The sequence below is a fragment of the Panthera tigris genome, chromosome D3 (genome assembly GCF_018350195.1).
Source record: "Panthera tigris isolate Pti1 chromosome D3, P.tigris_Pti1_mat1.1, whole genome shotgun sequence".
Lineage (NCBI taxonomy): Eukaryota > Metazoa > Chordata > Mammalia > Carnivora > Felidae > Panthera > Panthera tigris.
Window position 1 is genome coordinate 63559126 of NC_056671.1, and position 72089 is coordinate 63631214.

Consider the following 72089-nt stretch of genomic DNA (forward strand, 5'->3'; position numbering starts at 1 on the left):
CAACCACTCTGGAAAACAGTGTGGAAGTTCCTCAGAAAATTAAAAATAGACCTACCCTATGACCCAGCAATAGCACTGCTAGGAATTTACCCAAGGGATACAGGAGTACTGACGCCTAGGGGCACTTGTACCCCAATGTTTATAGCAGCACTCTCAACAATAGCCAAATTATGGAAAGAGCCTAAATGTCCATCAACTGATGAATGGATAAAGAAATTGTGGTTTATATACACAATGGAGTACTACATGGCAATGAGAAAGAACGAAATATGGCCCTTTGTAGCAACGTGGATGGAACTGGAGAGTGTTATGCTAAGTGAAATAAGCCATACAGAGAAAGACAGATACCATATGTTTTCACTCTTATGTGGATCCTGAGAAACTTAACAGAAACCCATGGGGGAGGGGAAGAAAAAAAAAAAAAAGAGGTTAGAGTGGGAGAGAGCCAAAGCATAAGAGACTGTTAAAAACTGAGAACAAACTGAGGGTTGATGGGGGGTGGGAGGGAGGGGAGGGTGGGTGATGGGTATTGAGGAGGGCACCTTTTGGGATGAGAACTGGGTGTTGTATGGAAACCAATTTGACAATAAATTTCATATCTTGAAAAAAAAAAGAAATCTTGCCATTAGCAATGATATGGATGGAGCTAGAGAGTATAATTGTGAATGAAATAGTCAGAGAAAGACAAATATCTATGATTTAACTCATATGGAATTTAAGAAATAAAAGAAAAGAGCAAAGGGAAGAGAGAGAAAGAGAAACCAAGAAAACTGATTGTTAACCATAGAGAACAAACTGATGGTTACCAGAGGGGAGGTGGGGGGGGGGGATGTGTTAAATATGTGATGGGGATTAAGAAGTGCACTCTCATGATGAGTACTGAGTGATGTATGGAATTGTTGAATCATTATATCATATATCTGGAACTAATATAACACTGTATGTTAACTAACTAGAATTAAAATTAAAACTTAAAAAAAAAAGAGTGGCCAACAATATTCCAAAGATATTCAGTCTGTCCTTATTGACCCTTCTCTCCATAATTATAGATTAATTATTATTGTGTCAGATTGCATTCTTCCATTTCCTATGTTTGTCCACATCTTCTCTCTCCTTTAAGAGTCAGTTAAAGTTTCATTTATACTACAAAGTTTCTGACTTTCCAGTTACTCAAGGATTCATTCTAATTTAAATTCTTATAACACTATCTCTACTGAAATCCTTTAAGTCAGCTTGACATATTATTGGCTATATACCAACAATTCCCATAAAGATACATCAAAGGTCTCCACCAATGCTCACTCCAAATAATCCACAAGGTTCCCATTTGTTCATGATCTTCTTTGCATCAATTTTTTCATGCCTCCTGACCTCATTTTATTTTTACATTCCAGGCTTGTTTTTAAGTTGTAATCTTTGAAATGACATCTCTAACCCTTGGATCTTGGTCCTCTAATAAGAATTTGACCTGTAGCCATGTTATTTTATTTTTTATTATTTTTAATGTTTATTTATTTTGAGAAAGAGAGAGTATGTGTGTGTAAAAGGCAGGAGAGGGGCAGAGAGAGAGGGAGGCAGGGGAGCCAAAGCCAACGCTGTGCTTACAGCAGGAGCCATGAGATCATAACCTGAACCAAAGTTAGACAGTTAACGGACTGAGTCACCCAGGCACCCCAAACTGGAGCCATTTTAGAAGCTTGTCCTGTTTCAGTTTACCTTGAAGCTATTTCTTGTTAGCTCCTTACAACACATCTATCCTCGTTCTTCCAGTCTATTCTTAAGTGAGACTTCTCTTAGCCTTCCAATAACAATAAAAATTGGGATACTTTATGTTTTTTGGGAAGTCTGGGATCAGCAAGATTATACTAAAATTTTCAACTGAAATACTGGAGATTTAACAAATATTTTATTACTTAATAATTAATGTTATTTTTTAAAATATAAAAATAAACACTGGTACAATTGACAAAGATTAATGTCTAATAAATCATTGGACTTATTTATAGCTACCATAAAATAGCTATAACACAGAACAGACAGCAAGGGCAAAATTGAAATGACTATAAGCGATATAAAAAAAGACAAAATAATTAAAATGTAATTATCTAAGTAAGCAAAAAGATTTACAAACTCCAAGATAAATGGTTTCATAATATGTTTAAAAAATAAAGTTTAACAATATACTGCTTACAGTGAAAGTACCAAACAATGACTACAAAATTAAAATAATAGAATGTATCATGATTTATTAAAAATATGGAGATGAAAAATTAAAGTTAAAAAGTCAAGAAAACATATCAAAAGGAAGAAAATATGCAATTTATATAGGTAAAAGAATATACTGACAATAAAAGTTTTTAAGGCTTATGCTCCAAATAACTTATCATTAAATACATAATGCAAAACTATGGTAAGTGGTGAAGAAAAATAAACTGAAACATTACTTTTTAATAGACATAATCATTTCTTTCAGCCACTTACAGATCACCATAATTACAGGTTTAGACCACTTATCTAGGGTGGGGCAGTTTTACTGACAGTGTCTTTGTAAACCAGAAACAATTAATTTTTAAAGCATACAAATTCTTGGAAAGCAGGGAAATTTTCTCAAATATGTAATGCAGTGTTACTAAGAATTTATCAAAAAGTGAGACGATATTAAAATCTATATAATATTTTATTAAAAGATATTGACTTAAACATCAACACAAAATAATTTTTGAAGATGCTATATTAGAACATCATTTAAAGAAGTAAATAATTATATGTGTATAAACATTCATTCCACTATTCCCTCATTAGCACATATACATCACAAAGAAATTATCACTCAGGACCATGAGGTGATATGTATATTATTATACACAATAAAATGGTCCTTGGTAGCAATGAGTTAAAGGCAACATGTGAATGTCCAGCACAATGTAGATGAATACATAATTTGTGTTGAAAGCAAATTATGTGATATTATCCTGGAGTTAAAAACAACAAACTATACTAACTACATATATACATATATACATATACACACACACATACACACATATACAAACTATACATATATATACATATATATCTTGTAAAATATTGAATAAACAAGTTACATAAAAATATCGTTGATGCAAAATAAACACATACACACAAAAAATATCACTACACATTTAAAAAAAAAAATACACAGATTTTATTCAGGTTCTAGTGGATTCATTTGTGGCAGACCTGCCAAGAATAATTAGAAAATCCACGTAAAATCTGTTTTAAAAATTTGTTTTAAAGCATTTACGAGTTGATGAAACAACTAAGGCTTCAAGGGCCAAGATATAAGTGAAACAGCAGAGAGATGAGCTGATATTCTGCAAGTCACTTTTCCTCTCAGGAAAATTGGCTGATTCTTAAAAATCGGTAAGAAGCTGAGCTACAAAACAGAAAAACAAACAGATTTTTTGGCAATCTCACGGGACTGGAGAGGCAATAATTGGAGTTAGGGAAATCCTAGACAGTGAGGAAAGAAGTGGCTGGGATCCTGGAAAGGAAGGAGGTACAGAGATAGCTCCTGCACTGAGTGATTTTACACCCAAGACACATGCTCAGTTCTTCAACTTTGCAGGCAAGTCTTAGAAGCTAAACAAAAAGGCACTGAAAAACAAAATTATGGTTTCAGTTGACTCATGCAGCTGAGGAAACAAAAATTATGCCTTACTATTCATCAGTGTGAAAGATCCTTAGTTATCACTATAGGCTTCAGTTGGAAGCACTAAAGAACTACATCAAGAAGAGAGGATAAATCAGGGGAAGAATGAGCCCTACAGAATTAGGACCCAGGCTCCATTTAGCTTAATTCCTAAATGGATTAATGTGATGTATTTCCCCACAAAGGTAGCCAACCAAACCCAAGCTGAAGAAGATAATATCATCTAGAGCTACTACAACTTTTCATATACAATGCCCATCATTTAATAAAAAATATCAGGCCTAATGAGAAACTAAACCAAGGAGAAAATGCACAATTAAAAAAAGGTCCATACCTTTTGTAGCAACATGGATGGAACTGGAGAGTGTGATGCTAAGTGAAATAAGCCATACAGAGAAAGACAGATACCATATGGTTTCACTCTTATGTGGATCCTGAGAAACATAACAGAAACCCATGGGGGAGGGGAAGGAAAAAAAAAAAAAAAAAGAGGTTAGAGTGGGAGAGAGCCAAAGCATTAGAGACTGTTAAAAACTGAGAACAAACTGAGGGTTGATGGGGGGTGGGAGGGAGGGCAGGGTGGGAGGGAGGGCAGGGTGGGTGATGGGTATTGAGGAGGGCACCTTTTGGGATGAGCACTGGGTGTTGTATGGAAACCAATTTGACAGTAAATTTCATATATTAAAAAATAAAAAAAAATTAAAAAAAAAAAAAAAAAAAAAAGGTCCATAGATTAGTGATATAGTGGTAATTAATATTTTGATAAAAGAGATGATAAAATACTAGAGAACTAGAATTTATAAGATGCAGAATAACATTCTAGAATGGAAAAATATAGTTTTTGAAATTAAGAAATGGATAGATATAAATGAAGAGAAGATTAAATAAAGTATAGATAACTAATGAACCAGAAGAACAGTCTATAGGTAATATCCATACTAGGGAACAGAGCACTAAAGGTGTGGAAAATACAGAAAATGGCTTCAGAGATACATGGGACATGATAAAAGGTAATAACATGATTGTAATCTGGCAACTTAGGTAGAAGTAATGTTTGAAAATAAAATAATGGAATTTCTCAACCCAAAGAAAAATATCAATTCATATATTTAAAAAGCATTGAGAACTCCAAGCAATGGGAATATAAAGAAAACCACATAGTGCATCACAGTGAAATGACTAAAAACAAAAGACAAAGAGAAAATTTGAAAACAATCAGAAAATACAATATATTATCTTCAAAAAACAAGAAAACGACTCATCTGATATCCCATTAGAGATGACAGGTCTGAAGACAATAACTAAACTGATAAAAAGGAATAGTTGTCAATCTAGAATTTTATATCAGCAAAAGTCAAGGTGAATGAAAGAAATTTCTAGAAAAGTAGAAGCTGAGAGAATTAATTAACAGCAAATGCTAACTAAATGAGAGAAAATGATCACCAACCAAAACAAATGGCAATCAAAATAAAGAACATGGAAAAGGGTCAATATATGTCTAAGTATAAATGAATAATATTAACTGCTCAAAACAGTAAAAATGTACTGTGTTATCTAAAATATTGTATAACTGGATATAGGGCTAACATTAATTTAGAGGGTAAGAGAAAATAAGTTGAGTTCCAATGTTTTAAAACCTGAGAAATGGTAAAAGGAATAATTTGTTATCCAGGGAAACTCTGAACAAAGAGTAGAAAAAAAAATGTGTATCCAAGAAGTTAGCAAATATGAAAAAGCTAATAAAAGCTAAAAGATAAAAGAAAAAAGAGAAAGAAGAAACAGGTGGTCCAATAGAATACAAATGATAATTTGGAGGATAATAACCCAAAGATATCAGTAATTACATTAACTAAAACGAACTAAATACTGCTATTAAAAAGGGGTAAAAGATTGTCAGACTGGAGAAAAGATACAAACCCAATGCCCCAACTCTATGGCAGTTACAAGAGATGAAATTTTAAAAGACAGAAAACATCAAAGTATAGTAAATGCACCTCCTGTACACCACCAGAAGAGGGCTATAATATTTATTTTTCTGATATACATATATTAGATAAGTAGATTTTTAATTCAGACAAAAAGGCATCAGGAAAGACAATAAAGGGTATCATAAAATGATAAATTTGTAATTATATCAGGAAGACAAATTTCTAAATTTGTATGTGCTCATTAATATAGCTTTGAGTTATATAAAACCTAAATTGAAAGAGTTAGATGAGAAATAGAGAAATTCACATCATTGAAGGAACTTTTTCCCAGGCTTTCTCATATCTGATAGAAGTAGACACAGCTCAATAAAAAACCCACAAAATCTAAATGAATTAATAAGTCTGAGCTAATTATCAAATTTCATATGTAGTATTATTTCAAGTGAATATAAAATATTTAGTAAAACTGACTATAAGGTGCCCATAAACAAGTTTCAAAATACTTCAAAGGACAGAAATAATTCGGTTTGTTCCCTAACCATAGAGGCATTAAGCAAGAAAGTAGTGGAAAATACTTTCTGAAAAACTCTACTGTTAGAAAACTAAGCAAAACCTGCCTAAATAGCCAATGGGTCACAGAAGAAATCTCAACAGAAATTAGGAAAAAAGTGTAAACTGAATGAAAATGATAACACTATAAAACAGAGATAAAATCTATGAAATACAGCTTAAAATGTGCTTAGAGAATATAGGGACTTCTATGCACATATTTGAATAGAAAAGAATGGGGAAAAGTGATCTCACTATTTATTGCAGAATGTTAGAAAATAAAAAGGAAATTCAACCCAAAGAATGTGAAGAAAAAAAATGACAGAAAAATAAATTAATAAGATTAAAAAAAAAATCTGGAGTAAAAAAGAAAAGCCCAACAAATCTAAAATAATTTTTTGATAGGATTATGTTAATGATAATTTCTGACAACATTGACAAGAAAACAAAAGGGAGAGAAAAGTACAAATCACAAATGATACAAGAAAGTAAAAAAAGGCAAGCCACAGAGCAAGAGTTAGAGAATATATTTGCAATGCTTATTTCTGGCATAGGAATTGCATCCAAAAATATGTGAAGAAAAATAAATTTTTAAAGACACATTGCAATTTAAAATGGACAAAAGGATTGCAGAGACACATCACTGAGAAAGATATAATATCCCAGTGGCTAATGATCATATGAAAGGAGCTTAGCAGCAGCAGTCTTTACAAAATGCAAATTAAAACCACCCACAGGACAGTTCTACACAATCACTGAAAGGCTTAAAAGGGTCAATGAAGACAAAACCAAAATTTTTTTGACAATACCTAATGTTGATAAGAATGTGGGGCAACAGAAAGTCTTAAGCACTGCTTTTGGTCTTTATATTGGTACAAACATTTTGAAAAACTGTTTGACAGTATCTACTGAAGCAGAACATAGACCTAAGCTATGGCCCTGCAATTCCAACCATTGCTAACTTTTAAACTGAAATGACTACATCCAAGTACAAGAATGTTCCTAGCAGCATTATTCGCAGCAGACAAAAATTGAAACAACTAGATTCTATAAATAAATTTATATGCTAGAATACTATTCAGAAATGAAAAAGAACAAAATGTTGCTGTATATAACAAAGGTGAACCTCATAACTACAATGTTGAATGAGAGAAACCAGGTAAGAAAAATTAAACACAGGAAGATCCAACTTGTTTAAATTTCAAAAAAAACTCAAGAAAACCCAATCAATGTTAATAGAAGTCACATAGTAACTATCTCTGTAGGAGGTAAAAATTGAGATGAAGCACAGTACAGATTTCTGTGGTGTTAATAATATTCCCTGTCTTGGTCTGGACAGTAGTTACTAAGTATTTTGGATTTTCTTTTAATACATAGGTTGTTCAGTAATACTTTGTGTACTATGTTGTATGTCTCTGTGTGTGTGTATTTCTACGTTTCAGTTTGCTACATATTTTACAAGGGTAAATATATTTTCAAGGACAGGTACAAACACATTAGGGTAGATATTAAAGTAAATGCATGTAAGGGAGGAAAATATCACTGGTAATTGGATGTAAAGCAGAAAAATAAATTAGAGATGGACTCTGCATAATTTATTATGCAACTATGATCTTTCCCCCTCCCCAAACTGAGTATTCTGAACTTTAGTTTTCCCAGTACCTACTCAGTTTGAATCCTATTTCACAACGACCTCCACTTCCCCTATTGATTTACAGTAATATATCAGTTCTAAGCTGTTTCCTTACCCAGGTACAGATGTTATAAAAATAGATGGTATGAGGACTGAAAGTACTAGGAATCAGCTCTGCATATAAAGACTATGCAAAGAAAATGTATATTAAATGTGAACTTCTTGAACTTCTACATAAAATGAATATGCATTTTAAATGTTCTTCCCATGGTCTCAGCCTTACCAAAAGAAATGAAGAAGATTAAAGTCATACATTTCACCTGGCAATCCTAAAAACTCCACAACATGTGAGGAGTTGGATTATGTATATAATTCAGCAAGGGGGAAAGTTCAGGGTGCTGAAACCATCATCTAGCATCAGATTGGAGGGATAGGAATGGGATGGTTTAGAATTCCAAGACCTTATACTTCCTTCCAACTATTCAATGCTAAGAAACAATCCATTATCCCAGAGGAAAACAGCTCCAATCCTCACATAACTGAACCCATTCTGCACTGAGTATTGCTTGCAATGCCAGAAGTCCAGATACAGCAAAGCACATGTCCAGAATAAAAAATGAAGGTGAAATGTGGCTTTGACATCATCTTCCTTGCTTCATGCAAACTTTCTTTACCTTACAGAGTCACTCTTCACCAAGTTAGTATTCATCTGCTTATCGGTTTTTCCCTTTTTTCCTTCACAAACGCATGCCTTCTTTCAGGTGAAAAACTAATAACTATTGCTCACAGCATACTTTGAAATAAAGTCCTTTTGTGACTTCTCTTGAGAAGATATGTATTTTAAATACTTATATCTGTGAATATAACCAAATATGCTTCTGTACCCCAGGAAATTAATAAACGAGTGAAAAATAAACTGTCTTCCTACCCAAGCTCTAAAATCACATAATTCAATGTAATCATGTAAAATCAATGTGATTATGCTACTTTATCTCTCTTCACAGTATCTCTTCTTGGAAAGCAGAACACATATTTGAGCAATATCGGGAAAATTAAGATCAATTTTTAAAGATATTTACTTAAGTGGGAAGGAAGAAAAAAAGACAAGAAATTGAAAAGTTTAACTTAGAAAATCATTTGATACTCAACAATGTATCCATAATCTGGAGAAAGAAAAAGTCAATGATAGTTTGGTTAAGTCTTTAAAAAAAATTTTTTTTAACGTTTATTTATTTTTGAGACAGAGAGAGACAGAGCATGAACGGGGGAGGGGCAGAGAGAGAGGGAGACACAGAATTGGAAGCAGGCTCCAGGCTCTGAGCCATCAGCCCAGAGCCCGACGCGGGGCTGGAACTCACGGACCGTGAGATGGTGACCTGAGCTGAAGTCGGCCGCTTAACCGACTGAGCCACCCAGGCGCCCCTGGTTAAGTCTTTTAGGGCTCCTGGACTCGATTTCTTCATAGACAGGGTGGGGTCACACACACACACACACAAGACCAAGCAATTCTCAGATACCTTGATGGTATCCTCAACTCAATTCTGACACTACTCACCTGGAGATGATAACAGATTCCACAGATTAAAGGGCTTAGTCCTACAAGACTGTCCTCCACCCCCCACTCCAAATGCTGGTCACCACTGACACACTGGCTACACACCAAAGTTTCCTCATTAAAGGAATTTAATTTGCTAGAAAGGCTCACAGAACTCAGAGTAACACATTTACCAGCTAATTAAAAATATAATAAAGGATACAAATCAATAGGCAGATAAAGAGATATGTAGGGTGAGGTATAGGGAAAGGACAAGCAGCTTCCATGCTCTCTCAGAGCACTCCATTGTCCTGATCTCCACGTGTTTACCCGTTTACCCAGCCAGAAGCTTTCCATGCCCAGTTCTTTTGGGTTTTTATGGTGACTTCATTGCATAGTAATAATTGACTAAGCCATTGTCCAAGGGCTGATTCTTCCCTCCCCACAGTTTCAATCCTCTAATCACAAGATTGGTCTTCTTGGCAACCAGCTCCTGCCGGTTATATCACAAGTCAAATCATAACTATTAAAATGTTGTATTTTTAGAAGACTGACCACAGTGACACAGTTAGAAATAGCTAAAATTAATTTAGTCTAGTTTGTACATTTTCCTGTCCCCCTCCCATTCTTTTTTGTAACTGTTATATAATCTATTAATTAACTTTTGGCATCAAACGCATTTAGTCCATTTGAAGTGTAGTCGTGGCTCCCAGAATTGTTGATTTCTACTGAAGTTCTAGAAAATTATGAAGTGTCATCAAAACATCTAAGGTTAAACTTTATCAATGTCTAGAATGCAGCATGGGCCAAGAAACAGAGAAAGGAAGAAAAGGAAACACACACACACACGGACACAATACAAAGGAGACAACAAAGGGTTGGAAAATCGGAGAAATGATAGCAAGAGTACTGGAGAAGGAAATAAGTTAGGCAGAGAGATAAGTGAGGAACTAATGAAGAAAGAGAAGAGAAGGAGAAGGGAGGAAAAGAAAGAAGAATTTCCTTTTGAGTAGAGAATTTATATCTAATTTAGTAGTCTACCAGCAAATGGCTAGTTAGTAGCCACAGAAATATGCTTCTTTTTGACTCCTGCTATTATTATGCTCTGTTTCCTCTGTCTTCTCCTTTTGTCAGCTGTCTTTTTTCATCCTGGGCTTATTGTTAAATGTTTTATTTTTTTATTTAAAAATTTTTTTCTAATATTTTTATTTACTTTTGAGAGACAGAGAGACAGAGCGCAAGGTGGGAAGGGGCAGATAGAGAGGGAGACACAGAATCTGAAGCAGGCTCCAGGCTCTGAGCTGTCAGCACAGAGCCCAAGGCAGGGCTGGAACCCACAAACCGCGAGATCATGACCTGAGCTGAAGACGGACGCTGAACCAACTGAGCAACATAGGGGCCCCTTGTTAAACTTTTTATATTATCATACAGCAAAATTAACTTTTTTCTTTTTGTGTATGTTTCTATGAATTTTAACACACATGTAGATTATATAACCACTACCATAATTAAGATACAGTTCCATCACCCCAAAAAACTTCCTTGTTTTACACCTTTATTGTTATATCCCCCCCACAAAGTTGCCAAACCTTGGCAACCATTGATATGTTCTCCATCACCATAGTTTTATCTTTTTGAGAATTTCACATAAATGGATCAAATAATATGTATGATGGCCTTCTTTCACTCAGCATAGCATTTTATGAGAATCATCAAGCTTTTGCATGTATTAACAGTTTGATCTTTTTTATTGCAAAGTGGTATTAAATTTTGTGGATGAACCATAGTGTGTCAGTAACCCAATAAAGACATTTGGGTTGTTTACAGTTTTTGTCTATTATAAAGAAAACTGCCAGAAACAGTCATGCTCAGGATTTTGTGAAAATCTTTTTATTTCTTTAGGGCAAATACCCAGGAGTTGGATAGATGGGTCTTGTGGTAAGTTTGTTTCATTTTATAAGAAACAGCTAAACTCTTTTCCAAAGTTAAATGTTCATTTTTGCATTTCTATCAGTAATACATGTGTTCCGGTGTACATCCTCACCAACAGTTGGTATTATTAGCATTTTTCATTTTAGTCTTTCTATTAGGTGTGCAAGGCGTATAGAGATATTGCATTTTGGTTTCAATTTGCATTTCTCTAGTGGTTAATTATATTGAGCATCTTTTCATGTGTTTACATCATTTTTGATGGAGTGTCTGTTGTTAAAAGAGAAATTGAGGCACATTCAAATATTCAGGGCTTTCTTTGAACATACATCATTTAAAATTGGGCAGAAGCAAACAAAAAGTGGTTAAGAATGCCCTACCAACAGGAGCTAGGGGCAAATTTTGTATAGAGAAGAATTAGAAGCAAAGCGATTATTTAATTGGCTACAGTTTAAGTGATTGCTTAATGTGGGGAAGCTAAATTTGTTGTTTGTGATTGGATGTTCTTAAGTTTCATTTTCTTGGACTCTAGTGCATTGACTCTGGCTTAGGTTTCCATTTGCTACATAGGCTACAAAGACATGAGAGATTCCCCAGTCAACTGGCCTCCTTTGGTTAATTAATGTAACACTGTTCAAATATTTAATTATTTTTTTAAAAAATTTTAATGTTTATTTTTGAGAGAGAGAGAGAGAGAGAGAGAGAAAGCATAAGACACAGAGAGGCAGAGAGAGAGAGGGAGACATAGAATCTGAAGCAGTCTCCAAGTTCTGAGCTGTCAGTGCAGAACCTGATGCAGCGATCGAACCCACGAACTGTGAGATCATGACCTGAGCTGAATTCGGACACTTAACTAACTGAGCCACCCAGGCGCCCACTTAATTATTTCTTTAAAATTGGATTGTTAGTTTTGTTATTGCTGAGTTTTGAGATTTCTTTGTATATTTTGTTGGAATATATGTTATTTATAATATATAAAATATAAATAATTATAATATAATATCTATACTTATATATATATATTATAAGGGGAGTATATATATTACATAGGGGAATTATATATATATACATATATATACAATCTCTTATGTGATTTACATATATGTTCCATGAATCTGAAACTTGTCTATGCATTCTTTTTTTAATGTTTATTATTTATTTTGAGAGAGAGTGTGTGGGGGAGGGGCAGAGAGAGAGGGAGACAGAGAATCCCAAACAGGCTCCATGCTGTCAGCACAGAGCCTGACACGGGTCTTTATGACCTGAGCCAAAATCAAGAGTCCAATGCTTAACCAACTGAGACACCCAGGCCACCCCTACTTCTTTTTTTTTTTTTTAATGTTTATTTATGAGAGAGAAGAGACAGAGAGAGAGTTGGGGAAGGGCAGAGAGAGAGGGGGATAGAGGATCTGAAGTGGGCTCCTCACTGACAGCAGAGAGCCTGATGTGGGGTTTGAACTCATAAATTTGTGTGATGGTGACCTGAGCCACCCAGGTGCCCCTAAGAATTTTCTGACAGTGACTTTGGCAAAGCAAAGTTTTTTAATTTTGAAAAGTATAATTCTTTATCATTTTTTTCTTTAATGAATTATAGTATTGCTGTCATTTCTAAGAATTCTTGATCTAACCCTAGTCCGGAACATTTTTTTTTAGGTTTTTTTTTTCTTGAATATAGTTGAGACACAATGTTATGTTAGTTTCAGGTGTACCACATGTGATTAGACAAGTTTATAGATTATGCTCTGCTCACCACAAGGGTAGCATCTGTCATCATACAAGCTATTACACCACCATTGACTATATTACCTATGCAGTGCCTTTAATTCTTGTGACCTATTCTTTCCCTAACTGGAAGCCTGTATCTCCCACGCCCTTTCACATTTTGCACATTCCCCTACCTTAAGTTTTTTTTTTTTTCCCTTAATAGTTTCCTTTCATTTCCATTTATAATCTACTTGTAGTTAATGTTTTAATAAGGTATAAGGTTTAGGTTAAGCTCCACTTTTGTTTTCATATGGATTACCAACTGTTCTAATATTATTTGTTGAAAAGATTTTCCTTTCTTCCTTAAATTACTTTTGTGCATTTTTTTTGTCAAGATAACTGGCCACTTTTACATAGGTTTATCTTGAACTCTTCAGTATATTCCATTGATCTAGGTGTTTATCCATTTGCCAAAACCACACTGTCTTTATTACTGTAGCTTTATAGTAAGTTTTAAGTTTTGGTAGTGTGGTTCTTTCAACGTTATTCCTTTTTTCCAAATTGCTTTAGCTGTTCTAGTTCCTTTAACCTCTCATATACATTTTATTTATTTTGTAAGTTTATTTATTTTGAGAAGAGGGGGGCAGAGGGAGAGGGAGAGAGAGAATCCCAAGCAGGCTCCATGCTGTCGGTGCAAAGCCTGATGCAGGTCTCAAACTCACAAACCATGAGATCATGACCTGAGCAGAAATCAAGAGTCAGATGCTTAACCAACTGAGCCCCCCTCTCATATAAATTTTAGAACTGGCTTGTCTACATCTATAAAACTCCAGCTGGGATTTGGTTTGGTGTTGTATAAGCTTCATAGATAACTTTGAGAAGAACTAACATGATTACTATGTTGAGTCTTTCAAACCATGATCTTGGTAACTCTCTCCATTTATTTAAGTCATTTTGATTTATCAACATTCTCTAGTGTTCAGAATATAGCTCCTGTACATGTTTTGTTAGATTAATACCTAAGTATCTCATTTTTTAATTTATTTAAGTGATATTGTGTTTTCAAATCTTGTTTCCCAATTTTTTATCATTTGTACATAGAAACATACAATTACATTTTTTATATTGACCTTGTATCCTAGAACCTTATAAAACTCACTTACTCGCTCTTGGAGTCTTTTATTATTATTATTATTATTATTATTATTATTATTATTATTATTCCCTGGGATTTTCTGCATACAATTTTATGACATCTATATTATATTTGCAACCCATATATAAATCTAAAATTATTCCAATATAAAATGTTTAGTTTAAAAAAATTAATAGGAAGTACATACGCCAATGTCAAAGTTTCTGGGTTTTCTTGTAGTAAGGTAGGACTAAAGTCCATTTTAGAATACTAGCCCCAAATGTAAATTATTATCAGTCGTCTGGTTTAACCATGATTTAACACAGGTTTAGCAAAGGAAAAGTGTACAAATGACTGTATGATACATATATATAAAAGATCTGTATCAACAAATGTTTCCCTGAAATGTAAGGGTTTAAACAGGCTTATTACACACAGAAATTAGATTTTGGGACAGGACAGAAGTGCTTAAAATACTGGAAATGGCTTGGGAAGAGTTTGTGGTACAGCTTAAACACCAAATTAAGAGATTTGTGCTTTTTTGAGTTGTCCATTCAATAAACATTTATTGAGTATGTCTCTACCTATGGGCTACTATAAGGACTGAAGCTAAAAGGGTGAATTAAACTGTGTTTATACAGAAGAAATATATATTCCAGTGAGGAAGATAAAGTTATAAACATCATCAAAGAATCACAATAACATGCAATAAGTGTTATAAATGGAAATGCACATTTACCCATTCTAACCAAGTGATTATTTCAAAATATAAGCCACCCCTGGGTGGCTCAGTTGGTTAAGTGTCTGAGTCTTGATTTTGGCTCAGGTCATGATTTCATGGTTCTCGAGATTGAGTCCTGTATCCAGCTCTGCGCTGACAGTGTGGAGCCTGCTTGGGATTCTCTCTCTCCCTTTCTCTCTGCCCCTCCCCTGCTCATGATCTCTCTCTCTCTGTCTCTCAAAAATAAATAAGTAAACATTAAAAAAAGAAAATATTTTATGCTTTCAAGGGGTAAGGAGTGCCTATCTAAGGTAACTTTAAATGACTGTAACTCTTTCATAAGAGTAAATGAAGTTATTTAAATCTATTTCCCAAATCCAGTCATTCATGAATTATGCCTTTCCTGCCCAGAGATTATCAACCTATGCCAGCTAGTCTTAAGGTTATTATTAGCAGCACCAGGGGTGGTCTCAAGTTCACATTAAGTCATCACCAAAATTTCGTGCTGTTATGAATTTAGAATTCAAACTCATTTCTAGAATTGTACACCTTTGTTAGACTCATTTGATTCCCATTTATGGAGTTAACAAAGAGAATGAACATATATCTATTGAGCATATGTAGGGACCAAAAAATGTTTTAGGAACTGTGGGATAATAGATAGAAGCATAATGATGGTCCTTGCCTTTGAGGAACTGATATTCTATTAGATAAACAGATTTTATTACCACATTCTACCACAAGTGCTACCAAAAGGAATCCAGTTCTGTAAGCTTCTCCTTCTGGTTTTGTATTTTGATCATTTAATATTTACTATCGTTTTCAACTATTTCTAAAGTTTCCCTTTGCTGCTGTCCTTGAAAATGAATGACAGAGAGTTAAAAGGTATTGAGGGTAATTCTAACTGTGAAACCTGTTTTGCAGCAACATTCCTTCCTCTGCCAGGTAATGAGTAAGAGTGGTCCTTGGTGTAAAAATGAAGAGAGAAAAATTTGTGTTCAGCATTTTCCTATTCATTTTCTACATTTCCTCCTTTTTCTTCTTCACGTTCTAAGCATCTGAAAATCTCAGAAATTACCACGTGGCTACCCACACTGAGTAAAGAATTTACCTTAAACCCAAATTTGGCTTTTCCCCTTCACTTTTCTCGTCTTTTTTTAAAAACTTTTCTGGGCTTTTCCCCACCCTTGCTAGGACTTATCTGATTGATTAGATTCAATTCAGTATTGAGTCATAATGGCTTTCTGTAATTATTCCCCTTATGTTCTATTTATAATTTAGCAGCTACTGTACTTGAAAAACCATGAGACTTGTAACATGAGACTTGTAAGGAAAAGATGAAAAAAGTTTTGAATGCTGTGGTAGGGACACTATATACAAAATCATATTGGTGACTCTTTCCTATAAGGATTGTCCCTGTCTTGATAATTCTCTGCATCTCTCTTTCAGCTGACTTTTCTCTGTGATCAGAGGAGAGGATATATGTTTTCTCTCTGTCATGAGATTTTGAAGTCTTTGAGCAGCTTGAAAAAACTCAGATGAATCTTGAAAACAAGGGTTTATTCAAGAAGGCAGGGATGAAAGTAATTTTGCTTTGTTGCTTTTGCAATATCTTCAATAACTCCGGAGTCAAAACTAAAACCTGAGAACAGATAACTGATAATAAGTAATGTTTCCTTATCTGCCTGGGCAGCAGCTTACGTGTATAATGTGGTTCTTTGTATTTGTGTATGTACCACAAGCTGCATTTTCTCTTCCCAGGTCTCTGTAGATTTAGTTACAATCATCCAATCTTTGTGTCATTTTTATGGTCCCTTGTGATGTTGTGATGTTTGCTTTAGTCTACCTTGTGTCAGTATCTATTGAGGTTTCACTCTGAAGCACAGTATTAGAAAAATAAAAATATGTTCTCTTATTTTTCTACATCACCAAACTTGGTAAGGATGACACTTCCATGCCATACTTGACCTCTTCTATAACATGCACAATGTATTGTGTTTCTTGCCTATTCTTGGTATTTTATTTTTTTGTTTTATTAGGCAATGTGTATTTTTATAACTCATACAATACAGATCAATATGCTAAAAATTTTACACTGCCATCCTCTTGGCTTTTTCAAAATCCTGGGCAAGTAATCTAAAATGATCCTACATTCATGTTGAAACCTCATATGATTAGAGGTTAGAGTGGGAGAGAGCCAAAGCATTAGAGACTGTTAAAAACTGAGAACAAACTGAGGGTTGATGGGGGGTGGGAGGGAGGGCAGGGTGGGAGGGAGGGCAGGGTGGGTGATGGGTATTGAGGAGGGCACCTTTTGGGATGAGCACTGGGTGTTGTATGGAAACCAATTTGACAGTAAATTTCATATATTAAAAAATAAAAAAATAAAAAAAAATTAAAAAAAAATTAAAAAAAAAAAAAGAAACCTCATATGATTATTTGTGATGATTGCATCAACCCAAAATAACAACATCATTAATATCATTTCATGAACATTAGTGAAAATTTCCAAAAAACAAACCCAGCATTGTCATTATAACTGTTTGGTAGGAAAAGTTTGAAAAGGCTACAGAGGACAGTGGGCACAATGTTTACCTCTAAATGAATCAGAAGGGGTATAAAATGGTTACAGTGGGATACAACATGAGGTTTATATAATTCCATTCCTTGACAAACCTTATTATTGAATATATTTTAAAAAAAAATTTTTTTAACGTTTTATTTATTTTTGAGACAGGGAGAGACAGAGCATGAACAGGGGAGGGTCAGAGAGAGGGAGACACAGAATCTGAAACAGGCTCCAGGCTCTGAGCTGTCAGCACAGAGCCCAACGTGGGGCTCGAACTCACGGACCGAGAGATCATGACCTGAGCTGAAGTCGGACGCTTAACCGACTGAGCCACCCAGGCGCCCCTGAATATATTTAATATTTTTATTAGAGTATTAATAGATCTATTTTATAGATGAAGATATTAAGGCACAGCATAGACACTATAGAGGTTTCCTCTTTTGTAGCTTACCTACCTTTACAAATATACCGCTAAAAAATGCATTCCACAGATGTTGATGGAACTGATAAGTCCCTGAAGCCACACTGGAAAATAAAAAGATAAAAATGACTTTGTTTACACTGCATACATTTTTGTTAACTTTTGTTTTGTTTGTTTTGTTAACTTTTGTTAACTCAACTTTTGACCTTGTTGAGACAATGTGCTTTGTTGCTATACTGTCTCCTCTCCAACCTGCATAGGCACTCTGGTAGCCAACCAAAGTGATGAAGAAGAAAGGAGAATAAACCAATTATGACATTTAAAACTGACTGCAAAGTGTTTGGAACCCCTTGAAGACAAAACTTTATGAAAGTATCTGAGGTTCTAAGAAAGTATTGTCTGTTCTTTAGGTACCTCATACACTATAATTTCCCACAGTTTTCTAATCAGCTGAGTAACACTGGCACACAATATTTTTCAGAGCAATGAACAATTTAGCCATAAGAATATTGCTTCATTTATCTATTTTTATAAAGAACAGTGTCCTTTCACTTCTAATATATTTTTTTATTATTTATTGTCTCCTCCAGCAAGTTGAACACATGACTCATAATTGAGAGATGTGCATCATCTGATGGCTTTGATTATACATGTGCATCATCTGATGGCTTTGATTGAGGATGATGATGCAGAATGTGTAAAGTATCTGCATTAGTCAATAGAGCAGCAGAAGATATGACTGGAAATGAGTGAATCATCAAGTGCAACTTCTGGCTTCTATGAGCAACTTCAGTTCCCATTTGCATTAATGCAGCTTCCTCTCAAATAGCTGTGGATTTTAATAAGATAATAAAATCATGTAATTTTAGAGCTGAAAAGACTTCAGAGATCTTTATACTCTCTTATTTAAAATCTTGGTGGAGACACAATCACTCAGGGTCATAGAGTTTTGGTACAAGGTCATACACATGGTAGAATCCAGTTTGAACCACACTTTTTCTTTTTTTAATCAACCAATGCTATCTCTGTTCAAAATATCTCTGTTCATCTGTCTCTCTTATTGATAAACATTGAAGGAAGTTGAAATAATTTTAAGTTATGTTACTCTGTTTAAAGTTATAAGAAAATGCTGGGGAAAAACACAAATTATTTCTTCTCTTCATTTTTGAGATACTTGAATCTACTTTTGCTGGATATGTACTTCAGAAAATTAGATAAAGTCTATAATTAATGTTTAATATTACAAAAGGAAAAATAAAATTTATTTCCTACATGATGAAAGTCAACTGGAAGAATCCAAACCTCTGCAAGATGTCCCATTAAAAGCTGTACCCATTATCATCTAAAATTAAAATGCTCCTTCTTGTTACAAGGATTATTCTCATTGCTTCTCTGTGCACATTGATATTTATGGATCAATATGTAATTTAGTATCAGTATGTTTAATCATAATCATCCAGAGTGCTGTGTTTAGCTGAACCTATAAAATGTACTATAATGATTCTAAAATGTTTAATTTAAGAATCACTGCCTCTGTGCATATGAATCAGAGACCTGTGTTTAATTATTGATAGCAATTAGTACACAGAAGCAGACAAACACCATCTGGTGGTAGAAATGGTTCTATAGCTGTACCCCTTTCACTCTTGGTTTTAAAGTAATGCATCATTGATTGTGTTCCCTTACATGAGAAAATTGGTTTCCTTTCTATACCCCAATTATTGGAATTTCTATCCCTTTAGACCCCATGGTATCAATAACCATTTTTCTCTGACCTAAGATAAAATTATCAAAACTATGGGGGTGGCCAAGTGGGTTTGGTTGTTATAATCAGACTTCAGTGAAAAATTTCAGTAAGAATTCTTCATTCTGTATGCATCTCATGAATAATAATAAGAGTGATATTAAAGTGGGCGAAACTTAAGGTCAAACATTCAGAACAAAAGGCAATGCTCAACATAAAACCTTCGAAGATACTAAATTAACTAATTAGGTGTGTGTTTTACTCAGACAAGAATAGGTATACATGTATACACATATATGCGAGCCTGTGTATGTGGCTTGTATGGCTTATGTAGACAGACTTCTATCTAATGAAATTTAGAAAAGTGTCTGAAATAAGGGTAGAGGAAACTACCATGACTGTTCTTAAAGGGATCCACCATCGTCATCTTACCTTTGTACCTTTTGATCTTTCAGACCGACCGCTTAAATATCACAGGCGACTGTGCCACCAGGGCCCCAGAGCTGACTCCTCTTTCTTTCTGTCTCTTACTGTTTAACCCAAACTGTGTAGCCTGCAATGCACACTGGGCATAACTGAGCTATACATGTATGAAGATCTTAATCCTGTCAGCCCTCAGGACAGCAATGCTCAACATAAGGTAGCCCAATCTCCTGGGTAGCCCCTCCAGCATTAGATAGCCTCATCTAGGACTCCTCAGACCAGGGTTTAATGGTTCACTACAAGGTCTCCACTATAACAGGCATACTGAGTAAAATCAGACTTTCTATTCCACTTCCCTGAACAGAATGAAGCCAGGAGGAGGTGCCATCACACAAACACATATTCAGCAGCCAGGGACAAAGTGACAAAATATTTAATAGTCTTTCTTGGGATGGGGGGGGGGGGTTAAGGAACTGCTGGAAGAACTTGTGGGCCAGATGTAAAAAGCACTACACCCAGGTCAAAGTGCAACTAAGATGGAGGATGAAGACTTGGGAGGAGTCCCAGGCTGAGATCTTAAATGTTGGACTACACTTAATTTGGATCTCTCTGTCTTTACATACATTGGCTACTTCTAGCCATCAGAAGCTGGTAAGTCCTTAGGTGGAGGGTGGAGTCCAAGCTGGAGGATCAAATCAATAAGAGCAATTTGTCCATTCACAATGGGGCTCTGGTCTCAGGGAAGGAAGGGCTTGCAGGAGTTCCAAAAGCCCCACCCATTATTGAGGGATCAGTATAATACACTAGTCTGAAAGGAGGTCTGTTATAGCAGGAAGAATGCTTGAGAATTTCCAGAAAGTAAGAGGAAATCAAGGCACAATTAGGTTTCTGGCCTAGTCCAGCAGATTTAGACCACAAAGACATGGGGACCTATGGTAATGTCTCAGAGGCCACTTGTAAGAGAAGTAGTTAAGCAAGGAAAATCTGGGTCCCCCAACTCAAAATAGATCTAATTTATCTATTGTGCATAGTAGGTACCTTTCATCTACTTGGTATAGGATAGTAGACTTTCATGAAAGATTTCACTTGAAGAAAATGCTCAATCATTAAAAAAGCCTCTAAAAAAATACTTGACTGGCCCACAAAGGTGATGGGAATGCAGCATCTCAGAAGCCAGGCTGGATCCTGTTCAGGTGAGCAGCATGACTCACCTCCAAAGATGGATGGTGACACATAGGCTTCTGCTGCTCTTGTGACAGGTTGAGGAACTGAGGTAGCCTCTGCAGAGAAGACTGTGTAAGAAAGAGAAGAGCAAGGGGATGGGCAGGGGCTGCTGAGACAAACAGACACTCCTAGAGGCAGTGCAGAATAATGAGTGGGTTGGGTACATGGGATGCTGTCTACTGTGCTCTCAGGGACTAAGGCTGGAGAACAGACTGCTGTAAATGACCTCTGCCAGTTGCGGGGGATTTGATCAGACTCTGATTCTACAAGGAAAGGTACATGGGTTCTTCATCCGATCTACTGACTTAATTCAATTTCCATGAAGAGGTTAAAAGCATCACAGATCACTGTACTATTTCCTTTATACATCGTCCCTGAACTATAGATAATTGTAGCTGCAGCTGTTCATGAAATATTCATTTATTCAAACAAGGCTTAAGAAAAGTCAAGACCAATGACATATTTGCAATGGGGCAAATATGTTCAAAAGGTCATTCACATAGTATCCCCCAAAAAATATCCTGACAGAGGATATAAAGAGATAGTAATTTTTATTATAGAAAAATAACAAATTGAGCCAGATCCTTGCTGCTAGGAAGAAATTCTAATTATATTTTTCCAAAAAGATGCCAAAAAATGGATGCATTCTTACATTGTAAAAACAAGTCTTTTTTTTTTTTTTTTTTTTTTTGGTAACCTTTGCATTTCATGGCAGCAACCCCTCTACCAAAATAATTTGCACAGATTCCTACTGTAATAACCATGTAGGAGTAGGGATTTGGAGGATTTGTTTTAATGTCCAGGACATATCTTTTTGAGATTGCATCAAGTTTCTCATTCAATTCCTGGCCCTTTCTTCCCTGATTCGCGAAGGTCCCTTTGAAAATCTAATTGCTTCAGGAAGGGGAGTTCATAAGCAGGTTGATGGAAATAAAAGGGTGGCTTATCCAATTAGAAGTATGATAATTCAAATGAGCAATTAAAGTTAGAAATTATAGAGAGAATTCCATCTCAAGACTGTAATATAAAAACTTGTATGAGTTTCTAGACTGTTGGTCTGCCTTATGGATTGGGACTTGCCAGCACCACAAGCATACACAGCAGCCTCCTGCCTTTCCTGAATGGTACACTTTTGGGAGTACTGTAAGTGGATTTTGGTAAGTGATTTCACCAAGATGGCAACACAGGTTGTTCCTGACTTCACTCTCCCTCACAAGAAAAACAATTTACAACTATCCAATAATAAGACACTACTGAAAGAGTTCTAGAACACAAGGGTAAGGCTGAAACACCCCATTGCACAACACTGTCCCTTCTCCAGTTTGTACAGCACCACACAGAGAGGTTTTTCCTGAGCCTTCAGTTCTTCCAGTGGGAAAAGAGAATGCAAGAGGGTACAACCAGTTTTCTCCTGTATTGTGGGTTACAGCCATGGGCATACCCCATTCCCACTCTCAGAGCTTAAAGAGTTGCCTCCCTCCACTAGTAGATTAAGACAACAAGGCAATGTTATTTATGCCTGTTAGAATAGCTATCATCTAAAAGACAAGACTAACAAATGCTGACATATATGTAGAGAAAAGGGAGCCCTTATACATCGTTGGTAAGATTGTAAACTGGTACAGTCACTATGGAAAACAGTATGGAGGATCCTTAAAAAATTAAAAATAGAACTACCATATGGTCCAGCAATTCCCCTTCTGAGAATATATTCAAAGGAGTTAAAATCACTTACTTAAAAAGATATCTGCACCCCCATGTTCATAGAAACATTATTTATAATAGCCAAGGCAGGGAAAAAACCTGTGTCCATCTAAGGATGAATGGATAAAGAAGTCATGATATATACATCATACACACACACGTGCACAATACATACAATAACTATATTATATTATATTATATTATATTATATTGTAATATAGTATATTCACACACAATGTGATATTATTCAACCATTAAAAATGAGGAAATCCTACCATTTGTGACAACATGGATAAACTTTGAAGGGATTCTGCTAAGTGAAATAAGTCAGAGAATGATAATACCATATGATCTCGCTTATATGTAGAATCCAAAAACAAATACACAAGCAAAAATCTCAGAAAAAGAGAGCAGACTTGTGGTTACCAGATGTGGAGGTAGGAGAAGAGGTGATTGGAGGAAGATAGTCAAAGGTAGAAACTTCCAGTTAGAAGATAAATAAGTACTAAGGATGTGATATACAACATGATGACTACAGCTAGCACTGCTTTATAATATATAAGACAATTGTTAAAAGAGTAAATATCGGGGCACCTGGGTGGCTCAGTCAGTTAAGTGTCTGGCTTCAGCTCAGGTCATGATTCGGTGGTTCATGGGTTCGAGCCCTGTGTTGGTCTCTGTGCTGACAGCCCAGAGCCTGAGCCTGCTTCAGATTCTGTCTCCCTGTCTCTCTGCTCCTCCCCCACTCACACTCTGTTTCTCAAAAATGAATGTTAAAAATTTTTTTAATTAAAAAAAGAGTAAATCTTAAGAATTCTCATCACAAAGAGAAAATATTTTCTTCCTTTTCTTTTTATTGTATCTTTATGAGAAGATGGATGTCAGCTGAACCTATTTGTGGCAATCATTCGACAATATATGTAAATCAAACCATCATGTTCTATGCCTTGAACTTATACAGTTATATATGTCAACTATTTCTCAATAAAACTGGAAAGAAAAGGAATGATAATAAAAAAATGTCATTTCTGGTGAAGAATTTCAGAACCCCTACATTTGAAGGCTGAGGTCAAACTGAGTTCCTGAAAAAGGCCAACTAAATATTTGCAATTCCTGACCATTATTATTGACCTGCCAAAGGGTCACCAGAGGTATGTGATATGAATCAAAAGCAAACTATAGCCTGCACAAAATTAGATCTATGGTTTTCACTGAATGATAACAGCAAAATCCAGAGAAATTTCTGGTATATATTTTAAAAAAAAATCTTAGTAAAACAGTTTAAATGTAATGTTTTTACATTATAGTGGAAGGTAAAGAAATTTTACAAAACAAATAGGTCATAATGAAATCTCATTAAAAGTGTTAAGAGCATGGGATACTTGAGTAGCTCAGTCAGTTAAGCGTCTGACTTTGGCCTACGTCATGATCTCATAGCTTGTGGGTTCAAGTCCTGCATTGGGGGCTCTATGCTGACAGCCCAGAGCCTGGAGCCTGCTTCTGACTCCCTCTCTCTCGGCCCCTCCCCCACTCACACTCTGTCTCTGTTTCTCAAAAATGAATAAATGTTTAAAAAATTAGAAAAAAAAGTATTAAGAGCTTATAGAAAAATATACTATAGTTAGATAAATTATTAAAAATGTGGCCCCATAATGCATTAGAATTTGCACAACTATATCTCTTAAAATAATTGAATCTTAAGATTTGGAGATATTTTAAAGGTCTCTAGGCTAATGACTCAATGTTTAAATATCCACAATTCTTAGAGAGGGCCACTGGTTCCTGAACACACCCAGGGGATCATGAGATAAATAGCATCATAATTAAAATTTGGCCTCAGGAGCCATGTATATTCCACATATGCCACTTACCAATTATATAAATTTGGCAGCTAACTTGATGTCTGCAAGAATCTGTTTCTTTGTTTGTAAAATGGCCATAATAATGGTACAATTAATCCTCATTATTCAGATTCTATATATTGTAGATTTGCCTACTCACTAAAATCTATGGCAACCCCAAAGTCTATATTTATGATGCTTTCATGGTCATTCACAGACATGCACAGAGCAGTGAAAAATTTGAGTTGCCCAATGCTCATGTCCCCAGCTTATGTCAAACAAGGTGATACTCTTCCTCTTGTTTCAGTTCTCCTCTTATAAACAATTGTCCTTTTCATGATATATTTAGTGCCATGTTTTACACATTTCTATGATTCTTCTTAGCGATTTTGCTGCTTAAAATGGCTCCCAACCATAGTGCTGAAATGCAGTCTAGTGTCCCTAAATACAAGAAATATATGAGGAACCTTATGGAGAAAATGTGTTCTAAATAAGCTTCATTTAGGCATGAATTATAGTGCTCTTGACCTTGAGTTTAATGTTAATAAATAAACATCATACATTAAATCAGATGTCTTCAAACTGAAACATACATAAAATGTGGTTGTGTATTGATTGATTGATGAAAATATTGTAACCAGAGTCTCACAGGAATGTAACTTTGTATTTCCCATAAGAGCATTGGTTCAGTGTCCACTAATTCACAGCTCTTGGAAAGTTTATAGAACATAACTACCACAGGTAATTGGAATCTATTATACTTAGCTCACGTAGTAGAAATGCACTTTATTTTTAAATTATTCGTATATTTTTAAAGTTTATTGTTTTTTTTTTTGTTTTTTTTTTTGTTTTTTGTTTTTGTTTTTTTTTTTTTTTTTGGATAATACATTTTAGGGGCACCTGGGTGGCTCAGTTCGTTGAGCATGTGACTTTGGCTCAGGTCATTATCTCATGGTTCATGGGTTCAAGCTCCACACTGGGCTCCCTGCTATCAGCCTGTCAGCAAAGACTTCGCTTAAAATACTGTCTCTTTGGGGCGCCTGGGTGGCTCAGTCGGTTGAACGTCCGACTTCGGCTCAGGTCATGATCTCAGGGTCCGTGGGTTCGAGCCCCGCCTCGGGCTCTGGGCTGATGGCTCAGAGCCTGGAGCCTGCTTCCAATTCTGTGTCTCCCTCTCTCTCTGCCCCTCCCCCGTTCATGCTCTGTCTCTCTCTGTCTCAAAAATAAATAAATGTTAAAAAAAATTAAAAAAAATACTGTCTCTTTTTCTCTGCCCCTCCTTCACTTGCACCTTCCCCCAAATAAGTGTTTTTTTTAAAAAGTGCCTTGGTAGAGATGACTCTTGGTTGAGGAACTCCCAGATAGCTTCAGGATGGGAGCTGGTCACCAGAAAATCCAACTAAGTGATTAGAAGTTTGGAACTTCCAGCCCTACCCTTGAACCCTCAAGGAGGGGCAGTGAGTTCAGTCACTAATGACCAATGATTTAATTTATCATGTCTATGTAATGGAATCTCCATCAAAACCCTGAACAAAGGGTTCAGATAGCTTCCGGAGTGGTGAGTAACACGCCCAAAAAGGGCATGGAGGCTTGTATCTCTTCCTCTATACCTTGCTGTATGTATCTCTTATTCTGGGTAGTTAGTGTCAGAATTGAATTAAATTATAGGTCACCCAGCTGGTGTCCAAAGAGTTGCAGAACTTCTTAGTGTGGAAAAAATTCTACACACATTTTGTGTCAGAAGTGTTTTAAGTAGAAATAGATCAATTTGTTATCTATGTCTTAATTCAAGTGACTATTGCAATGTTAGCCATGAAAACCCTGTGTCCCCTTATTAGAGAACTCCTTTTGGAACTGGGTCAACAAACACATTCAGAGTATCCATTGAACATGTTAATTCACTTAATCTGTTACTGATTCTGACAAGGAATAACTTCTCATTCTTCAGTGTCTTGTGGCTTGTTGCGGGGAGGCGGGGAAATCGGTGTATGTTAACCTTTGCAGTGAGTTGGTACAATGAAAAGAGTGCTTGGGGGCACCTGGGTGGCTCAGTCAGCTAAGCATCTAACTCGGGATTTCAGCTCAGGTCATGATCTCAAGGTTCATAAAATTGAGACTTGCATGAGGCTCTGCACTGACAGCACAGAGCCTGCTTGGGATTCTCTTTTTTCCTCTCTCTGCCCCTCTCTAGCTAGCATGCATGTACTCTCTCTTGCTCTCCTTCCCTTTCTCTCCCTCTCTCAAAATAAATAAATAAACATTAAAAAAATAAAGAAAAGAAAAAAGGGCTTGATTAGTATGGCAGAAAGAAATTAAGAGTTCACCATACTTGTGAACACTTTCTTCTTCCAGGAAACAACCAGATAACATTTCCTAGCTTTTTTTGATATTAAATGGAATTTTACCAATGTAATATGAGTAGAAGTAAAGCCTGCCACTTGGGGACCTGGCCTATATAAATCTTCCATATTTTTTCCTCTTATACTAGCTTGATGCAGATAGGGACAGTGACTTTGGAAGCTACTGGTGAAGCCTGTGTCCTTTATTCACACTTTGAAGAAATTGCCTACTGATTAGGAACACCTTCTTTGGACTTTACCTGAATGAGAAACTTCTATCAGATATTAGCTATTGCACATTTTAGTATTTGTTGCAACAAACAAAATTAGTTAATATAGCTAGACTTTTGAGGACAGGAATTCTGTTATGAGCTCTATTATCAGATAGAGATGAGGTTTAAACTCAGATGAGGTATTTACTCTTGCCATATTTTGGCATTCTCATCTGTAGAACAGCACTAATTATGCTTTTTCAACCCATCCTACAGGATCACAGGAGAGCTCTAATAAGATAATGGAACAGAGAGAATACTGAAAAGCATGACATATGATATGTGTGCAGGGAATTATAAAATAATTTGGGGTGTCCAGGTCTCTTAAGTGACCAATAAATTGAATTAATACATCCACTCTGTGACCAACTGATCTTGCTTCTACATATGAATGATTTCCTGCTCAGCTTCTGAAATTCTAATTAGTATAGATGAAGCATCATGATGTTCTGAAGAGAGAGTTAGCACATGGTTCCATATATCCCTGCCTCTCACATCACAGCATGTAGATACTCCCCTGTGCATGCTCATTCAAAGGGAAAACACTAAATTAAAAAACAAAGTCGATCATAATCTACTCTATAACTTTAGTCAGGCCTAAATAAGATTAATCTTACTGTAGTAGATATGCAAATGAGAAAAACACCAATGTGTGATATGAGGACTCAGTAAGATGATGCTGATGGCCTGACTCTGGAAACCCAGAGCAGTGCTTTCAAATTCACAAAATCACATTTCCATTTCTTTCATTATAATTGCATATATAGAATTATATATGTAAAATTGAATATACATATTCTTTTCTTTTTTTAACTAAAGAGCAGCAATATTGATTTAAATTTTCTGTAGGTTATAGAAAATATTTCCTATCACAAATAATAAGATTTAAAATCCACACTGTTAAAAATTACCTGATAGAGTAAGACAAAGTAAGCTATCCCTGAGACATCACTGTAGATATCCTGATATTTCACTTGTCTCATCTCAGTCCATCTCTTTTAGCAATGCTTTTCAACCATATACACTTTAAAACTCATTATTATTTATTTTATAAAAAGGACATATTGTTATATGTAATCTTTTGAGAGTGATTGTTTCCACTTAATATTGTATTGCTGTGTTCATCTTGTGATGTTAAGTCACTGTAGTTTATCTGTTTTGATGGTTGTATACTATGACAGGTAGAATAGTGGCAACCAAAGATGTTGTTGTCCTAGTCCCAGAACCTGGGAATATGTTAAATTACATGGCAGAGGAGAATTATGATCCTAGGTGAAAATAGCATTGCTAATGGCCTTGTAGAATTATTCTGGATTATTAGGATGGGTCCAATGTAATCACAAGCATTCTTATGAGTAGAAGAAGGAGGCTGGAGAAAGTATATCAGAATTATATAATGTGAGAGGGACACCACCAGGTATTGATGGCCATAAGAGGGAAGGGGGCAAAGAGTCAAAGAATATAGGTAAACTCTAGAAGCTGGAAAAGAAAAGAGAAGAAAATGGATTTTTCCCTTGAAAGGAACAACCCTGCTAACACTTTGATTTTGGCTAGTAAGACTATTTTAGACTTCTGATCTCCTGAACAGTAAGATAATAAATTTATGCTGTTTTAAGTCAAAGTTGTTGGTAATTTCATATATCAGCATTGGGAAACTAATTGGTAACTATTCAATGGAGTGAATATACCATTGTTTACTCTTCTACTCTCCCACTGAGGGGTTCTTATGTTGTGTCCAGGCTATTGCTACTGTGAACAGTGATTCTGAGAACATTCTGGTACACATCTCCTTTTGTACATGTAGACATTTTCTTTTAGATATTTACTTAGACATGAAATTGTTGGACCAGTGGATGTAAAAATGGTCAAATGTAAAAGGTATATTCAAACTATTATCCAAATGGTTGCAAAAATTTTCATTCTTACCAACAATATATAATGCATTATGTAGTTCTACAACCTTCATCTTATAAAATGTTTAATATTCTACTTTTAATTAATAAGACATAAAACATACAGATTGCTGGAATGATTTTTAGTTTTGTATCCTTTCTCATTAAATAAAGAGGAAAATAAGATTATGATGTCTAACAAAATTAATGGAGTTATGTCTAAATTTTTATAGATTGTTATTTTTTTGGAAAGTCTTTAATCTTAACATTGTGTTTCTTTTTAAATTTTGTAATAATTTATTGTCAAGTTAGCTAATATACAGCATATACAGTGTAGTCTTGTCTTTTGAGAGTAGATTCCCGCGGTTCATCACTTACATACAACACCCAATGCTCATCCCAATAAATGCCCTCCTCAATGCCCATTTCCCATTCTCCCTAACCCCCCAAACCCCCACCCCCATCAACCTTCAGTTTGTTCTTTGTATTTAAGAGTCTCTTACGGTTTGCCAGGGCACCTGGGTGGCTCAGTCGGTTAAGCGACTGACTTTGGCTCAGGTCATGATCTCACGGTTCGTGGGTTTAAGCCCTGCATTGGGCTCTGTGCTGATGGCTTGAAGCTTGCTTCCGATTCTGTGTCTCCCTCTCTCTACCCCTCCCCAACTCGTGCTCTGTCTCTCTCTCTCTCATTCTCAAAACTAAATAAACATTAAAAAAATTAAAAAAAAAGATTCTCTTATGGTTTGCCTCCCTCTCTGTTTGTAACTTATTTTTCCTTCCCTTCCCCTATGGTCTTCTGTTAAGTTTCTCAAATTCCACATATGAGTAAAAACATATGATATCTGTCTTTTTCTGAATGACTTATTTCACTTAGCATAATACCCTCCAGTTCCATCCACATTGTGGCAAATGGCAAGATTTCATTATTTTTCATCACCAATTGGTGTTCCATTGTATATATGTATATACGTATATACACCAACAGTGCAAGAGGCTTCCCTTTTCTCCACATCCTCGCCAAACATCTGTTGTTTCCTGAGTTGCTAATTTTTAGCTGCTCTTACCAGATTTAGCATCTCAATGTGGTTTGATTTGCATTTTCCTGATGATGAGCAATGTTGAGCATCTATTCATGTGTCTGTTGGCCATCTGGATGTCTTCTTTGGAAAAGTGTCTATTCATGTCTTCTGCCCATTTCTTCACTGGATTATTTGTTTTTCGGGCGTTGATATTGGTATGTTCTTTAGAGATTTTTGATACTAACCCTTTATCCGATATGTCATTTGTAAATATCTTCTCCCATTCCATTGGCTGCCTCTTAGTTTTGTTGATTGTTTCCTTTGCTGTGCAGAAACTTTTTATCTTGATGAGATCTCAATAGTTCATTTTGGCTTTTATTTCCCTTGCTTTCAGAGACATATCAAGTAAGAAGTTGCTGAGGCCAAGGTCAAAGAGGTTGTTGCCTGTTTTCTCCTCTAGGATTTTGATGGTTTCCTGTCTCACAAATAGGTGTTTCATACATTTTGAATTTATTTTTGTGTATGGTATAAGAAAATGGTCCAGTTTCATTCTTCTGCATGTTGCTGTCCAATTCTGCCAGCATCATTTGCTAAAGAGACATGTCTTTCTCCCATTGGATACTCTTTCCAGTTTTGTCGAAGATTAGTTGGTCATACATTTGTGGGTCCATTTCTGTGTTCTCTATTCTATACCATTGGCCTATGTGAATGTTTTTGTGGCAATACTATACTGTCTTGATGATTACAGCTTTGTAGTACAGGCTAAAGTCAGGGAATAGATATTATCACGTTTCATTGAATCACTTAGGTCTCTAATTCTCCCCTCATTGTGTAGTAATTTCCTATCCCTCTTTTTCTCAGCTTCATCATTTTCCATAATTTTATCTTCTATTTCACTTATTTTTCCCTCTGCTTCCTCCATCCTTGCTGTCACTGCATGTAGCTTATTTTGCATCTTGTTTATGGCATTTCTTAATTCACCGTGACTATTTCTTAGGTCCTTGATCTCTGTAGCAATAGATTCTCTGCTGTCTTCTATGCTTTTTTCAAGCCCAACTATTAGTCTTATGACCATTATTCTAAATTCATGTTCATATATATTGTTTATACCTGTTTTGAGCAATTCTCTGGCTGTCATTTCCTCCTGGAATTTCTACTACTATATTAAAAAGGGGTCATACAGTGTCCAGGGCCTGGAACTTCAGGAAGTGTTTTTGGAGTGTGTTTCGTGTACTCTGTTGTTGCATCTCTGTTGCATCTCACTGTTCATAGTGGTGGTTTGGATCTTCCACCAGGTGTGCTTTGATTTGTTCATTGAAGTAACCCTGGAAAAATAGGAAAAGGGGTGGTGGTGGAAGGGGCCTTATCCCATACAAAGAGAGAAATGACAGGAGCAGAAAAAACAACCAGGCAGAGTATCAAAGAAACTATAAGGCTTAATCCAGAGAAAGAGGAAAATAAAGAAGAAGGAAATACAGAAAAGGTGTAAAAATAATAGAGTAAAAATTCCTGATTAAACAAACAACCAGAACATAGAAATAAAGAATATATATATAATGAGAATTGACCAAAAATCAAATCGGGAACTATGAGCCTGATTCCAAAGGAAAAAGGGGAAAAAAGGGGGGAGGAGGGTAGAAGGAAAAAGAAGGGAAAAGAGAAGAAGAGAAAAATAATAGCAATAATAAAACAAAAAAAGTAAATAAAAAATAGAAAATAAACAAAGTAACATACAAAACCTCAAGACAGTTGTCTGTTGGTGCCTGGGACCAGTGGCTATGCTGGTCTGGAGGAGAGGATGCCTGGTTTGGTCAGTGTCAATCTCACTCCAGTAGATAAGCAGTTACCAGGCACAGAGGGGTAGGGTTTGGTGTAAGGTCCACCTCCACTGGGGACCCAACCTTTTTCGCTGAAGCCCTACCATGATGGTGATAGAGAGTAAATGGAGACACCCCAATCTCTCCTCCCCAGACCCGTTGTCTCAAACCACGTTGTTCAGGCAGTTGTCACAGAGCAGTGTGTGCAGCTGGCTTGCCCTGCTCCACAGGTAATGAACTGGAATTCAAAACCCGATGTCTTAAAGGATCCAGCTCCACATGGACCTGGTTCTGGGGTAGCACCACTCTGCCCAGTGACAAAGGGGCCTCTGGCTGGTGCCTGCAGGGCTTTTTGTCCTTGGAGGTGGGGGGGAGCAATATACCCTCTTCCCAAAGTACTCGAGGGAGGGAACTGTTCTCTTCCAGTACACCCCTCAAGATCGCTGCAGAGCTGGCTCCCCCCGGCCCCCAGGCGCAAGTATGTGGCAGACTCTAGTCTGGAGAAAGTTGCACAACCCTGAAAACTCTGATCGTCACTTCTAAGGCCATTTGCAAAGTAGAAACTGGATCTCTCTGTATTTTTCATTCCCCTTTCTGTGGTCGTGTGAGGTTTTTCCCTTGTCCAAATACAATCCCACATTTCCACAACCTGTCTTTCTCTCCCTTTTGTTTCTCCACCAAAGGGGTCCATACCCTCCATGTCTACACAGCAGTTTTATCTCTCTCAATTTGCAAACACACACCTGTGTCTCACCAAGCTGTGTCTGTACCTTGTGGAGGCTTTTCTGTCACTCTGTGTAGCCTGGATTCCTGGTATTACAAGTATTCTCACCTCAATACTGCTATGTTTGAGGGATGAGGGTAATTCCAGTCCCCCTACTTCTCCCCCATGATGGCTCCTCCTATACTTTTTTTTCCTTAATGAATGGATTTAAAATTCTATTTGATTGCAATCTTGATTTGCAATTTCCCTGATTATGAGAGATATCGATATCTTAGGTTGTTTACTGGTCATATGTGTTCCATTTTCTAGAAAACTTGTTTTGCCTATTTTAAAATTATGTTGCTAGTACTTTTATTTTTGTTAAATTTTTTTTACTGATCCCTAGTCGGTGATGTGGACTAAAATTTCTAAGGACTTGTATGACAGACTATTCTAGTATGACAGTGTTGTTGGATAAATATTCTAAGTTCTAAGATCTTTTCCTTCAGTATCTTGAAAACTATACTCCATGCTGCATTTAGTGTAATCTTAAAAACAGTTTTCCTTTTGAACATGATCTGTTATTTCTCTAAGCTTTTGGAATGTTTTTGGCATCTATAGTAGTCTTGCATTTCTAAGATGTCCAAGTGCCTTTCCTTATTGGCACTTTACAGGCACTTTTCATCGGAGATCTGTCATCTCTTTAAAAATTATTTTAAAAATGTATTTCCATTATTTGCTCGAGTGTTTATTCCTCTTAATTTTAGTTTTCACCCTTTCTTGGACTAGCTGCATGCCATCACATTTATTTCTATATTCTGTATATCATAGCTATATTTTTTCTACCTATTTCTTTATTCTTTCTATTTCTTCTGGTTTGTTAATTCATTCTTCATATGTATTTCATCTTTCCTTTTTAAAAATTTATTTTTGTTATATTTTTTCACGTATGTTTGGTTCTTGTATGATTTATTTAGTTTATTTTACATTGCTAAACTCACACTGGCAGATTTCCCAAGTCACTAGTTGATATAATTGTTTGATTGAATCAAAACATCAGGTTGTGATCCAATTTTAGTCTTAACTTTTCAAAGATATATTTGCAATTTATTCTTAAACATTTTTTTAAATGTTTATTTATTTTTGAGAGATAGAGAGAAGGATAGAGTGTTAGTAGGGGAAGGGCAAAGAGAGACACACACACAGAATCTGAAGCAGGCTTCAGGCTCGGAGCGGTCAGCACAGAGCCTGACGCGGGACTCCAACCCATGAACTGTGGGATCATGACCTGAGCCAAAGTCAGATGCTTAACTGACTGAGCCACCCATGCGCCCATATATTTGCAATTTAAAATAAGACAAAATTAACTTCTAATTTGTAGACTATGTGGGCTGGTAGATGTTGGCAAAGGGTACTTTATAATTTCTTGACTAATCTCTGAGCCATCAAAGCTACTCTCAAGAAGCAGAGCCTGCATGATACATTGGGCACTAACTTCTCAAAGGCTGGGAATGAAGGGCCTGATTCACAGACCTCGAACAGTGCCTGACTCTCACATAGCTGGTAGTCAATAAATATTTGCTTAATAAATCAATGACTAGGCACCATGTGAGAATAACCCAGTGTAGTTCTCTTCATTTCTTTACTTAATCAGAGTAGAAAAGTCCCAGATGAAAATAGAAATGCATGTGTCCCATTTGCCTACTATTTCTGAAGCTGTGTAAGTCACAGAAAATAATGCTCACCTCATTCTGAGATTCTGCAGACTCTGATGCTTTTAAGGAGGTAATAAGATCCAGAATGTCTCCATTATATTGCTTCACTGAGAATGTTCCACTATAGACTTTTAACCATCTTGACAAAAAAAAAAAGAAAGTTGATTTTCTTTTTGGAAGTAGTGGGGAGGGGGGAGGAATGAGGAATGAGGAAAAGATGAGGGAAAGTTAAAATGCTAGACATGCTCTGTAGAGAAGGGGAACAAAATCTAATTCCCTTGAGAAGAAGATACCTAGAGAGAGCTAAGATGCAAGTATTTAGTAGGAAAATGCCCATGAAAGAAAAATGGAAAGGGAGGCACAGAAGGCTGGCAGAGCAGTTGGGTAGTGATGCAAGTCTGTCTCTGAGTGAAGGAAAGAGGAAGGTTGGGTATAAGCATCCTAGACCATGAAAGTGAAGGGATATTTGACAAGGCCTTCAAGGAATCCTCAGGCCAGCATCAGAGGAATATGTGTTTTCTAGGAACAGGTTTCCCTTGGAGTCAATACTGAACTCATCAGCTGGCAACAGCTTTGGGGAGGATGACCTCAGTGTAAAAGCAGCCATGGATATCAGAGCTCAGTGTCTTTGGCCCTCAGTCAACCATGTTGTCTGTGACTGGAGTCTGTGAAGCCCTTTCCCATAGCTTCCACAAGCCTTGAAGTGTTTGGTTTCAGATTTCTGGCCATTAATGAAGGGATTTTTCAAAGTAGACAATAATGTGGTCAGAGTGGGGTGGAAAATTGGGAGATGACATGACAATCTCAGTTCTTGTGTATAAAGAGGACACAATAGATATAAGCTCTACCTATAATATACGAGAGACAGAGTTTTGTTGTTGTTGTTGCTGTTGTTTTAAACTTATGCACTTATATGAAGTTGATGCATAGTTCCCTGCAAAAACATTCCTTGACTTCTGAAATCCTATTTTGGATTAAGTTTCCTTAGTATTTATAACATCACTTTAGACCCAAGTTAGGGAAGCTTTTTCTGTGCAGGGCCAGAGAGTAAGCACTATAGGTTTGGGGGGCAGATGATGTCTATCACAATCATTCAGCTCTGCCCCATAGTGTGAGAGAATCCATATATAACATGTAAATTAAGAGGCATGGATGTATTCCAATAAAACTTATAAAAGTGATGTCAGCCTAGATTTGGCCCACAGGCCATAATTGATGACCACTGATTTAGACATTTCAAGCAATCAAATACATATGCATGGTCAGTTACATCAGATCATTCTGAAATTCAAACCAGCAAGGTATATATATTAGGGGCTTCACACTTAAGAATTTGTGAAAGATAAAGATCAATAGGTAGCCAAGACTTGAAGAATCATTATATACAATTCCAAGGAATTTGAATTTTATCCATGGGGAAATCAATACTATGTTTAATGCAAGAAATGACATAAACAATCACGGGGGAAGTGCAGAAGGAGATGAGACGGCAGAACACACAACTAAGAAACTGCACAGCAACCAGATGAATAAATGTGAAAGCCTAACTTAAAAGGGAGTTACTATGGTTAATAAGAGGAAGGAGTGAGTTAGCTCTAAATGGTATAGAATTTTTGAAATGCAGTAAACTTAAATTTAGAAAATGTGGGAGGGAAAGTACCATAGAATGATCCAGAGCTTTGTTTAGACTTGAGCCACTAGGTGAATGATGGTGCACTTCACTAAAAGAGGGGGCATAAAAGGAGTTTTTGGACTTAATATGGTCAAATGAGGGACTCCCTGGAGGAGTTTGAATTGCCGGGTGGGGGCTGCTGAAATGGAAATTATCTAGTAGACAGATGGCTTTTTGGCTTCTGAGCTGAAGACAAAGGTATATACATTAAAGAACAGGGGTTGAACATAGTACCCTGGGAACATCAAAATATAAGGGAAGGATGAAGAAAGAGGTCATTGAAGGAAAATTTGCTCATCTTTCCTCTCACATTACTTTTCATCTTCCTTTTGAATGCCAATGTTTTCCAGCTTTCTGTTATTGTTCCCTTTCTTTGTTTGTTTGTTTTACATGCTTTTCTCTTGGTAATTTTATCCATTTTTGCCTTTGCCTCCAGGTTGATGAAATCTCCATACATTTTCTTTCCAGAAATTATCTTTAAAAAATGCTTATTTATTGAGAGAGAGAGGGAGAGAGAGAGAGGAACAAGTGGGAGAGGGACAGAGAGAGAGAGGGAGAGAGAGAATCTCAAGCAGGCTCTACACTGTCAATACAGAGTCCTATGCAGGGTGGGGCCTGATACCATGAACCACGAGACCATGACCTAAGCCAAAATCAAGAGTCGGATGCTTAACTTACTGAGCCACCCATGTGCCCCTGCTATTCAGAAACTCTAATTTATTTTCAATTGATCACAAATAGGACCAGCTTCAGACAACACTAACTTAATATGTCTCTCACCTACTTACCTTACCCAAACAACACTCTCAACTTCTGTGCTCCTAAGGAAAATTAACACTCTCAACATCTACCCCATGAACTTCTCTCATTCTTAGATGCTATCAACAAACCCAAAACATTATCCTAAAATACTTCTCCTTCTCTAGACATGATCCATAACTTCACCATTTCTGACCTTGGACTATTGAACATGCATCTGGACTACTTACTCTCAGTGCTTCCCAATTTCAGACCATGTTTCACACTGTTCCAGAGTGAACTTACTAAAAAGGGATCTAGTTGCTTTAAACATTTAGAACTATTCACCTCTCAACACCCCACCCCCAGCAGTCGTGTGTAGCATAATGGTTAAGAGCAAGTGTTTCGGGACTATTTGAAGAACTGTGTTGCCAGCCATTCCAATAGAGTTAATTAAGATGGAAGCTGACAGAAAGAGAGTCTTTCACAAAGGTTTCTTCACATTAATTTCCCAAATCTTCACTGTTCAATGTCATTCTCCTCTTAGCATATACTATAATCCCTACATCTATTTGATAGGGGGAAATAAAAAGAACTTCTTAGAAGTTGCTACTGTAAGGTCACATTTTCTTGTCCATTCCAAATCTCAGTTATCTAAATTCCAGATTTTATATTCCAATCACATTTCATTTAAACACCTTTGTCTAACAAGAGTTATGTCTGATCCCAGTTTGACCAGAAGAGAAGAGACAAGGAATAAATATAATAGCATATCTGGTCATTATTCAAAGTCATTCTCTTTAAGGTAAAATTTTGCTTCTCTAAATGCTTTCCCCACTTCCAACTATGGACCTCACTGTTAATTCTATTTTAATACTGTATCATCATCATCATCATCATCATCATCTCTCATCATCATCAACTTAGCATATATACTGCTTCAGTATGCTTGGCATTGTCTTAAGTGCTTTATATTTATTAATTCATCAATCCTCCAAACAACTCAAGGAGGTTGTTACAATTGTTGTCTTCATTTGTAGATGAAGAAAGTAAGGAGCTGTGAAATTCCCTAAGGTTATGCAGCTTAAAAGAAGCAGCACTGGGTATGTACCCATACAATCTGATTTCAGAGTCCATTATCTTATCCACTACACAACACTGCTTTTCATAACCCTGTACTACACCGACAATCATATAAACAATATAAAATGATATTATTCCTGCCACTCCATAATTTCTTGAATAACATCCAGACTTGTCACCTTGGAATATAAGCAAAGTTCAAACACTTCTGCATCCTATTTTCTCTTCAACCTTCCACAGGCTCTGACCGGGCCTTGGTATATGCTGTTCTTGTGACTCTAGAGAATCTCTACATGAGTTGACTCACAACCTGGTGATAATGAGGATCATGACCAAATACATGAAATTTATCAGCATTTGTATCCTCTATAAAACATTAATGACTTGGAGTGCCTGAGTGGTGCAGTCCGTTAAGTGTCTGACTCTTGATCTCGGCTCAGGTCATGATCTTGCAGTTTGTGAGTTCAAGCCCCACATCAGACTCTGTGCTAATGGTGAGGAGCCTGCTTGGGATTCTATCTCTCTTTCTCTCTGTCCCTCCTCCACTTGTGCTCTCTCTTTCTCTCAAACAAATAACCTTAAAAAAACATTAATGACTCAACCTTAGGGTGGTGTTTCAATTACATTTTCATTTTCAATAACTGATAGGTACTCTGGAAATGCACAGATTAATAAAAAACAAAGCACATTATAAACTTTAGTTGTTTAAAATCTTAACTTTAGGTTGAACCTCTTAAGCATGCTGGTGGGGACATAAAGTGGTGCAGCCATTTTGGAAAACACTTGGGTAATTTCTTTGAAAAGCAAAAAACATACCCCCTCCCCCCAAAATACACTTACTATGGAATCTAGCCATTCCATTCCTAAGTATTTCTAAGAATGAAAATACATGTCCATATAAAAACTTGTACATTAATATCTAGTAATCTTAAGTGTCAAAAACTGAAAACAATCCTAATGGCCATCAACTAGGTGAATAAAACAAACTGTGGTATATCCATACAATGGACTACTATTCAGCAATTAAAAAAAGAATTATAATATTAGTATATACTATAACATGGATGAATCACAATGTCATTAACCTTACTGAAATAAGCCAGACAAAGAAAGTATATATACCACATGACTCCGTTTATATAACATTCTAGGAAATGAAAACTAATGTTTCATGACAGTAAGTGGATCAGTAGCTGCCTGGACATAGTTGGTAGGGATAGGAGGAGAAGGGAGAGAGAGCAAAGGGGCAAGAGGAAACTTTTGGAGATGACTGATATGTTCATTATCTTGATTGTAGTCATGGTTGCATGAAGGTGTATATGTCAACTTTTCAAATTGTATACTTTAAATATTTACACTGTTTTTCATGGTCAGTGATACCTCAATAAAGCTGTTTTAAAAATACCAATAAAAAATAAAATCTTAACTTTAAATAGAACATGGTAGGTTGTGTTATTAATTTATAAATGCTTAATTAAAGAAAATACCACACTTTAAATCTTATTGCACAAATCATCGTTTCTAACTCTGGAAGCACATACTACTTTTGAGTATATTTTATAAATATTTATAAATTCTTCTTTGTTCCACACACACACTCACACACATGAATAGCACAGCCTTTTTGATTACACAAAGAGCACATGGATGCCTGTTATTCTGCATTTTGCTGAGAGCATTTAGCACAACAATCCCTGAGGCAAACTTTCGAAACAGGCTGTTTTTAGAAAAAATCTCCTTAGGGAATCTCTTCTCCTGTTAACTCCTGAATAATCGTTCTTTTTCAGAAAATAAAGTAAGGTGTTTCAAATACGTATTGTTTGTGAATTTATGTCCTTTGTCTACAGAGTAGCAAGCTAGAGTAGAAAAAAAATCACTGGGCTGGTTCTAGCACTTTATGGTTTATTTCATATGTTTATTCATGGTTTATTCCAAACCATATGGTTTATCCCATGCATTCCTTTACTTAATGTACATGTTTTGAGCACCTTCTGTGCACTGAATTTGTCTTCAGGAAGTTTACAGTGTAATGGAACACACAGTGCATTCAACAGCACATTCAATCCACAAGTATTTATTGTGTGTCTATAGCATACCCTGCATTTTCTACCCACATAAATAACAGACTGTCGTAAGTACTAGCAGTCTTCTGGGGAAGTCATGTATTGTGAGAGGGGATGAGTTTGGTATAGTGTGTTATAACTGCAGTGGTGAGTCATGCTGCTGTTGCAGGAGAGTGGTTAGAAAAACAAGAGACAACCTCACAAAGGAGGTTAGAACCTACAGGGTGACTCTTTTAGTCACGTGACTTTGGAAAACTAACTCAACCTTCTTGAGACCAGATAAATTCATCTGAAAAAGGATAAGACTTTTCCAGAGACCATACAAGCTCTCTTATGGGTTTAAAATACCAGTTCTACAAATTTAGGAAAAGAAAAGGAATATAGCTAATGGAAATCAAGAGTGATATTTTCCCCTAAGGCTTAAGATTGGAAAAAAGAGCCTAGAGCTAGACTGTAGAGAGCGTCAAATGTCAAACTAGGGAATTTATATGCTTTATGTGTATCACTGGTCACCAAAGAATTTCAACATCCCTTCATCATTAAAAAAGTTTAGTTCAACCCCACTATATGAATATTTATTCATTTGTGAATTATACACACATGGTATAGATACATTCTATCTTATATATACTTCTCCAGAGTCTAGATAAACAGAGAATACTTTCCAATTCATTTTGTAATTTTGATTCCTAAACCTCTCAAGGAAAATATAAGAAAGGAAAACTATAGACCAATCTTGATCAAGACTATAAATGACAAAATTTTTAAAAGAACGTTGATGAACTGAATCCAGCAATACATTTTAAAGGATAGTATAGTTAAATTAAACCTAGAAATGTAAGTTTGGTTTAACATTAGAAAAATGAAGTAATAAAATCACCACATTAAAAACTTAAAAGAGGAAAAACTATATCTGCATGTCAACAGATGTAGGAAAATCATTTGATAAGATCTGACAACCCACTGATGATTTAAAAAAAGTCTAGTTGTCTCCTCCAGCCATCCAAGATGCAAAAAAGGAGAGAAGGCTAAGGGGAAAAAGGTGGCCCTGGTTCCTGCTGTCGTGAAGAAGCAGGAGAACAAGAAGGTGGTCACTCCCCTGTTTGAGAAAAGGTCCAAGAATTCTGCCTTCAGACAGGACATCCACCCCAAAAGGGACCTTACGCACTTTGTCAAATGACCCCACTACCTCTGGCTGCAGTAGTAAAGGACTATTTTCCATAAATGTCTAAAAGTGCCTCCTGCAATTAACCAGTTCACCCAGGCTTTGGACCACCAAACAGCTACTCAACTGCTTAAGCTGGCTCACAAATACAGACCAGAGATAGAGCAAGAGAAGAAGCAGAGACTGTTGGCCCCTGGGGCTGAGAAGAAAGCTGCCAGCAAAGGGCATGTCCCCACTAAGAGGCTGCCTGTCATTTGAGCTGGGGTTAATACTGTCACCACCTTGGTGGAAAACAAGAAGGCTCAGCCTGTAGTGATTGCACATGATGTGGATCCCATTGAATTGATTGTCTTCCCGCCTGCTGTGTCATAAGATGGGGTTCCCTACTGCATCATCAAGGGGAAAGCCAGGCTGGGGTACCCTGTCCACAGGAAGACCTACATCTTCACACAGGTTAACTGGGAAAACAAAGGAGCTCTGGATAAGCTGGTGGAAACTATTGGGACCAATGACAATGACAGATATGATGAGATCCATCTTTACTGGGGAGGCAGCATCCTGGGTCCATAGTTGATGGCTCACATTACCAAGTTGGAAAAGGCAAAGTCTAAAGAACTGGCCACCAAACTGAGCTAAGTGTGTGCTGCTGAATTTTCTGTACATAAAAGTAATAGAAAGTTCTCTTTTAAACTCCTTTAGCAAACTAGGAATGGAAGAGAAAATTATTTTCATCTGCTAAAAAGTATTGACAAAATTGCTCAAGATAAACCTCATACTAAATGGTATTTTCTTTATAATTAGGAAGAAAACAAGAGTGTGCACTATATCCTCACTCATTCAATAATATAGTGCAGATTTTGGCTAGTGCTCTATGACAAGAAAAACCTATAAAATAGGGTTATTTAAAAGGAAGACATTAAATTGTTATTACTCTTGAGAGATAAATTGTTTATGTAGAATTCAGTATGATTATATTAGTCTGAACAGGCTAGATTATTCTGTGATAACAAAGAACCACAAAATATTTGATGCTTAAAAACCAAAAACTCATATTTTATTCACACTACCTGTCTAACAAGGGTGAGCAGAGAAGTGCTCACTGCATTCTCTCAAGGACCCGGGCTGACAGTAACCCAAATGAGACACAAACAGAGGGAGAGGGGAAAATCACCAAACTCATGAATGTTGGTGGCTGGTACATTCAACCCATTAGTGATGGAAATTGGATGAAGGGTAGTCTTAAAGGGAAGTAGGTTTAGTGGTGAAGGTGTTGCTAAGTGAGAGAGCAGTGCTAACTAACTGCAAACAGAAATATCCAACAAGCCTTTAGAAAGGTAGGGTTGAAACCCAGAGTTGAAATTGGGATTCAAGAAGAAAACCCATGAAGAACTAATCATTCATTTGTTTCAATATGTTCAACAAATACTGGTTTATTCCAGGAATACAGTGATAAAGAATACTGATTTAAATTGTTGGACTAACAAATCCTGTATTTTTATGGAATCTTTTCTTATCAACAGTGAGGATTATTTACACAGACTAAATCTGACTGCAGAGGTCCAATTTGTTTCCTCTTTTTTAAAAATCAAAAGGAAATGCAACTCGGTTGCCTTAGAGTTGTATCAGACCAGGCACAGATATTTTTTTCAGAGTCACTTGTGGTGACTGAAAAAAAAGAATAACTGTGATGCGTAGTACTTATGGTATGTAAACACAGAATATTAATAGCAATAACTAAGTGTTTATTAGAATTCAATCAAAATTGACCTTTAAACAACTTATGTGACTGCTTAAAGAAAACTATCTATAAGACTGCAGGAAAAATCCCAGAAGAGCTGGGAGAGGAAAGTCTGCTGGATTGGGAGCAGGGAGGGAATATTGTGAAGGAGGCCCGCAGGGCAGGGAGTTGGCAGAAGCAATAAGAAAGAATTATGAATTTTTTCTACGGTACTTAGATATGGATGTAGGTTTGAATTATGCCATTATATGCACAGATTTGTACTTACGTTGAGTTTAACTCATAAGTAGAGAAAATTATTTTAATTGAGCTATTTAAGAAAACACCTCCAGCAAAATCAAAAGTAAACTGTGTGGTGCATGCTACTTTCCAAGGCACACTATTTTAGCGAATGCATTTTACCTTTATGATAATTATCAAACACTTATGTTTTATGGATAGAGCCCTATAGCATAATGCTCTGCCTGCTTTGCATAACTATGATGATTTGCTCCCCTTCTTAATACAGCATAAATGTTTTTGTCCTTATGCGATTGATCTTGTTCCCTGGTGGCTGGTTCAAAACATTGGGCCTCATCCAAGGTACTGTTGCAGAATATTAGTCTTCTGATAATAAAGACTTTTTTTTCATTTTCTTCATCTTCTGTGATTTTGTTTCTCCTACTCTGCAGCCTCAATAGATGAGCATCCCTTTAGCTGGCTTTCAGTTAATTAAAAAGCCTGTAGCAGAGTACAGAATGTGCCCACAAGAAAAACTCAAGCAGTGCAGATGGCACCACCTCTGCACTCAGAAGCAGAAAAGTAGTTCTCTGAAACAGCTGTGGGCTGGGAGGCTCTGGGTGGCCTCTGCCTTCCTGGCATGCAAACAAGAAGAATGAATCTGGCTTGAATCTCCCCTGCTCAAATCAACTAATCCTATGGTAAACAGCTTTTCGGCTGTGGGAGAGTTCAAAATGTACTCTCTGCAGCCGTAATTTTTTGCTGAAGTTGTGTGCTATCTGGGATGATGTATGTGCTACATATTGCCCAGAAAGCTGTGCCTATGTGTGTGGGTACAGAAGATGGAGAAACTGAAGGAAGAAGAGGCAATGGTAGCCCAGGCATTTTCTACGAGCTCCCTTTTGATCTCTGTAAAGAAACTCTAAGGTGTGGGGTTGCACCTTTATTCATTTTTCCTCCAGTTGCTCATATAACAGAATTTGGGAAGATTCTAACAGCCTGTGGCTTAATTGCAGCCAGGTTTTACCTTACCATATTGTATAAGCAATAAATATTGATTGGATGTAAATGCATTCCAATGTATTCCCCTGCCCTCAATCCCAAACACAAAGAACCAAATTACTAAGGGGCACAGAGTTCAATTCCCTTTTTGTGAGCATGAGAAATCTTGCTGTTAAAGCAAACTGAAAATTAATGACCCCATGATATTCCCAAGGGCCTGGTAGAAGAAAAGATGTCTCAACCCAGAATCAAGGAATGCATAACAGCTTGAGGTCGAGTCTCCACACACCAGTGATTGAATAACCTGTTTGGATATAACTTTTAAATTAGTGACAAATTATACTATAGCCAGAGGAGACTGTTCTTGTCATTATTTCATCTCTGTGTAGGCAAGTTACCACTCTACCCTACAAATCAGGCAATGAACAATCAGTACATTAACAAAGAAAAAGATGAGGTTACATGATCTCAAGAATAGGACCAACAGCCATTTCTAATCAATTAACTTCTATGCTTGTTTTTAATACTCGAATTGACTAGATTTCTGTTATCATAGCTAGTATGCATTGATGGGAAGGGAGAAAATTCTCTGGGACCAAAGGATGCAGGACAATGTGAAGCTATCTCATGGAATATGATTTAAATGTCTTCTGTATAATAAATAATCAAGAAATTAATAGCAGCAAAAATGGATTTTTTGGTTTTATGGGGCAAAATGTATTCATATCTAAAAGAGAACCATCTTGTGCTGACAGAGCTTATTATACTTCATTTAGGAGACAGCAATGCAGTTATAGTATTTATCTACCACTATAATAAGAAAACTACAGCACTGTTTGTCACTAATTACAATTATGGTGCTATGGTGCTTTTTATTCAAGAACCAAAAACAGATTTTGCTTTTATTTTTAATGCTTAAATTAGGAATGCATTGAGATACAAATTACTGTGTCAAGATTCAGGGTAGAAATGCAATTAGGATTTAGATAACAAATGAACAAAAACACATGATCATTACACTTGTTAGTAGAAAATACTTTGCTAAAGACCTTATTCTCATTTCATTTATGTGCTGTATTACAACTTGCACTTAAGAGATTTAAATAAGAGGTGAAAAATCCATGAGCCATTTAAGATATAAGCAAATGAAGTAACTATTGTCCAGGAAATGGTCTTTACATGTGGGTATAATGAAGCTACCAGGAAATGCCATGATGAAAGTAATCATTTATCTTGAATCAAACAGAAATTTGCTTAGCAAGAACATCACTCTATAATTCTCTTTGTGAATAACAACTAGTTCTAAAAAGACATTAGACAAAATTCCAGTGGATTGTTAAGTAAGAATTTTCTTAGTAATATCCTTTACCACTTGGGAGATTTTCTCAATGGCAACCATGAAGTTCTGTAGCAAATATCCTCATTTTCCTTTTTAGATCAGAAGTAGTCTCCTTGGCTAGATGTACTTCTGACCAATTATTAGGTCAGTAAATCAGGTCTTAAGAACAAAAGTCCAGCTCATAAATGTTTTCCAACTTTTAAAAGTTTGTTATCATTTTATTAATTTAGATTCCTAGGAACAAAAGTTGAATGTTCAATCCAAAGAGATAATACATTCATGAATAGATTTTATCTTCAAATACTAAAAATCTCTACTGAGATTTTAAAACTAAATTTACATATTAAAATTAGGTACATATCTTCCATTTTATTATTAATGAATTTCCCTGTGTTACCTATGTTTGGAACTAACTGTCACATTTCTGACATCATGGCTACACTGTTTCAGACAAAAAGAAGAATGCTTCAAAACTAGCAGTGCTATGATGAATAAAATTTGCCCTTGAAAAGTGTACTTCTCAGTGCTCACTGAGTAACAGGAGTTGACCAGGGGACAAGGAACCAATGGAAAACCTGAACACTGACCCATAAGGCTTCCAGAGCTACTGAGAAACATTAAACCTATTTTCAGATTCTACATTAAAAATCAAGTATAGGTGCTTATTAGAAAAAGGAGGTGTTCTAGTACAATTTCCAAACTGGCTCACAACAGGCACGAGTGATAATTATATAAGAGTAATGTCTAAGTCAAGCATTCTTTTTTTTTTAATTTTTTTTAAGGTTTATTTATTTTTGAGACAGAGAGAGACAGAGCATGAACGGGGGAGGGTCAGAGAGAGGGAGACACAGAATCTGAAACAGGCTCCAGGCTCTGAGCTGTCAGCACAGGGCCCGACACGGGGCTCGAACTCACGGACCGTGAGATCATGACCTGAGCCAAAGTCGGCCGCTTAACCCACTGAGCCACCCAGGCGCCCCTAAATCAAGCATTCTTAATCTTTGCTTCATGTCCTCTTGTGAACTTTAAAAAATTGTGCAGAAATGTGTTTGTGTGTGTGTGTGTGTGTGTGTGTGTGTGTGTGTGTGTCTGGAGAGGGTTTAGAGTTTTGAGCTTTGACTAGTTTTCCAAAGAGAACTGGTACCTCCCCACCACCTTATAACTCTGAAATGGGTACAGAGCACTGACCAAAAAGTGAATACTTCTCTGTTGATATAGCAGAGAAAGCATGGGTGAAGTCATACAGGACTTGTTTGGCCTCCTGCCTCCACAGTTTGTTAAATCAAGAGAACTGAGCTGATCACTCCTGCTCAGAGACTCTCTGGTACAAGGGCTGCCAGCACCTGTGTTGTTTTTGTGAGTATCAAAAAAGAAACACCTTCTTTTTCTGCCCCAGGCTGAGAACGGAATTCAACTCCATGTGGCTCTGTAACTTTGAGTAAGTTACTTTGAGTAAGATACAACCAACATGTTCCTTATTAATTGTATGGGAATAATTTATTCAAAAATATTTTCACTTATTAAGTGTTGGGCTCAATTTTAAGCAGAGGAAGCAGGTATTGACAAATCAGACAAAAGAACTCTGCTCTCTTGGAACTTATATTCTGGCTGGTGGTAGTTGTTTGAGGAGTGGGGTGGTAGAGGGGCAATAGTTAATGAGAGAGAGAGAATAAGCTACATAATTTATTAACATTTTCCTTAGCATATAATAGGGACTTAGATGGGATTTTATATTTTGAAATTGTAATATGAAACATTATTGGGAGAAAGAGTGTTTCAATTCTAGGAAGTTCAAAGTATTCTTACATGGCACTACATTGCAAGTGGTTTTCAAATCATTAAAAGGACACACCGCTTTAAATCATAGCCTACAAATAATTCAAAATGACAGTTTTTACCCTTCATGCTTACTTCAAAGTCCCCAAGAAAAGATCTGAGCATCTGGAGTTAGCTATCCCCCACCATAGGAAATGGGATTCTCTATCTGGGTACAGAAAGGAGGAAAGGACTCAGATCCTAACAAGTTACCTTCCTCGCCCCCACTGACAGCACATCCAGTCTGGTAGACAAAGGTTTAATGTCTTCCAGGATAAGCAATCTCTGTGACAAACCATTTGTCTTCCCGGTTAGCCAAGGAGATATTTAATAGAGCTGTCAATCATTTTGGGAAGAAAAGAGAAAAAAAAGTGGATGAGAGAAAGAACTTGTTCATTTTGCCCTTACACTATTATTTTCTTCACAAGACTATCAAATTCTAGCCCTGTTGTATGAAACAGATTTGCCTGTTAGCTACTTTACAGGCTGAGGTGACTGCTCATTTCTTATTTTTCACAACAAAAAAGTGGCTGAGACAGTCATTATTTCTATTTCCATTTCTTCTGAAAGCTCTGTGAAAAGAAACCTACCCTGGAGACTCATATAGGAGTAATTAAGCAACAAACTTTGCAATATTGCTGAGCCACAATTGTAAAAGAAAGAGAGGAGAAAAAAAAAAAAGATCTGCCCCATTACAGTGTTAGCTTCTATCTTGGAGCCCTAAGTGTAACACGACCCCTTTCTGGGAAGGTACGGAATATTACTACACTTATCTTGGCTCATTTAAGGTGGACATACTGTGTTCACAAAAAAGGCTTCATAACTGTCTCTATTTGCTGTCCAAATCCCAGGGCAACAATAAAATTCTGATTATAGATGTGCATGGGTCATTCTGCTGACCCTCTGACTTCCCAGCAAGGCTGACAACGTATTTTCCCCGCATAGCAATAAAATCCCCACCTCAACCTACCATTGCAAATGCATCCTGTTTAATCCAGAAATTTTTATTTCTGTCATAACCATTATCAATTTGTAATGTCTTTAAAACCTTCTAAAATCTGGCTGTCCCAAGCACTTCTCTGGGTGCTTACTTAATTAAAAAACAAAACATTCATTGATCACCTGTTATGTACAAGACACTATGTGGGATAGATTAATAAATGTGATATCTGTCCTGGAAAAACTAATAACTTCCTCTTTTTGTCTGAAGTTTTAGAATTTTGCCTGTTGCCCATAAGAGGTGAAGTAGAATCCAATACTAGACTTGTGAGAACGTGTAAAGCATATGCTGACATCTTTCTAATTCCTCAAAAAGCATTTCACTGCCGCTATACTTTTATAAATCATAAAAGTGATTACTTAGACGAACTCCATTATTTTGCATGTCTATTATCTGGACATAGCTAACCATCTAAATTTCCCTTGGGACTTTTAATTTTTTAACCAGATGCATGAAACTGTGTACAGAGTTAAAACTGCTATTTGCCTTTAGTTAAATGTTTAACTTTCCAAATAAAGATTTGCTTATTTACATAACAATATACATCAAGTCTGTAAAGTGTGTTAGGAACCATGCCAGGAACTGTAGATACAAAGATGTTAAGCCTTTAAGGAATTTTCATTGTGTGTTAATACCATGTTTTTTTTTCTGAGATTAAACTGGAAATATAGAAAAATAACGTAGAATATACATGTATTAGACTTTCTTTCAAAACCTTCTCTGAATAGCCATACTCTTTAAATTTGTTTCCAACCATTAACATTTACAAGCTTTATGCTTCATTCAGATTCAACCACTTGCTATTCTCTGCTCTTGCCTATGGTCCCACTTTGTACTTTTGTGTTTTCTGTCTTCCATACCACTGGCCTTTCCTTTTTCCATCTGTAGCTCCATATCCATTCATCTATCAAAGTCCTGCTGCAATCCACCCCTCCATAAGATTTTATTCAAAGCATCTTAGTTGGAAAGAATCTTAATCTTATGTAATTGTTCATAGTACTTTGAATCTCTTATGACAATATCCACTTCAAACATTTATTTACACTAGTTGCCATCTCTACTAGATGGTGTGTAGTCTCTCAGGAGAGGGTTTCTATCTGATCCACTTAGACCAGCTCCTTGATTTGAAAAGTGCTCAATAAATATTTCCCAAAGGAGTCAATGATACAAAGTACAATCAAAGCAGGACTTCTCAAACTTCACTGTGCATAAATATCACCTGGAGAGACTGTTAAAACAAGGACTGCAGGGCCCTACACAAGAGATTTAAATTCTGCAGATCTACAGTGGACAACAATAATGCTTATAGTACAGATCCATGAGCTACTGAGTAACACCCTTCTCCACTGCCACAAACACACAGAATATCTGGGGGTGGGATTAGCTTCATACCATTTTTCTGGAAGTGGAAGATACAAACTATAGGCTACAACTAGCCTCATCTTAGCAAGAACTTATTTTAGGGAGAATAACAAAGGTGTTGAGGTGGAAGTAAAAAGAAAACAAAAAAAAAATTGGCTTTACTGTATGTAACATGGTATTCTCCAGCAAGTATATAGGAGGAATAATGTTTTTCTGTTCACACATGTAGGGGAGGCAAAAGTTAGGGTTTCTTGAGTAGGCCTAATAATTAAACAGACATAGACAGATTTTCAGGAGGAAAGCATACCAATTTATATAAGGTTTATGTGACACAGGAGCCCTCAGAAGGAAACAAAGATTCAAAGACATGTCAAAATCTGAAGTCTTTTTTATTAAGTTGAACAAAGAGAAGAAATTGTGGAAAAGTAACCAAATTATGTGGGAAAGTTAAAAGAAGATAAGAATTATTTTAACAAGGTCTGTTTGTGCAGAAGTCTCTCAGCTATGAGTCTTCATCAAAAACTGTTACTTTTTTTCCTCCAGTACAAGGAAGGCATGTTTCACATTGGAGTTTTTATCTCCTATTTTCAGGAAGAAAAGGGAATACTCATAGACACCCTTGTTGTACCTTCTGTTTTTCAGGTGCCTTTAGCTCAAAATAATCTTTATGCCCAAATGGCATATTTGGGGGTGGCATATTCTGCCACTCTTTAAAAAAATTTTTTTTAATGTTTATTTATTTTTAGACAGAGACAAGTGTGAGTGGGGGAGGGGCAGAGAGAGGGAGACACAGAATCTGAAGCATACTCCAGGCTCTGAGCTGTCAGCACAAAGCCTGACACGGGGCTTGAACTCATGAACGTGAGATCATGACCTGAGCCAAAGTGAGACACTAAACCAACTGACCTACCCAGGCACCCCATATTCTGCCACTCTTTACATACTTTTGTTACTGTGGCACTTCTTTACCATTGCCATGTATTATCCTTGTCATTCTGAGCTTACCTAAAAGATACTCATACTGTATTAATTACCAAGAATATGGGAAACAGTAAGTGAGATATTATCATGTTATTATACAGCAGAAAAGAAACTCAAACTGTTAAAAAAATCTTAGGGAAAAAAGGAATGAATCATAGGCAGAAATACATTAAATAACTGAAAAGATGTATATCCATTTCTCACATAAAAGTTGATCTTCAGGGCGCAGGGGTGGCTCAGTCAATTAAGCATCCAACTCTGGATTTTGGCTCAGGTCATGGTCTCACATTCATGCGAATGAGGCCTGTATGTGGCTCTGAGCTCACCGCCAGTGGAACCTGCTTGGGATTCTCTCTCTCCCTCTTTTTCTGCCCCTTCCCCGCTTGCACGTGAGTGCATTCTCATGCAAGCTCTTTCTCTCTCAAAATAAATAAACATTTGAAAAAAAAGTTGCTCTTTCTGACAGTTGGGCTGAAATTGTCCATGTATTTTTATAAGAAAGCAAGGATGGCTTTAATTACTTAAATTACTTTAAGGATCAAATGGCTTTCCCTAGCTCACAATAATCACTATCTAACATTGGCTGAATTTAGTAAAAAAAGCATCACGAAGTTCCTTCTCTTTGCAGAGATGCCACTGACATTGAAACATGATGAAGAGGTAAGGGCAAAAGAGGAAATGACCTAGGACACCGATAGAGTGTTGATGAGTGTGCATTCACTCCAACAGCCTTTTAACATTTGCATTGCCAGCCTTTATTAATGAATGGAATGCTATTTACTCTATCAGGTGGAGACACTGGGATGCTATTTCCCATAGCCAGAACATAATTCATACGTGTTACAAGGCTCATTGCATTTATATGTTCGATGGCTTGTTATAATTGAAATGTTGGAAATTTTAATCTGGTAAGCAATTTCTTACTTGCTATTTTCTTGCTATCTTTGATAATTAATGCAGTTTATTAACATCCTTTAGACAGGTTTGGGATGGCAATTCCCATTCATAATAAGGTAGTTCTGGATAATGGTTACTTAGTAATTAATGGTACTGACAATCATTCTTGTTTTTATACTTGTCAGAAGAAAATGGAAACTCCTTGCTCCTTAATGGAGTAAAATCCAATACATTTAATCCAATTAAATGTATAAGCAAATGTGATGTGATTTTACTCCTCCCAGCTCTTCCTCGCTTCTATATGCTTATCTTTCACTGTTAGTTCTCATCAAGTAGCAAGAAGACTTGCAGCTGCAACTATTTTCCTACAACCAAAGAATATTCAAATTTTTAAACAATTTTATCATTGAACTCCTGATTTCTACTCCTAAAGGAGAACGGAACCAAAGAGAACAGAACCAACCATCCTAGAGATGGAAGGGAACCCTTACAATAGTCATGACTTTAGCTAATATTTGTATCATTAGCACTTCATGTAGAGTCAGTAATTAAAAAACAGCTTTTAGAATGTCACTGTTCTTCAAGAGAAATAGCCTATTAAATCTTCATTTCTCAAGATTTAGCTTGTATAAATCTCTGGAGCTTATAAAAAATCAAATTTCCAACCTCTACTTCCAGAAATTTTGTAGGCCTGATGCTTAGAATTCTGCTTATTCTAACCAATGAAAACATTTCCCTAAGAAAAATAACATTGTTGCTAATTATAACACAGTGGGAAATCTTGGAGAAAAAAGTACATGTTTGGGTACATATATTTTTGTAATCATAGAAATAAAACAGAATTTACTTTTTTTTCTGAAGTGAGAATTTTTATTTTTTAGTGGTTTAAAAATACAAATGATTATTAGTGATAGTTTTAAATTACCATTCCTGAAACCACAATTTCAAAAAACTGAATTCTGAATTTTGACAAGAAATCATCAGGAAAAGGATTACTTTTGAGATCAATAAGGGAACCCACTTAGGATCTCCAGGAGGCTGCAGGTTTTATTCCTTAATTAAATAGATACTTGTTGAGTACCTACAACGTGGAAGTGTGTATTAAGCAACACCGGAGTATCAAAACCATGAACTTCAGGGCACTCAGTTCAATAAAGAGGAATACAGAAATGGCTATGTCACAGGGTACAAAAGGTAATAGTCATGAATGCTACAACCAAGTGTTATGACCATCAAAAAGAGGGACAGACGAGTTCTAGTAAGGGTACTTTAGGGAAGGTTCTATGAATGCAATGGCATTTTTTCAGGATTTTTTATCACAGTAGGTAAAGAGAGAATATGGACAACTAAAAAGGAAGTAAGGCTAGCATTTCTGAGCACCTCTTCTGGGCCAGCTTATGCAAAGTACTTTGCCTTTATGCATACAGATGCTTAAGGGTTGTTTAGGAAAAGATGAATAGTTAAATTTGGCCACAGTACACAGCTCATGAAAGAGATTTAGGAGTAAGTCGAATTTGAAAGCATTTTAGGGTTAATTCATAGAATCCTTTGAAATCTGTCTAGACTAGAAATTCATTGTTTATTGAGTTTAATATGGCAACCATGTGTAGAACTGATTGAAAAGTAGAACAAACTGTGTGGAGAGAGGAATAACTAATAAGGAAGTTATAATTATTATTCTCAACCAAGAGAGGTAGTGGTGGAAATGAGGAGAAATAGAAGCCCATATGTGAAGTAAGATAGAGGAGTAGGGAAAGTAAAAAGAATGGTGTCATAAATACATTAACATCTTACAAACATGCCATAACTGATCCTAATTTAGAAACAGGAGTAAGTGGGCACCTGGGTGGCTCAGTCAGTTGACCTTCTGACTTTGGCTTGAGTCATGATCTCATGGCTTGCGAGTTTGAGCCCTGCAGGTTCGCAAGTTTGATCCCCACACTGGGCTGTCTACTGTTGGCCCAGAGCCTGCTTTGGATCCTCTGTCCCTCTCTCTTTGCCCCTCCCCCAGCTTGTGAATGTGTGTGTGTGCCTATGTGTGTGCACACCTGTGTGTGTGTGCTCTCTCTCTCTCTCTCTCTCTTAAAAATAAATAAACATTAAATAAAAATGAGTCAGGGAGAATTTTAAAATACAGCCACAGGGGTACCTGGCTGGCTAAATTGTTAGAGTGTGCGGCTCTTAATCTTGAGGTCATAAATTCAAGCCCCACATTGGGTATAGAGCTTACTTAAAAAAAAAAAATCTATAGAATAGTCTAGAATCCTGCCAAAGTTAATTAACAGTTATTAACAGTTCTTTGACATGTTTTAAACACAGTTGATAAAACAATTAATAAATCTAGACTCACTAAACTAATAGGTTAACATGTATCTATTATGTGTCTGTTTAATAATATAGACATTGATGTCATAGTTTGAAAAAAATCTGCCATTCTGACTTTCTGGGATAAATTTACAATTTGACCACCCAAACCAAAAATACTTCCAAGTTTCTACTAGCAGTTTCAAAGAAGGTAACACTTCAATGTATCATTATGCTCAGTGACCGTCATAATTAGGGTGTTTTTAATCACTGACCTTCAAGAATGTTATGAATGCAACATGAATTCACTATATCATAATCATCAAATACAGACAGATAAAGGAAAGCAAAAGAAAAAAAAACAATTCCGTCACCTAGAAAAATAAACAGAAAAACTACAACAAAAATACCGTTAACATATGTGTATCCTTCTGTTTTTTTCCCTACACATATGAATCCTATTTTGTTGTTTGCCCACTGTGCCCTGCACATAACTGTCTTATCAGGTACCTAAAGATGTGCCACACTTTAAATTATGTCAGTTCTCCATACCAATCTATGTATGCATTCATACTGGTTACATTTCTTGAATCTTAACAAACATAAAAGGAAGTTTTTAAATATATAAAAAAAATCTGGCCCCACAACTTCTCAGAGGGAATGCTATTCATCAAAATGCAATTATTTAACATGCAGAATATACAGATGCCAAATTGGATAATCCCACTTTTATCATTCACTTTAGATCTCGAGAATGTAAAGTATTTACAAGAAAAAAATTAAAATCTTGCCCAAATTTCCTATGTTAATAATGTGTCTCTGACAATTCTGTTTTTTTAAAGAACAAATATTTGCCATAAAGTGAGTTTTACAAATTAATATCTCTACATTATGAGCAAATGTGAATCTTTTAGGTTTAGATTTATCATAGCTTAGCTAATAAAACCAAACAAATTAAGTAAAAAGAGTTTCTTTGAAAAAAATAAATTCAAATGGGACAAGTAGGAAATAATCTATTTCAGGAAAAATATATATGGTTGTTTAGGCAGATATATGTTGTAATTTTTTAGTATTTTCAGAAAGAGTTTAAAAACAAAGGAAATAAACAGCACTATATTTCTCCAGAAGTAGGCTATGAAAGTATATAGTCTTTGTAATTTTACACTAAGTTGACAGACCCATAAACAAGTAGTGAGAAGTTTCAAGGGCTAACTTGAACTTAGTCTCTGGAGTCATGCAAGTGTCAGGAGATAAGATTTAAACCAAGAGAAATGGTGTCTTCCCCAAAGGAACGTGCTAATTAAAGGTATGGTTGAAAAACACGGTTACATTTATTTAAAATAAGCATAAAACAAACAGATTAGATGTCTGATCTTCTCTTTGCAAGTGATTTTCAATGGGTGTGGGTGTGTGTGTGTGTGTGTGTGTGTGTGTGTGTGGTTATTCACATGGCTATGCCTACTAAACTTGCAAATCTAAATATAAAAATAAAAGAAAGAAAAGGGAAAACATGAAAATGATTAGTGTTCCTTTTTAAAATATAGCAGGATTGGGGTGCCTGGGTAGCTTAGTTGGTAAAGTGTCCAACTTCGGCTCAGGTCATGATCTCACGGCTCCCGGGTTCCAGGCCTGCATCAGGCTCTGTGCTGACAGGTCAGAGCCTGGAGATCACTTAGGATTCTGTGTCTCCCCCTCTTTCTCTGCCCCTTCCCCTCTCACACTCTGTCTCTCTCTCTCTCAAGAAAAAATAAACATAAAAAAAATATAGCAGGATTAATGTTTTATACCTTCTTGTATTAAAAATAGGGGAAAACATACTTTCCTTATTAAGTTCATATTTCATTCCTTGAGCTGGTCTGAATCAGTGTCTTTCAGAGTAGTTGGTAGCCTTTTAGATGATTCTCAACAACCACCACTGGAGGAGAAGGAAGCAGGTGAAGGGAGTAGCTACACTGGAACAAATCTATTCCATTCTTGGAAGGTAAACAGACATGGATGAATAGATGACTACCAAAGCTGAGCATGTCCATGGACAGCATCAAGATCTTCCCATATCAAAAGTGACAGATACGTCAGAACTGGCACAAGTTTCCTCATAATTTTACATCTCCTCTCTGATCCATACATCAATGGTTCTAAAAGTGTGTTCTCTGGACCAGCAGGGTCAGCATCACCAGCTCCTACACCAGCACCTATTCCCACTGAATCATACACACTGGTAGTGGGGTCAGTAATGTGTTTTAACAAGTCACCTCCAGGTCACACCCGAGTTAAGAACCACTGATCTACACAGCCGATATAGCTTCTCTGTAGTACCAAAGATCTCTATAGTATGCCCGCACTTCAGAGCTATTTTTGTTTTGTGGCAAATCTGGGCAGAAGCAACCAAACATACAATACCTTAACAACAACCATGGCAATCGGCATATACTGCATCTCAAAGCAATCACGAAGGGACTAAGAAACAATATTTACTTATCCTGACCCAAATTAAAGAAAGTACCTGTCTTAAACATCTGAGATGGTGGAATGATGGCGGTTTTTAACAGGCTTTGGATCAGATGAGCAGGGCTTACTTTGTTTGGGGTGGTCAAGCAGGGCTCTCTGCCCTGTCATCAGCTAATGTGGCAAGTCCTGCTGTGAGCCAGCCTCCTGCTCTTTCTGTAATCAGATGGTTGCCTTCACCAGGATAATGGGCTTTTCCTATGGCTGGATGAAGCTTCCAACTCTGCCTCTGTATGAAATGTGCTAGTGCAACAGACACATTATCTGGTTGTTCTGAAACATGCCATACATCACAGCAAACTAAGAATCCAGACTGATTTTTCTTCTTAGAACATGCTGTTAGGAAGCTCTTCCTCCTGGTGGGATCCTGGTTTCATTGCTCCTACAGCAGTGATGGCCTATGGCAACTTAAACACTGCAAACATTATGCATGTTTGAAGGACAGGAAATATGTCTTTTTAACTTTCTAACACTTTTTAACTTTGGAAAATGCTGTCATCCCCCCACCATGGTGTCCACTGGTGGTGGGAAACCACAGTTCTCAAAGCTCCAATTCAAAATTCCCAGTTAATTGTACAATTTTGTTGTTGCTTGTTTGTTTGTTACCATCTAGGAAATGTCAGTAATGGTAAGAAGTTAGCCTGGGCATCAAACATTGTCATAAAATTCACTTTTACCTATTCCAATATTAGGTCCACCCAAAATTGTTGTGAAGTATTTAAGCTAACACCACCCCTTTTCTTTTGCTTTATCAATCGAGATGTGTTGAAAGAATTAGAAGAAGGTCACAAAAGTGCTGAAGGTTAGATATTAAGCATTGATTCAAAGGCAAAATTTCTCACATTCTTGTCTGATTTTCTCTCCACAGTTACCACCTATGCTGTGCCATAACCCATCAGCGATACGGTCCTGATAAATTGGTGCCAAATAGAGTTTACCTTCAGCTATTAATGCACATGGGATACTACTTATTTTTGGTCTAGTATTTTCACCGCAATAGTTGCATGATCTGTAAAAAATAACTCACTTTTTCTTATGTAGTGGGGGGTAAAGGGAAATAGTTTCCAAACGTTTCTTACCTAAGGCATAGCTGCTCCTTCTAGGTCAGATGATATAAATGCACCATGTTGCCATTTTCAGCAATTTATCACCAGGAGATATATATGTTTCCATCACATGTGCACTTTTCATTTACTTAGTTAATCATGAAATCCATAAATTGATATCAAGTACCAGTTACCTCAACGAACTGGATTAGGTGTTAGAGAGGTGCAGACAGGAAAATAAAATACTCTCGCATTTCTCTCATCCAGCAGAGTCTTTATTTCATTAGGAATTCAAACCCTTTTGATGGTGAATTCCACTATTATTTTAAAATGTCAGCTGCTTGTTCCTGGAAATCAGTATTTCTTTAAAATTAGTATTTCTTTGGGGAGCCTGGGGGCTGTCAGTTGGTTAAGCGTCCGACCTCGGCTTAGGTCATGATCTCATGGTTTGTGAGTTGGAACCCTGTGTGGGGCTCTGTGCTGACAGCTCAGGTCCTGGAGTCTGCTTTGGATTCTGTGTCTCCCTCTCCCTCTGCCCCTATCCCATTTGCGCTCTGTCTCTGTCTCTCTCTCCCTCTTAAAAATAACATTAAATTTTTTTTAATTCAAAAATTAAATTAGTATTTCTTTAAAAGTTCCTTATGATATTGCTCAGTTGGCTTGGCCACCTCATTCTTATACATGTATTGTCTAACTTGCTAGAGAAAAGTTACATAGTACTGAGGCCACAGAATGCCAATCAATCAATTTCATGTGATTTTAAAGCAATTTTCGGATTTCCTCAGACAGATATTGTGTGTGCAAAATATATTTGGGATATATTCAGGGAATGGTGACTGCTTCTCTATAGATCATAAGGTACAAGGTAGGGAGTATATTATGAAAAGAAATAAGGCAAATTTCATGGTGAAGTCATATTTGACAGGAATTTGAATGCCAGGTATTGCATGTCAGGTGTTAACATGATTCTATGAGAAGAAGGAGCCATTGAAGGTATTTCAGCTGCGGACTAAGCGAAGCAAATCTGGATCCGGGAAGTACCTGTGGAAGCTAAGCAGAAGAAAGAGTAGAGAATGGAAGGGGGGCAGGTGATGAAGTAGGAATCTCCTGCAATAGTCAAAGTGAGCAACAATGACTCCCTGAGGTCAATAGCTAGGAAGCGATTATGATGAGGAGGAAGAGGATGCCGGTGGAGATAGTATTAATAACAACTTGACAGAGAGATATGTGTGAGAACATTTCTGTAGCACCAACAAGCAATGGATATTGCAATAAAAGATATAAAGTAAATCAGAATAAAATGTCCTCATCTGGCTTTCTTGGAAATATAAATACTCTGATGCATGACAGCTATATAGTTTCAGGCCATTATCATATTGTCTTTAATATAAGAGAGATATTACAAATGAATGGGTAATTGCTTTAAGTGGTAAATTCCAAATTGTGTGCATTAAGTTTAAAGGGTCTCAACTGAACGAATAAGCCAGAAAACATCATAAGGGGAAGTCTTAAAAGATGAACTAATGTTTGAATTATGTTTGGCTTAATGGATGTCTTTGGGCTAAAAGTTCAAGTAGCTTTTCCAAAGAAAAAAGTTTAAAATTATTTCCTGAAGAATGAGTCCATAACCACTCCCTTTCCTCCCCATACTCATTCTGGTGAATCCAATCCATTTCCATTAAGAATATTATTACTGAATTTCTGAAATATGTAAGGCATTGTGTTTGGTGGGAATTGGGCAAGGAGAAGACCAAATGAGTAAAAGGTAATTCTGGTATAAAAATCTAATACAGAAAAATGTTGCTAAAGATAAAAATGTTGATAATGAGAAAAGATTTTAAGGCAGTGGGTCTCAACTTTAACTGCACATGGGAATCACCAGGGATCTTTAAGAAATACTCATGTGTTTTCCACCTCCAGAGATACTGACTTAATCGGCATGGGTTGTAGGAAGGACATCAAGATTTTCTAAATCTTATCAGGTGTTTAATTATGAAATAGGTTATATTTGACGTAGAACCTTTATGGATAGATAAAATCTTGACAGGCAGAGATAGAAGTGAAAATCGAAAGACATTTGCAAAGGAACAAAGGCAAGTAAGAGGTAAAATGAAAAGCATGAGGCAGGGCCATATTCTGAGTTCCTTGTAGTTCAGACAGTGCGGAACTAGGAGGAAGACCCAATTAGACTCAAGATACCCAGTTTCATGTCCTGAATGTGCCCCTTAACTGCTTTGTGATTTTAGACCATTCCCCTAACTTGAATACTGGTTTCCTCACTGGTAAATAGTTATTTCTGAAGGTATACAGAGTCATTACTGTCATAGGCCGACATGTGCCCCTCCCCATTCCTATGTTGGAGACCTAACCCTCAGTACCTCAGAAGGTGGCCATATTTGGAGACAGTGTCTTTAGAGAGGTAATTAAGTTAAAATGAAGTAATTAGGGTAAGTCCATCCCAATGTGACTGGTGTCCTGGGGGGGGGCCGGGAGGGGAGCTTGGACACAGAAAGATACAAAGGGAGGGCACAAGGAGAAGATGGCCATTTATAGGCCAAGGAAGGAGGCCTAGAACTGATCCTTTCTTTCACAGCCCTGAGAAGGAACCAGCTCTGCCCTTGGTCTCAGACTTCCAGGCTCCCAAACTGTGAAAAAGTGTTGTTTAACCAGCCCAGTCTGTTGCACTTGGTTACAACAGCCTTAGCAAATTTATTCAAGCACCTAGATGAGGAGTTTATATTAAAGCTGTAGTGTACAATCATCAAAAGGTTTTTTTTATAGAAGTGTGCAATGACCAGAGCCACTTTCCTTAATTGCCCTGTCATCTACTCCTCCGTTCTGAACAGTGAAAGTCCTCAGGATTACAGAGCTTCTAGAATTCACTTGTCTCCTTTCTCTTCACTGTAAAATCAAATGCAGGTACTTGAAGTCCTTCTTAGATAAGTGGGATTTCTTTTTTTTTTTTTAACTTATACTATTAATTTTTTCTTTTATTATTTTAAAAAATATACTGTGAACACCTATTGGAGGGCTTGAATATTCAGTGTGCCATGTTCCTTCAGGTAGGGGAAGCTGACTTTGAGACTATGAGGTAAGGTAATGCTGCCCAAACCATCCTTTATAAAGCTTATTCTTGTTTTTTTTTTTAATTTTTTTTTTAATGTTTATTTATTTCTGAGACAGAGAGAGACAGAGCATGAGTGGGGCAAGGGCAGAGAGAGAGGGAGACACAGCATCAAAAGCAGGCTCCAGGCTCTGAGCTGTCAGCACAGAACCCGACGTGGGGCTCGAACTCACAAACTGTGAGATCATGACCTGAGCCAAAGTCGGTCGCTCAACCAACTGAGCCACCCAGGCACCCCTATAAAGCTTATTCTTGAGGCAGCATGTTGGAAACATATAGAAGAAAATTTCATTAACAATGTTGCACAGTTCGTGATTACTTCCTGTTTCTCTTTAGAACATAATTTATCAGAAACAATTTCCTTCAATATCAACATGTCAACTTAATAAATATTTAGATAGATACAAATCCATGAGTTGTGCAAATGAACTTCATCTGAAAAGCATAAAAACTGAGCCTGAACACTATGTGGTCTTCATGGCAGGAGATCGGTCTATCACATATAAATCTAGTAAATGGGGACAGTACAGGATTCAAATTAAGCAACATTTATAGAATCCCATAATATCTAGAATCTAGAAAATAAAGCAAAACAAAAACAAAAACAAACAACCCCCCCCAAAACAAACAAAAAAACCCCACCAGAACTAATTTCAAGGTACTTATTTCTCATTATCAGAAATGCCAGGATTTACAGGCTTATCTTTAAATATATTAACATCTATACAATTAAGTACTTGTTTACACACTAGGTAGAAATTAATAGTTTACAAATAAACTGTGACCAAAATGACGCAACCTACTGAGTGAATTATCAAAAATGGTGCTACAATTCAATTAACCCTTGAAGAGAGGCTGTTAGACTTTTTCATCTTTACAGCTTTAGCACCAGTGGAGGGCCTTGACTGTGGCCACCTGTGAAATGTAGGAATTTGGCCCTCCTTAGCAGTTAAATACTCATTTCCATTTATTTAAAACAACACCGTGTCTTGGACTATTTAGAAGTTAACTTGCTCTTCCTGTGTCCATTCCCTTCTAATAAACATGTGTCACTTCAACAATTAGAAAAACCTATGTAATCTCTTCTCCCCACATGTGACCTCTGTATATGTGGTTAACTCTGGTCTATTCTATTCTATTCTTTGTGTTCTATTCCATTCCATTCTATTCCAGTACTTCCCAGTGACAAAACAAAACTGAGCTATAATTCACAAAATTGACTTCCTGATCCTCTTATGAGTCATGAGTCACGAAATGAGACACTCAGCTTCAAATCTAATGGTCACTAAAACCTGTATTTTGAGAAACATTTTTCTAAAAATCTCAGTGTGTCCTTTGGTGGGAAACATCCATACCTCAAGAATCCTTGGTTCTTTACCTCAGAAATGTCTTTTAACTATACAGAAACTAGAATAATGATATCCCTTCCCGCATTAAAACAGAATCACAGTTATAAATGTTAATAAAAATTGGAGCATTTCTGAGCTCTGAGCATTGCCAGAGGGCTTTCAGAACTTAATCTGATGTTCATATGAAAGAGATGCCAGTTTTTAATATTTCACCTAGCTGCGCTAAGGGGACTTTGAATAAACCTAAACACGTTGAAAAAATCATCTACTTGTCTTTAAAAACTTGGCTGATCCTCTAAAGTGAGTTTTTTCTGCCTCTGAATGGAGTGAAATGCAGTTAATGGAAGAGTGTTAATATTCCATATGTCATACTTGTGAAAAGCCTCAAGCACTTTGCTCAGATTTCAAGAGAAGAGATTTCCTTTGAAATACAAATCAATCATTTTATAAAAAGATTCCATATTGCCATCTTAGAAATATCACAGTGTTGGACCTTGCAACAGTTATTTAAATTTTAGACAGAGGCAGATCTTGTCTGTATCACCTTTTTGGTTGGGATAGATAGCTTCAGTGGAGTATTCCCAAGCAGCCTGCAGCTTCTGAACTAAACAGGTTGAGGCAAAAAAAGTATCTTCATCAGTCAACTCCAACCTCGGGTTTCGTTAACTAAAACTTACCATTAGCTATGGTTAATGCTCTCAAAAAAGGAAATGGGACAGCAGCTTACTGTCTTTCCCCAGCTTGGTTGCTCTCTTCTGCTATCCTACAGAATTTGTTTTGCCTGCTTTGAAAAAGTAAGAACCTTGTTTCAAACAAGGCAATTGTGCTGCACGTTCCTACTTGACCATCCTGTCTCCTGGCAAGGTGATGGCACTCACTGGCTGATGTGATCCTGATGTGGCTTAGTTCTTCCTGCTGTTTCCCTGTCAGTTACCATTTCAAGGTGTTTTCACATGTGTGTGTGTATGTGCAAGTGCACACGTGATGTAAAGAAAACCAGAATATTTATTTTCTAAGCAAACAGCATAGTTTAAATGCCCAGACCACAGTCAGAAGACATCTTAGAATTTACTTATTTTTTTTTTAATTTTTTTTAACGTTTATTTATTTTTGAGACAGAGAGACAGAGCATGAATGGGGGAGGGTCAGAGAGAGAGGGAGACACAGAATCCGAAGCAGGCTCCAGGCTCTGAGCTGTCAGCACAGAGCCCGACGCGGGGCTCGAACTCACAGACTGCGAGATCATGACCTGAGCCGAAGTCGGATGCTTAACCGACTGAGCCACCCAGGCGCCCCAAATTTACTTATTTTTAAGATGTATTCTGTCTACTGTATTAGACTATCAATGCAATGAGTGCATGGACTTTGCCTTTTTTATTCATTGATGGTATTCCTCAGATGTAGAATAGTGCCTATATTTACTTCTAAACGATTTATAATATTTTTATATAAAGATATAAATATGATTATTTGTCTTGTATGTTATACATTTTTTCTCAATTCATAATTTGACTTTTTTTTAGTGTAGAGTACTTTTAAATGAAAATAAAATATGTCTATCAATCTTTTCCTTTATGGTCTCCTCAGCTTTCTAGCTGCCTGTGGTATCCCCAAAGAAGCGTAAAATCTTCCCTCAGCATTTCCTATTTCATTTTTTCTTTGTGTGTATGTCCCTAATGTGTGAACCTGGCCATCATTTCAATTCTTTCAGCACTTATTAGGTACCCAATGTTGCAGTAGGCACTGTGGGACATGCAATGTACATATAACATAGACACACTGAATGTTTCTGATACATATTCCAGGAATAAATGTGCAAATATTAATATGAAAAAGACATAAATTTGGTGACCTTCATAGCAGATGATAGACTGCCAAATACAGAGCTCAGTTTCTATGAGTTCAGCATATGAAAAAGAAAAAAAAGACGACAGGGGACTAGAATGAGTGAAAAGTTTAAATTGAACCTTAACATTATCTGGAGGGCTAATCTGGCAATGAAAAATAATAATTTCGTTGCATTGAAGCAATAAACTTATATTTCCTAAACTCCTAGAAAATAAAATGTTTGAAATCAGAATCAATGTCTGAACCTTTACAAGAAAGAAAGAAATGAGGGAGAAAGCAAGGAAGGCTTGGGAAAAGAAGAAAGGAAGGAAAGAAGGAAGAAAGAAAGGGAAAATGGGAAGGAAGGAGGGAGGGAGGGAAGGAGGGACAGAGGGAGATGGCATTTAAAAAGGCAATTAGATCTGTTGGCTTCATGTAAAATTTCTTGAATGGCTCCCACTGTGCTACAGATTCTAGCAAAAGCAAAGCATCCTATCTGGTGATAATTATATCTTCCTTCATTCTAGTCCTTGGTTAAAGGGTAGGATCTATGATTCTAGGGTATCACACATGCCCACTTATCCTCAGAGATCTGAATAGATATGCTGTGACATAAGGTGATTCCACCTGGCTCAGAATCAATCAGATTGGCTGCTGACCCAATTGCTATGGCCCACATCTTAAAAGGGCAAATGAGTATCAATGTGTCTTACTTCATTCTTCTTGGGACAGTTCTTAAATGCTTGAATGACATAGCTGCTAAGTCCCAGAAATAGTCCATTATTACCCATGCACATTGAAGATTATAGTCTCACATGCTTACAAACAATAGAAATTATACAATTGACAGAGGACAGGTTTGATTCTTCTGAAATTATACATGTCTTAATGCTCTGCTAAGTGTTTAAGGTCAGTTCTATTATGGTGGCTTAGCCTAGACTGTAGTGATTGACTTTAATTTTTTTTAATGTTTATTATTTTGATAGAGAGGGTGCAAGCATGGGAGGGGCAGAGAGAGGGAGACACAGAATTGGCATCAGGCTCCAGGCTCTGAGCCGTCAGCACAGAGCCCAACTCGGGGCTTGAACTTGTGAACCACAAGATCATGACCTGAATCAAAGTTGGATGCCTAGCCAACTGAGCCACCCAGGCACTCTGTAGTGACTGAGTTTTAAGGCAAATACAATGAAAATAAAGTTAGTTTCCCTTGTTGCAAGTTATTTAGTGAAGGCAGAGAAAGAGTGTAAGTGTGAGAGAGAGTGAGAGAAGGAGGTATGCTGTATTTCTAAAGTTGTGCTCAATAAAATGTCAGAGACCAGATGGCTCCTTGTGCTTTCTGAAGTGGATTACAACCTGTGTATGAGCTCCCTCACCTGACTTAGCTGGGAACCATTCTCTCTCTAAGGACCGTGTTGGAGGTCTGTTTAGTTGTGCAACTGTGGACTTGCTATCCTACCTCCTGTTACTGGTTTGACCTTCTGCTTGGCTCCCCCAACCAGGGCATGTCTGATCACACACCCCTTCTTGGTAGCTTATTCATGCAGTACATTTCAATATTCGTTCATTATTTAAAGTTGAGTCTTAATTTCTCCTATCCAATCAATAGAGTAAATATCTGTATGGCAGATATAGAAGGAATGGAGTGAAGCAGGGATCATCATTACCAAATCTACCATTGTGTGTACCATATATTGGGCAGGGCAGAAAAAAAGAACATCCTGACTATTATACTCAGCTGATGATCTTATTCTAATTGGTTATGTCTAAAAAATCATAAAGAGATTCTCAATATAAATCCCAAAGCTCTTCTGAAATGTAGGAGGAATTTAATGTGAATTGTACCCTTTTATGAGAAACTTCAGAGCACAAAGCAGTGACCCTTGTCACTTAGATTGAACACTCTTTTCATGTCCTCTTACAGCTGTTGAAGCATTGTAAGATAAAATGAACACTCATCTCTTTATCTGCCCAAGTTTTTGGAGGGAATTTGTCTCACCGCATGCCATTTTGACACTTCTGGTTCACCTGTGTACCTTATGGCCCCTCACGGAGACTTCTTTTCCATGCTTCACTAGTCATTGCTCAAATTTTGCTGTTACTTTGTCCCCAAGAGTTAAAGACTTAATTTATTATTTATTATTTTACATATTTACCAAACATTTATTTAGTTCCTGTAATATTTCAGGTATTGCTCCAGGCACCAGAGAAATAAAGAAAAAAATGTTCCCTGTTGTCAGGCAACTCACATCCTTGTGACAATAATTAAAATAAGTATTTACCTCATTTTTCTATGAGTAAATACAAGTATCACATACATTTCTGTGTTTTTAGTAATGTTGATTATTATATATAGTGAAAACTCACAAGTCAGCTTTTTTGAAAAATTTCTAGATTCATTGGTGTTTTTTCAGTTTTCTCAATCCCTGACTGAGTTTTATTTGATTATAATAATACACACTCCTTCCTTCCCTCCTTTCTTCCCTTCTTTCCTCCCTCCCTCCTCCCCTTCCTGCCTCCCTCCTTTTCCTTCTTCTTTTTTCTTTCTTTCTTTCTTTCTTTCTTTCTTTCTTTCTTTCTTTCTTTCTTTCTTTCCACTATAAGTTTGAAGCTCATTTTTTTTATTACTCATCTAATTAGTTTTGACACTAAATGATGGGGCTGCTTCTGAGTGGATAAGAAAAAAACTCCCATCTATGAGCCTTGATTTTGATGTAATGGAGGAAGAAGGGAGGATAGAAGAAGAACCTTGCCACCATTTTCTTCCTATTCTTTTGTGAACAAAGAGTGCCTTGCATTAGGCACAGATATAGAAAAATGTTACACAGTACAGCAAGAAGGCATCCCTTGTTTTGAAAGGACAAGAAACTAGGCTTTTCACTAGAAGACCTGTTAATGTGAAGTTACATTACCTACAGAAATACCATTACTTCAAAGTGAATGCACATTGGCTTATTCCATATTGGGGTTGCAACAAGCATTAAAGCTAATTTTTAAGCAGTTGTATTATTGTTGTTCTTTCTGATTTTGATCAATTTCTGATTCATTACTTTATGATCTAAGAATAGAGCCTGTACTGTATTATCTCTCTTTTTAGGTATATTCTTTGTGCCTAATGGATAGCCAGTTATTTTGAAAGTGTTTTGTGGGCATGTTGAGTAGAATATATTTTATGTGTATAGAGTATGAAATTTAATATGTAGTGTATAATTATTAAATAACCTTATTCACCATATTATTTAAGTATCTTTATCCTTATTTACATTGGTGTTACTTGATCTGACTGGAACCAAAAGACATATGCTAAAATCTCCACTATTTATGTCCTCTCAGCTTTCCTTGATTTACAGGAATTTTCACTTAATACATTTTAATTTTCTGCTATTCAGCACATAAAAGTTTGTGACCTTCATATCATCATTGTAGATTTTACATTTTGCCCTAAAACATGACCTTCTTTGTCCCACTTTGCTCATTTTTGCCTTGAAAAGAGGCTCTACTTTGCCTGTTATTAATATTGCAAGTCTACTCAGTTTTTTGTTTGCATATGCAAGGACTATGCTCTTTTTGCTTTAAAATTTTCTAAGGTTTTTTTTTTCTTTCTTTTTTCTTTTTGGTTTAAACTGGTTTTGATACTGTATATTTAGAATGGTTTTCTTTAAATAAATCTGAGTAGCTTTTTTTCTTTTTTCTATTTTTAATGGATAAGACTTAAGGGCTTTTCAACTACAAAATCCTTTTGCTAGATCTCAAGTCAAATTTTATACACATTTTTAAAAGCATTTTCCAGTGTGGTGACAGTACCATTTTGCCAATACCGTTCTCATCTGTGCACAGAAGTACTTTGTCTAATTTATATAATTTACTCTAAGAGTAATTTAATTAAACCATTCGTTTTTGGCAGAAGATACACTGAAAAGCTTGAGCTATGTAGCAAGATCATGCATCTATAATAGTTGGCCAAGGATTTGTAAGGTGGCTTTCTCACCCTCTCAGCCTTATGCAGAAAAGGTGGCAAACAGAGATTAGATTTCATTTGGTTTAAGTTTCTCATGAACATGTTGCTTTTAGTGTAAGAGGAAGTAAAAAGGATCAGAGAAGTGATATTTAAGGAGCACTTGATTTATGTAAATAATTACATGAATTGTTTTAGTTAACATATTTCCTCTGAAAGTACCAAGCATGGTCTAAAAAGGTAAACAATCCAAGATATTGGAAATGATTACTCATTAGCTTGCCCTGTGATGACTGCTTTTATTCTTGGCAAGAGTAAGCAGCAAATCCTTGACAAGCACAGACCTTGGCCTAGCCTAGCATGTGTTTGAATACACACACATGCACATGCACACACAAATACAAGACATTCTCCTCAACCTTGTAAACCTTAGTTTATTGGTAATTTAGAACATGTTCATATCAAACAGGTAGTTTCTCATAAAGGGTCTCACAAAATGGCATTAATAAATTAATAACTGAAAATGAAAAGTATTTAGGAAACTTTTTGGAGGAAATGGAACAAGTTACATCTTAAGAAGACCAAATCAAGATTTGAAAGGTAGGTTTTCTCTGTCATGTTCATTAGAAGAAGTACACTGAAAGGATGAGAATTGTGTCCGCTATTCCTGGGGTATTAGCCTGATACATGTGGTGGGATATTTAGTGTTTGAGTGGTACCACACACACTGCAGTATGTAAGAAGCAAGGAAATTTCCATTCCTTTATGTAGCTGGCCATTAAATTTTTTCAGCATCCCTAGGGGTTATCAAATCTACACTCTTACGTAGTGCATTAAGCATATACTTTTACATTTAGTTGCAAATAAGAAGTAGCACATGAACCAGGTTATGAAACACCTCAGCCAATTTCAGACTCTTTTTACTGCCTCCTCCTCTCCCTGTTGGTAAGGGAGGAATTTCTGCCCTAAGGTTTTGGAGAAGGCCAAACTTCGACACCTGCCACTTGGACAGAGGAAATCAACAGGAGTTTATCAACCACATACACTCAAAGCCCAGTTAAGGAAGGAGGACCCTGCAAGCCATGCAGAGTCACACAAATATTGCACCTGGTGACAAAATGAACAACCAGGGGCTGTGGCAGGCTTTGTAGTATCACGAGGATGATGAGGTATCCCCGGAAAGATGTGACTGGCTTGTTTGAATAATTCTATACTCTGTCAGAGAACTGAAACACACAACCCTGGAATAAGCAGGAACTGGACTCCAGATAAGAAGGGTTGTTCGAAGCACTCCTTGTTTCAGATGTCAAGTCAGTACATAATACTGGGTGCTAATTTTAGGACTTCTGTTACAGGTACAGAAGGACAAACCCCCTACAGACCAGGGTTTACCTGGAACTGTTTTTACCACAATGCCTGATCTAAACAGAGTGTATATTCACATGGAAAGCTACCTGTATGTCAAGGTACTACCTTTTATGAGAAATCATTTATCCTTTCTTTTACTCCCTTATTTTTTGGCCAGGTTGAGTGGTTCCCTGGCTAGACTCTGTGCCTTCAGCTGCTGAAACAATGCCGCCTGCTCATGGACAGATTTGGGGCATATCTCCTTGAGTTCTTTTGCCTTCCAGGCCTCTGGCCATTATGACAGGTTTAATTACTAACCTCCCCTACTTTCAGCGTCCAGCTGCAAAACCTGAGCATAACTGTAAACTCCTTGTGGGAAAAGACTTTTCTTAATGATCATGTTGTCTCCTTTACCCATACTCCATTTCCACTTGGTTAGGAACTTAGTCCTTAGAGGAGAAGGAAAAGCTGGCAAAAGTCAGCCTCAGCTCCTCTGCATCCTCAGAATGAAGGTAAATCTGAAGTGAGAATGAGTTTGGGGAGCCAGATAGAACACCTATGGGAAAGGTATTTGCATTTGAACAGGGAAGTAGGCAGGTAGTGACAGACTTTTCCATCCTCTGAGTTTTCAGAGCATTTGTAACCTATGGCCATTCATTCATTTTCCCCAAGTATACATTACATTATTCAAATAATTAAATTGAATTTGAAACATGTAATTATAACCAATACTCATAGAGTCAACTTGTCATTATATTTCTCAATAAAAGGAGAAGGCCACACAGATGACAGAAAAAATATTAAAGAATCTAAAAATAACGTGCTCCTCTGGAGCAAGGATTTGAATACAGACACGGCTGAAGACATGGGAAAGCCATCTTTCAATATAAATGAAATTCAAGTCTCCATATCTTATTAATTATTCTGCTTTATGGAATGTAATGGCTTTAATTTTTATGTCTCTTTGAAACTCCTATTTTGAAATCCTAACCCTCAGTGTGACCATATTAGGAGGAGAAGAATTTGGGAAGTAATTAGAATAGAGTCCTCATGAATGGGATGAATGTCCCTATAAAAAGGACCACTGGGAGCTCTCTCTGCTCTCTTCCATGTGATGATACAAGGTAAAGATGGCCATATACAAACCAGTGATCAGGCCCTCACAGACACATTAGCTGGTGCCTTGATCTTGTACTTACCAGACCCCAGAACCGCAATAAATAAATTTCCATTGTTTAAGCCACTCACTCCATGGAACTTTGTTATAGCAGCACAAACTGATTAATATGTAGACGAAGGAAGAGAAAAGGTAATTGGTATAAAGGGAGAGAATAAAATTATACCAAGAATAAAGAAGAAAAAAAAAAGGATGATAAAATAGCATTAGAGCCCTTGGTTTAAATTGTTCTGAGTGACCTGTTTTCCATGTAATGAGACATATTTATGGCCAAGTGTTTAATTTTACTTAAAGTTTATTAAGTTAGTGTAAGAGAATTTGGAATAAGCAAATAAATATTACTGGATATTATTAGTGCTTTCAATTGAAGAGTGTGGAACACACTCTTTTGGGCTATCTGATTGAGGCCTTTCATTTTCTTTGAGCTAACTTACAACTCTAAAAGTTGTAGATAACTGATAAAAATGCCAAACAATTATTGAAGGTGAATTCTGTTCAGTGGAGTGGCAATCCTCCAGCCCCCCAAATAGTTATTTTTATATCTTTGTCCAAATTAATTTCAACAGTCCTGACCTATAAATGTGTTTGGGGGATTTTGCTTAGAAGTGGTTATAATATCCCAGAGTTCCCTCATTAATAATAAGTTAAATAAAATCTTTAATATCTGTTCATTTTATATCTGTTTCAAAGATAAGATTTTACCTTTAGTTAAAAAAATCATTTAATATTTTAATATTAGAGTTGATTTTTTTCTTTTTGTCTTCTAGAAAATATTCAGATTAATAAGAACAACTCTTCACCTGAAAATATCTCTAGGAGTGAAGACTTGGGTGCTGGGTGGCTCAGTGGGTTAAATGTCTGACTTCACCTCAGCCATGATCTCGTGGTTTGTGAGTTCAAGCTCCACATCAGGATCTCTGCTGTCAGCACAGAGTCCACTTTAGATCCTCTGTCCCCCTCTCTCTGCTCCTCCCCCACTTGCTCTCTGTCTCTCTCAATAAAAATAAATAACCTTGGGGAAAAAAAGAGAAAATCTTTAAATAAAAAAAAGAAGTGGAAATTATTGCTCAGTGGAGGGAGTAACTTCATGAACACCACTCCAAGGAAGAAAATGGAAAAAGGAGCATCATGGACTTTGGAGTTGGACACACTAGAGTTTGATTCTTTGCTTCATAGCAGCTTCTCAATCATGGGAAATCCGGAGTCTTAAGAATCTTGAAGACTGTTAATTTTTCCCACACAAACAGGAATGATTCAAAACACATTTCATTGTTACTATGAAGATTTTGACTGTTTCTTGATTAGTGCCTATAACAGAGGAGAACTCAATTAATGTTAGTGATTGGTTTTTAACCTGTGGGCAGGTAAGGGTCTCAGTTCTCACACCCATCTTGCCTATGACAACACAGATCTAGCATAACTTAAAATTGCTTTCCGATGTATACCCATTGTCCAGTCAGTTTGGCCTTCTTCCTTCCTGTCCCCAAGACCACAACCATCCCTGCCTGATCTTCCAACTAAAATTATTTTCTGGGGGCACCTGGGTGGCTCGGTCAGTTTAGTCTGCAACTCCTAATTTTGGCTCAGGTCATGATCTCATGAGATCTAGTCCCACATCAGGGTTCTGTGTTGGGCATGAAGCCTATTTAAGATTCTTTCTCTCCCTCTCCCTCTGCCCATCCCCTGCTCATGTGCTCACTCTCTCTCTCTCTTTCTCTCTCTCAAAAAAAATGATTTTCTTCTTTCATTATTCAAATTCTACTTGTCCTGTTGGATTATAAGATTTTCAAGAACCATGACTAATATTTATCTCAGCATCTAACAACAATCTCATCTATTCCAACTTTCAGTAAAGACAATTTGTATTGACTTATTTT

General features: G+C 36.6%; 1 pseudogene; it reads left to right on the top strand.

Moving 5' to 3' along the window:
- Positions 1-32194: 32194 nt before the first annotated feature.
- Positions 32195-41864, top strand: LOC102949400 (annotated as a pseudogene).
- The last annotated feature ends 30225 nt before the right edge of the window (positions 41865-72089 follow it).